Here is a 72,089-nt window from a genome sequence, read left to right on the forward strand (position 1 = left end):
GATGCCTCGCACACCAGTTTCAGTTGTGGACAGTATACTGCTTCACCTCGAAGTGGATTTGCACAGACATGCTAAGAAAAAAATTAAAAATTAAATTTTTAGGTGCAGTCTTCAGGTCTTTAGAGGGCAAAATCTGTTTAAGACAAAGAGACGGATTATGCCAAAGGCTGTTCAGTTGTATGTTAGGAAAGGTAATCATGGAATGGAGGAAAAGAACAGAAGAAGGAATTAAAAACACCGCAATCTGGACGAAAGGATGTAATCTGAGAACTGATTGTTTGGGTTTTGTAAAAGATTTTGCCATCTTAGCTGAACTTGGAGATGGTGAGCAATGCAGATAAATATCGTACAAGAGAGAGCTTTAAAAGCAGACACATATATATTTTGAAAAAACAGTATATGGCAGCTGGGAAGACGGCATCTAAACACACGGAAACTAGTACAGAAGAATGAAGAAAGGTTCAAAAATGGTTCAAATGGCTCTGAGCACTATGGGACTCAACATCTGAGGTCATCAGTCCCCTAGAACTTATAACTACTTAAACCTAACTAACCTAAGGACATCACACACATCCATGCCCGACATAGGATTCGAACCTGCGACCGTTGTAGTCACGCGGTTCCGGACTGAAGTGCCTTGAATCGCACGGCCACCGCGGCCGGCTAATGAAGAAAGGCTGCAAAATTTAAATATCTAGGAAAAATAATGGAGCTGAATGCGCTGGATGAACTTTAAGCTGCATCGTGACATTCATATTACTGATAAAATCTTTGCCAGTGGCGAGTATATCTGATACGAATATCTGTTGTCGAAGTTTTCAGCAATCAGTACTGTTGATACGTCAACGTACTTTCCCATCTCCGTAAATGATAACTCAAACTTAAGATGCTACTTTTTTATGCCTACCGGAAATGGCTATTACACAAGTGATTCGGTTTGGTCGAGTTATAATCAGTGAATCACTTAATCTGTTCAGTGCTGAGTAATGTTACGAAGTAGTTTACAACCTGTACGTATATATATCAGCTGGGTTGTCTGCCTGACATTACTGACTATACGAGATGCTGAAGCTGACCCTGTTGGCTGGCCTGATCGCTGTTGCCGGGGCCCAGACGGCAGTCAACCGGTTCCCGGATGGTTTCCTTTTCGGGGCGGCCACTGCTGCCTTCCAGATCGAAGGAGCGTGGAATGAGGATGGTGAGTATAAACTAACATCTGTGTAAGAGTCTTCTTAATCGTCATGTGGTTTAAATATGAAAGATGGTGGCAAATTAAAACTGTGTGCTGGACCGAGACTCGAAGTCGGGACCCTTGAATTCTGCGGGCAGGTGCTCTATCGAATATTTTTTCTTTTTGTCTGCCGATTTCTTTTTCCGTAGACCCACTTCAGGTGTTGGCCCCTAACGCCCTTACTACCCATAAAATCTATCTAACACACAAACAAAAACAATACCTAGTGCCACTGCCGCTTTCACCCTAAAAACTAAGTAGGGGAGATGTATGCCACCCCATCAGGCTCCGTCTGCAAACTAAAAAGAGATACGCCTCCGATAGTTTTGTAAAAAAGAAAGAGGAATGAAAGAAATGGTACCACGATTTATTTTATTTTATTATGTTAACTATTTTAAAATCTTCTTTCACGGCTGTCCAGATCGTCTTCTCGTTCATCGAGGGTGAAACACCCTACAATTACCGTTGATCTCTCACATCAGCCCATCCTGTGCTATATCTTTAATCTCACACGCTGTAGCCGGTATCGGTGGCCGAGCGGTTCTACGCGCTTCAGTCCGGAACCGCGCGACTGCTACGGTCGCAGGTTCGAATCCTACCTCGGGCATGGATGTGTGTGATGTCCTTAAGTTTAAGTAGTCCTAAGTTCTAGGGGACTGATGACCTCAGATGGTAAGTCCCATAGTGCTCAGGGCCATTTGAACCAGATGAACACCCTGTGCATCCCAATGCTTTGAGGGGCGCATAAACAACGGACCCAAGTAATTAGCAGAGAGCGAACCATTCGACCCTTTGCGCCATAAAACCATGTAGTTGCTCTTTAAATAGAACCATAAATCTAATACAACCATTAAAATTGCTACACCACGAAGATGACGTGCTGCAGACGGGAAATTTAGATGACAGGAAGAAGATGCTGTGATATGCAAATGATTAGCTTTTCAGAGCATTCACACAAGGTTGGCGCCGGTGGCGACATCTACAATGCACTGACATGAGGTAAGTTTCCAACCGATTTCTCATACACAAACAGCAGTTGACCGGCGTTGCCTGGTGAAACGTTGTTGTGATGCCTCGTGTAAGGAGGAGAAATGCGTACCATCACGTTTCCGACTTTGATAAAGGGCGGATTGCGATTGCGGTTTATCGTATCGCGACGTTGCTGCTCGCGTTGGTCGAGATCCAATGACTGTTAACAGAATATGGAATCGGTGGGTTCAGAAGGGTAATACGGAACGTCGTGCTGGATTACCCTTCACGCTGCATCACAGACAGGAGCGCGCGCAATGGTGTACTCAATGACGAACCAGGGTGCACGAACGGCAAAACTTCATTTTTTCGGATGAATGCAGGTTCTGTTTACTGCATCATGATGGTCGCATCCGTGTTTGGCGACAGCACGGTGAACGCACATTGGAAGCGCGTATTCGTCATCGCCATATTGGCGTATCACCCGGCGTGATGATATGGGGTGCCATTGGTTACACGTCTCGGTCACCTCTCGTGCGCTTTGACGGCAGTTCGAACAGTGGACGTTACATTTCAGATGTGTTACGACCCGTGGCTCTACGCTTCATTCGATCACTGCGAAAACCTACATTTCAGCAGGATAATGCACGACCGCATGTTGCAGGTCCTGTGAGCCTTTATGGATGCAGAAAATGTTCGACTGCTGCCCTGGCCAGTACATTCTCCAGATCTCTCACCAATTGAAAACGTCTGGTCAATGGTGGCCGAGCAACTGGCTCGTCACAATACGCCAGTCACTACTTTTGATGAACTGTGGTACCGTGTTGAAGCTGCATGGGCAGCTGTACCTGTACACGCCATCCAAGCTCTGTTTGACTCCATGCCCAGGCGTATCAAGGCCGTTATTACGGCCAGAAGTGGTTGTTCTGGATACTGATTTATCTATGTACCCAAATGGCGTGAAAATGTAATCACATATCAGTTCTAGTATAATATATTTGACCAATGAATACCCGTTTAGCATCTGCATTTCTTCTCGTTGTAGCAGTTTTAATGGCCAGTAGTGTAATTTTGCAACGGCCTCACTAGAAATGTATGACAGCCCCATTCCTTTAACGCACACCGTGGCGTCATGTGGAGCAGCAGGGTGGTATGTGACGTCAGCATGGATCAGTTCTGTGGACTGCACGGACTGAGTCGTCCGTTGGAGCAACAATGGCAGCATGCGACGTCTGAGGAGCCTACAGTCCGCAGCCGTATCACGAACGAAGCGGTGCATGTCAAGTGTCGACAGCTGAGCGTCGGGGCAGAGAGGGTCCTCGGAAGATGCGTAATGTGGGGAAGTTTCCAGTCGTTATCACATACCACAGCCCCCCACCGTGGTGGGAAGGAAAGGCGCGTGTATGTTACTCCACACTCGCTTCCAGCCAACCGCCGGATGTCGGCGTTTAGTCAGCAAACAGTGCTCGCCGCCGATGAGCTACCCAAGTACGACTCACGACTCTCCTCACAGCTTTACTTCCGCCAGTACTTCGTCTCCTACTTTCCAAACTTCTCAGATTTCCTGTGAAACTTGCAAGACCTTCACTCATGGAAGAAAGGATTTTGCGGAGACATGGCTTAGCCATAGTCTGAAGGATGTTTCCGGAATGAAATTTTCACTCTGCAGCGGAGAGTGCGTGAACTTCCTGCCACGCTCCACCAACATACTGACACGCATATGAGTTTATCACTTCAGACAGCTGACAATATGTCTCACGCCGTTTACGCTTTCGCACATTGGTGTAGTGGACTGTACGTAAGGTATGGAAGATGACAGAAAGGCCCACGCTGGACAAGTCACGTATGTATAACATAATGAGAGAACATGATTTTTTTTTCACTTTTAATGTTCCAGTCTGAGCAAGATTTATGTGGTGTACGTACACTGATGAGCAAAAACTTTATGACCACCTTCTTAATTGCTTGTTTGTCCGTCTTTGGACCGAACTACATGACTGATTATGCGTATCACGGATTCGACGGTTCGTTGGTAGGTTTGTGCAGGTGTGTGGCATTATATGTCTAAGTAAAAGTCATGTAATTGGCGTAAATAACGGGGCCGCTAATTTGCTTATGCGTGACGGGGTACGATAGCGACCAGTTGGGTTTACACCAGAGGAATTTGGTCGCCGGGACATCAACGTGACTTCACTATAATGCTCCCCAAACCATTGTAGCATGGTTCTGGCTCCGAGATATGGACAATTATACTGCTAAATGATGACACTGCCTTAGGGGAAACATCAAGCATGAAGGGATGAGGGCGCTTTGCAGCTGTTAGCGTTCCTTCGATTGCTGCCACAGGCTCCATGCAAGTACAGGAGAATGTCTCCCTTAGCATAATACTGCTGCTACCAACCTGCGTCCGTGGTGCGCTGCACTTTTCGAGCCGTCGTTCACCTCGATGACGGCGTTTGTGGAGACGATCTTCGACCTAGTGTAGCGAAAATGTGATTCACCCAAAGAACCGACACGTTTCCACTGATCGACGGTCGAATTCTGATCGTCCCGTGCTCACTGTAATCGTAATTGACGATGTCGTGTTGACATGTGAATACGTAGGGGCGGTCCGCTGCGGAACTCCATGTTCAACGATGTACGATGAACGATGAACGATATGCTCCAGAACACTTGTACGTGCACCAGCATTGCGCTCTTTCTGCAGAGCTACCACAGATCACCATATATTGTACTTTAGAGAGAACAGAAGTCCCCTAACTCCGCGTTCTGTGGAGGGTCGTCCAACCACTAGTGTTGTTCACTGTCCTACCTCTTTCCACGACTAAAGCACGTCAACATTAGACCAGCTTCGCCGTTTTCGAGATGCTCGTTCACAGGCTCTGTGTCACAATAATCTGATCTCTCAAATGTTTTTTATTTCAGTCTCTGACCACCATATCAATTCTTTTGACGATGGCCGGTTTCAGTCAGTAATGACCATCCTCAGATCTTTTCTACACCATGTCTGAGGATGGTCATTACTGACTGAAACCGGTCATCGTCAAAAGAAATGATATTGTGATCAAAGACTGGAATAAAAAAAAACATTTGACAGTATTGGATCACTGTTCAATTATGCGACTATGCCGCAGGTGGTGGAACATGAATTCTGTCAAACTCGCTTATCTAAATGGATTTCCCCATTTTCATTCCCACAACTTCGCTAGGGTTCCCTCCCGTCCGTGTCTGCTCCGCTTACAGAATTTTGCTATCGCGCCACATGCTCACAACACCACCAGGCGGTAACCAGCATCGCTGGACTGTGGTCATGTTTTGGCCTACCAGTGTATGTGATTGCGCACTGCAGTATTGTAACTGTAACAGGGTGATTTTGTATGATTTCTGTACTGGAAATGCAATTCCTAACAGTGGGAGATACTACGAAATCCCGCACAGGCTTTGAATTCTGCAGCCAACAGCAACTGTCAACTGAAAATGATAGCGTTAAAGGCTTACACGAAGACTGTGCTGATGTGTTCAGCATCGTTACGCATCTCTAGAAGTAGAGTTGTGTTCTGCATAAAATCCAGTGTTTTATTCCTGATACCTAAAGCATGAGAGTGGCGGCTGACATCGGAGGTGGGAAATTAAGCGCCGTGGACAGTTTCAAATTACTGTTAGTTGTGCTAAAATATAATATGCTGTATATAAGACGACTAATAGACCGTCTTCCTCTACTGCGAGCTCGTTTGCCACCTCGTTCCCCCTCTGAGACACACACTGGCTGCAATATTCGATTTCCATTCGACTGGGTACGAGCCGATAATTCTCCTTTCAGAAATTTGTTTCCTCCTTTTCTTATCACTCAGTTCTTGCTCTCTTTCTTACTGCTGTCTTCTGCAGAAAACTTCTGGACTCCCTCCGCTCTCAAGCAACTGTTCCTCATTTTCTTCTGCTCTGTGTCCATCTACTTTCTCACAGTCAGGTGACAGGCGATGTAGCGAAATGGCGGTGCCAAAACAGTTTCCTCTGCGTGAGGCGACATTTGAGCCACGTGCTAATATCCTAATGTTGCCTAGGCATCGTTCGTGGGGCGTCCATTGGCCTGTGAAGGCCTTTGGTGACGGGTTCATACTTTGAGGTATCTTGGTGGCCCTCTGATGATAAATTCCTGTACTAATGATTCGTGTGAGAGGCGTGGGATATCAATGGTTGTCTGCTCGCAGATCATTGCAGTATGGACTCAGGTTCCTACAGCGGAGTGGAAGAGAACAGTAGCATCATTACCAAGAGCCTCCATTAGAAACTCTCTTTGTAAAACTGCTTTCCACTTAACTGTACCTTAGAAATGACATATATTATAGCAATTGTTCTTTCGCTCACAAGTCTGCTACAGTTCGTGGAATTATAGTTCGTTTGTACGCAGGCAAGGGTGAGAGCATCTGGGACCGCATGCTCCACGAACACCCGGAGTACGGCACGAATGGCGACAACGGCGACGTGGCCTGCGATTCGTACCACAAGTACCAGGAGGACGTGCAGATGCTGAAGGCGATCAACGTGAGTACTCGCTGTTACGTAAATGTGGTATTCAGTGAATCTACATTTCAGTGTCGCGGTAAGCCGTGGCACAATTTGTTGATCTTCTCCCCACATACCAGAACGTACTTCCCTCATACAGTATTTAAGCGATTTAGACTTAGCAACAACGTGTCTATCCTACTTGGTGAATGATTCCTGCTGCCATGGTAGAATACATACAAGATAATGAGTTTAAACCGATGTATCTCCTTTAGGCGTAATTATGCCCTTTGTTTATTTACCTAGAGTAAAAGTAACTTACTGATACCGCGTAAAGATTGCGTGTAGTACTTTAAATGCAATCTGCTCAACAAGTATCACAAAAATGCAGATATTGCGACGGTAAACTAATCTTATCTACCATTTACGATAAATACTTAAACAGGTGATATTGTGATATTAACTCTTCCTGAAAGTTTAAAGTTCACGAAATCTGATCATTTATTCTATCTTTTGTTACTCACGAATTAAGATAACAAAGATACCTAATCGTTTAACGGGGATACTGTGAACAAGACAACGGTTCAAAAATGGTTTAAATTGCTGTGAGCACTATGGGACTTAACTTCTGAGGTCATCAGTCCCCTAGAACTCAGAACTACTTAAACCTAACTAACCTAAGGACATCACACACTTCCATGCCTGAGGCAGGATTCGAACCTGCGACTGTAGCGGTCGCGCGGTTACAGACTGTAGTGCCTAGAACCGCTCGGCTACTAGGGCGGGCAAGACAACGGTCAACTTCAGAGTATCGTTGATAGCTTTCAGAATTCCTGTTTGCATTTTCTATTTATTTTATATATTTTTTTCTTCCATTAAATTATTTTCTATCTTGTTAATAACTTTTACCTACAGTCTGTGTATTAGAACCTATATAAAAAAAGAAACAAATTTTGAATCTTTCGTATGTAAGTACGTGAAGTGTCTTATCTTTCCCTTTGCTTACTTTGTTTGATCTCTGATCCTGGAGAAATAAAAAAGAAAGTTATTTTCTTTTGAAATTAAAGCTTTATCATTCATTAAAGTATGTTCATCGTGTTCACTAATATCAACTGGCTCCTGAATCTTTAAGACAGAATTTTATTCTTTAAGGGCTGTCTGGCAGTTTCACGTTATTGTCACTTAAGATCAATTACATGTGTTGAAATCAAGTAGTGATGTCCTAATTTAGCTTTGCCTACAAAAAAGTTAGTTAGTGCCACCACCACTTGATCTCTAAAAATTTAACAATCAAGAAAATCTCTACCATTCAGACGCTGAAGAATTTGTTACATACTCGATTCTGCTGATCTTGTTGGGCGAAGAGCAAATTAACTCGCTTGAAAAATGAATTTCCCAGTTATGCGGATGTAGTCGCCGCTGCATCAACAAAATTTCCTCTTGAGCATGTACATGCACTTGAGGTAATATATAAACAGATCCTTCACCGTCCGCGAGATCACAAACACTCTCGCTTGAAATGGTTCTGTATAGGACACCCACCCGTATTTCGCACCGGAGCTAATTGGTGCTTACCCCATTCTAATACTATACATGTTATCGATAAATGTTGTGTTTACGACCTTTTGGGGCCTTATCGATCTAACATCCTTTATTATGCAGTATCCTTAAATTGACAAATGAATCGAATTCATTTACCGAATGATAAAGGAACAATATATGCATATTACTCTTTAGAACGGCATGAACTGACTATAGACAGAAAGTTTTAAATTTACTTGACAACCTTTCCGTAGCAACCTAAAGACAACTTCTCCAGTGACTTACCCATTCTCGGTCTGGCAACTTAACTACGGCAGGATCAATATATTACTGTCATCAGAGCCATATTACAGCTCAGGAACGATGAAAATTAGACAAACGCTACTAGTACTCTTAAACAATGTTGTCGCTGCATTCGTTGGCCATGAGTGAAGTGTGCAGCGGCTGACCACACGCTTGCAGTACACCCTTCGCGACCACGGAGCTGCAACATAGGTAGCTACTCTTGGCCCCAACAGTTTGCGTCATCTTTCTCCTTCTTTTTATCTACAATGTATTTGACACAAAATTTGTACATCAAGAAATTTTCAATTTTAGACATCAGTTTTATATTCATGGAGCTCATTTCCCACGGTTTATAAACTAAGAATGGCCGTTAAATGTAGTTATTCCATTAGTTTTAAGCTATGTAAATGACTTTTCTCTTGCTAGATATGCAATTTCGAGACCACCACATTAGCAATACTGTAACCATACTTTTAAGCAGATCCAAATGAGGATGGAGCTTTATAACTAGACTTTTTGTGCCGCCTCTAATATAGTAAATGTTGTTGGACTAATCACTTTCTATACGTGCTCTAACATATGGGCATTTGACATTGGTATTTACAATAAAACCTGATATCCTGTATCTATCTCAGTTATGTCCAGAATTTGCCACACATCACACATTGCATTTAAAGAAATCTGTAGCCCTGTCTGCACTTCTTCAATAATTTTTTTTTCCACTAGCAGATCACATTCTTCTCGTGTAGCAACTATTTTCAGCGAATACTCGGATTTGTATTTTGGACTTCCATTTCCGCTTTCTTTTGCGTACAAGTAAGATATTAGCTAGACAGAAAGGCGTCATTTCTACAATAGGAAATTGTTTAAGTCCTTTTAGTATATTTCTCCTTTTCCTTGAGACCTGTGGAATAAGATGGTACCCAATCCTAGTTTGGCAATAAATATGTTTGACAGTATAGTGTGTAACAACGTTCTAGAATGAGAATAATACATCTTTGACTATAATAGGAAAGCTTATATTGTTGTTGTTGGAGCTTGTGTTAACAATTTTCACACAGTTCACAGGTAAATAATTAAAACTGTAGGCAATCAGAACAAAGTTAATTTTTCTCGGTCTTGATTGGAAGATTTACTTGTACACTGGTCAACGCTTATGTATTCTTCTTACCTCAGCAGGAAAATTGCAGAACACTGTTAATCACAGCAACTATTCTGTAAGCTGTCCAACTGTTTGCACCACACAGAAACGATAGTCACAGAATGCAGGGGAGCATAATGGAAATACTCTTTCTTGGCATTTAATACAAACAGACAGTCTTCCACAGAAGCAAGCACACCATCCATTCTATAATTACAAATCGTGGCCTGCAATCTGGTAACAGCATATTCTTTAGCTTAGGAAAATGTAAAAGTTTCTCATGCACACATATAAAGGACACTTCATAAAATAAATAGATGGTTTCTGATATAATTGTTCAGTTCTTGGCTATTGATTTGACGTATTAATATGATATTTATCTTTATTCTATAACTGGAACTCACCCACATTAAACTGTCTATTCAAAATGTCTAATTGTTGCTCACAATCTCACTGCTGTTTCCTTGGTAGTCGTCTTGCACACAGAGGTCATGGTTTGATGTAAGGTAATTACACATCTCCATTTTGTTAAAAATCCCAGAAAAATCTTGCGTTATATCCAGACCCACAAGGAAATAGTCATCTTACCATAATTGCTTCAGAACTGACCACTTAGATATCTCTTAAACGTACCACATATCTCGCTCTTTAACGTTATAGACCGTCCGTTCCCTAATGGTTCTTGGCAGTCCACTTGTACACAGCTGCAGGCCTCTGACAGCAACATGATACATGTGAAGCCCACATCTCCTGTAAAAGGAGACACAAGACATGTGCAAGTTTGAACACAATAACAAGTATCCACTTGCCTGAGAACTACACATCTGACCACCATCCCCTGACGTCACATACAAGAGACTGGGAGGAAGAAGTCTCTTTTGGACTTAACTTGGAGTTATCTGAAATGAGTGTACGCTTGTACGAAAGTGAAATGTGGACGATGAGCCTTTCAGACAAGAAGAAAATGGAAGGTTTTGAAATGTGGTGCTGAAGAAGAGTGTTGGAAATAAGATGGGCAGACCGAATAACTAATGGGTGAATCCAAAAGAGGAAGAATACTTTGCGGCACAACTTGACTATAAGAGCGGACAGGCTGATGAGACACATTCTGCGGGGTCAGAGAATCACCAAGTTGGTAGTGGAAAGAAGTGTGGGAAGTACAAATTACAGAGGAGACGAAAGCTGAATACAGTAGACAGATTCAGAAGAATATACGTCGCAGTAGCTGTCCAGAGATGACCGGGCTCACTCAGAACGAAAAGGAGAAATGGTTCAAATGGCTTTGAGCACTCTGGTACTTAACATCTGAGGTCATCAGTCCCCTAGAACTTAGAACTACTTAAATCTAACTAACCTAAGGACATCACACACATCCATGCCCGAAGCAGGATTCGAACCTGCGACCGTAGTGGTCGCGTGGTTCCAGACTGAAGCGCCTAGAACCGCTCGGCCACAAAGGAATAGGAGAGCTGCATGAAAGCTTCCTACGTTTTACTTCTCCGGAGTTACAAGAAATTTTTCTGTATGTCACGTCAATTTTTGCTGCAGTTATATCTTATTCAATAAGGTTTCTATACTGTTTCCTCATCCATCCTGATACATTCTACTTTTACTTGCCATTAACTTCGTTCCCTGGCCAGCTATAGTGTTACTTTCTTACCTCATTCATAAGATTCTTGTAATGTTTTTGTTATGTTGTTAAGATTGGGTATTTCTGCGTGATACATAACTCTTTGGAGTTTTGTGTACAAACGATGTTCTGTCGTGCCTTAATTATTTTGCTTTACTACATTTTAATTCTTGTAACTACTTTCATGTCGTTATATAGATCATTGGTCGTTACCTCATATAAATTGCACTACATTTCACACTGTCCTAATTTTGCAGCTTTCTGTTTCGTCGTATACCACCTCTCCTTTATCTTATAGAGATTCAACCTACTGCTTATCGAAGCTGCACTACGTTTTGAGTCTACTTCAGCCCCTTGGCGTGCTCTGCAGTGCAGAAACTCTCTTTTTCTAACGAAGACATACTCAACTTGATATCTTCAGTTCCCTCCTACATATCCAATGTTCTAGTCGATCTATGTTTGCTTTCCAACCACATTGGACTATACTAGTTTTTCATCCCTCTTCACAGTTTCAACAATTTCTCTGCTCATACAGAATATTTTATTAAAGTGTTCGTCATTCTTACAGCGGATAGTTCTGGTAAAAAATAAAAAAATCTTATTAACATATGACCAGAAGAAACATTTTTGAGCTGTGGAACATTTTATCGACTGACAGGCATATGTCTGTTGGCACTAGAGGAGGTGTTCCATGGATTCACTACTTATCGTTACCAGTCCGGCACCCTTGGTTCTCAAAGAATGACAGATTTGTACGAATATCTGGTTGCCTTCGGATTCGGTTACAAGCGTGCCACAGACTTTCCAGTAAGGTGTGCAAGTTGTCAGTGGATCTAGAACATGACGGTGACTTTAATCGTCCTCAGCGTTATAACTGTAAGGGATTAAGATTAGGTGAAAGGGGAGGGGACCTAATCGAGCTATAGACATATCACTACACTTTTGCGTCAGGCACTGTCACACGAGGCGCAGACAGAGCAGTGGTGCACCGTAGTACAGTAAGAGGCTTTATTGCGTGTGTTACGTCTGACAACAGTATTAGTGCTAGAAGCAGAAGTACAGAGGCACACACAAAGAAGTAGAAATGTGTAATGAACGTCAACAAGGAGGCACCCTACACCACTGTGCTTGGGCCGTTCTACGCACAAGTTAAATGGCCCAATATTTGGGCCCAACCATTTGGCCAATATTAACACGCTGAGAATGTGAGGCACTCTTTTCAAATTCCTTGTATATTACTTCTATTTTCTCATCCTCGGCTTGTTTCATGCACATAAAGGCCTGTGCAGTCGTGGCTGGTGCGCTTAGTGTCAGAGCACAAAAGAATCTTTCAGTAATAACGTATCACTTTTGAATTTAAGTGTTTTAAGGCGTCCTTTGCCATGGTGGTTATATTAGAAAGGCCACACAGATATTAATATCTTTTCTGAACCAAAGAAAGCACACGAGATACAGAAAACAGTATATACCAGTACCTAGGATCATGCCGTATTGCTCAGGGAAACGGTTTTGTTAAAAAGATCCGAAGTACCCTTTACCAAAACTGTTTCACTGGGGAAGATCGTGTTGTGGTTCCTCCCTTAAACAGTCGCATGAACTTGAAAATGACAGATATCGGGAATAGTGACCAGGGGATAGAAAGGTAACCGACACCGCTCAACAGAGACAAGGACACTGGACCTAGTGAGACAACCGTACGACATAAGGGTACGCAAAATAAGTCGCTCCTCTTCTAGCGTCTGTAGGTCGCTGGAGGAGCTAAGCGTTCCTAGTAATCGGAAGAAGAGCAGCTCATTCCAGTTTCGAAGAAGGATCGTCGAGTAGACGCACAAAACCACAGGCCTATATCTCTGACGTCGGTCTGTTGCAGAGTTTTGAAACGTGTTTTATGCTCGCGTTTTATGTAATTTCTCGTGACCGAAAGTCTGCCCCGCAGGAATCAACATGAGTACCGGAAACAACGGTCGCGTAAAAACCACCCCCTCTGTTGAACCAGGCGCGCGAGATAGTAAACAACAGGAAATATCGGTGCATCTCGGCAGCGCGGCATAATGAATGAAATACGAGCGTGCGGAATGTCAGACCAGCCATGTGACTGAAGAGTTTCCAGCAAACAGAACACTGTAGGTCATTCTCAACGAAGAGGAATAATCAGACGTAAGAGTAACTTCGGACGTACAGCAACGGACTGTTATAGGACCATTTCTTTTCACAATGTATATGAATGAATTAGTGTACAATGTCGAATGTTCCGTGAGGCTTTTCGCGAACGATGCTGTTGTATACAGGGAAGTCACAATGCTTAGAAAACCCTTGTTCCACCAACACACGAATGTTTCTCATCCGTGTGCGATGTGTACCAGATAGGGTCGATAGAGGAAACTGAGAACATCCGAAGAAGAACGGCGCGTTTCGTTACAGGTTGATTTAGTAAGCGCGGAAGAGTCACTGAGATTCTTAGCTTGTTCTATAGGCGGATGGTGCAGCAGAGGCTTTCTGCATCACAGTATGGTTTACTTTTAGCGTTCCGACAGTGCACGTTCCTGGAAGAGTCAGCCAAGATATTGGTTCCTCCTACGTACGTCTCTCGAAGTCATCGTGAAGGTAAAATTATAAAGACTCCAAATTACACGGAGGCATGCCAGCAATAGTTCTTCCCGCGAACCAATCGTGACTGGAACAGGAAAGGGGGAACTGACTGTAGTGCATAAAGTACCCTACGCCACTCACCGTAAGGTGGCGTGCAAGGTGTAGTTTTTCAATGTAATGTTCTATCACCCATATTTACTCCGACATTCATTCTTTAGGTGGCGTCATTTGACTTTTATGCCTCACAAAATGTTACGATTCTGATCCCCTGCATTGCTTATCCCAGTATTCACGCCTATCCTAACATTTCTTTCAGAAAATTGGACCTCTTTCTGTTTATGAGCTCGTACTGTATACTCATTCAAAATCAGCGTCCCATTAATCTGTCTCACAGACTGGAAGATTTGCAAATCATTAACTGCAAACTGTTAACTTTAATGGCGCGATCTGCATGCAATCCACATAAAATGCATGGTTACTCTGCTATAGCACACAGGGGCGTGGACCCAAAAATAAAGCTTGCAGTTCTGCAGCATTTACTGTAGCTCAACCATCATCACCTGTCGCATGTTCCCACTCAGAGTGACGTCTGCATGTAAATGTGATACATAAATTGCACATTCATTTGAAGATGACAATGAATAAGTTCTGCACTCTATAAGACACATTACTTAAAATACATTACTCGCCATTCAAATTGCTACACCACGAAGATGACGTGCTACAGACGCGAAATTTAACCGACAGGAAGTAGATGCTGTGATATGCAAATGATCAGCTATTCAGAGCATTCACACAGGGTTAGCGCCGGTGGCGATACCTACAACGTGCTGATATGAGGAAAGTTTCCAACCTATTTCTCAAACACAAACAGCAGTTGACCGGCGTTGCCCGGTGAAACGTTGTTGTGATGGCTCCTGCAAGGAGGAGAAAGGCGTACCATCACGTTTCCAACTTTGATAAAGGTCGGATTGTAGCCTATCGCGATTGCGGTTTATCGTATCGCGACATTGCTGCTAGCGTTGGTCGAGATCCAATGACTGCTAGCAGACTAGGTTCAGGAGGGTAATACGGAACGCCGTGCTGGATCCCAACGGCCTCGTATCACTATCAGTCGAGGTGACAGGCATCTTATCCGCATGGCTGTAATGGATCGTGCAGCCACGTCTCGACCCCTGAGTCAACAGATGGGGACGTTTGGAAGACAACAACCATCTGCACGAACAGTTCGACGACGTTTGCAGCAGCATGGACTGTCAGTTCAGTGACTATGGCTGCGGTTACCCTTGACGCTGCATTACAGATAGGTCCGCCTGCAATGATGTACTCAACGACGAACCTGGGTGCACGAATGGCAAAACGTCAATTTTTTCGGATGAATCCAGGTTCTGTTTACAGCGTCGTGATGGTCGTATCCGTGTTTGGGGACATCGCGGTGAACGCACATTGGAAGCGTGTATTCGTCATCGCCATACTAGCATATCACCCGGCATGATGGTATGGGGTGCCAATGGTTACAGGTATCGGTCACCTCTTGTTCGCATTGATGGCACTTTGAACAGTGGACGTTACATTTCAGAAGTGTTACGGCCAGTGGCTGTACCCTTCATTCGATCACTGCGAAACCTGACATTTCGGCAGGATAATGCACGACCGCATGTTGCAGGTGCTGTACGGGCCATTCTGGATGCAGAAAATGTTCGACTGGTGCCCTGGCCAGCACATTCTCCAGATATCTCACCAATTGAAAACGTCTGGTCAATGATGGCCGAGCAACTGGCTCGTCACAACACGCCAGTCACTACTCTTGATGAAGTGTGGTGTTGTGTTGAAGCTGCATCGGCAGCTGTACCTGTACACGCCATCCAAGCTCTATTTGACTCAATGCCCAGGCGTATCAAGGCCTTTACTACGGCCAGAGGTGGTTGTTCTGGGTACTGATTTCTCAGGATCAATGCACCCAAATTGCGTGAAAATGTAATCACATGTCAGTTCTAGTATAATATATTTGTCCAATGGATACCCGTTTGTCAGCTGCATTTCTTCTTGGTTTAGCAGTTTTAATGGCCAGTAGTGCATCATACGAAACACCAGTTGCAATCCTGTTGCCTTAAACCCTTTATTGCCATGTCATGTAATATACATTGTAAAGCTATAACGTGAACTACGTTCTCAGCTATCGACCTAGATGCTACCTCGTCGCTACGTATGAAAAATATACGCTACCAGGAAGAAGTCATGTCGCTGCTACCAAAACAGCTCTCCTCTCTCTTTAGAGTACAAACTTGAGATTCGTTTACAGTAGTATGCCATTCCTCTTTTGTCTCTTCCCTCCTCCTCACTTCCGAGTATGTTGTGCAACCCCACACCATTCATAACGTGGTGCATGTGTGACATCCTTGGGCGTCCTCGACTGTTCTTCCCCTCTATAGCTCCTGCTACATAGTTCCACTGATATTATTGTGTTTCAAAATGTGCCCTACCAGGTTGTCTCTTCTTCTTTTGAGGTGTCTCCAGAGAGATCTGGTTTCTTGTACTCTTGTCAGCACCTCTCCACGGGTAACTCGGTCTTTCCAGCTGATCTTTATCAGCCTTCTACAGCACCAGATCTCCAGAGCTTCTGGCTTTCTTCTCTCCTTTGTACATCAATAATATTTTATGAGTCGCCATTGAATGTACCTAACCACATGAACCATGGACCTTGACGTTGGTGGGAAGACTTGCGTGCCTCAGCGATACAGATAGCCGTACCGCAGGTGCAACCACAACGGAGGGGTATCTGTTGAGAGGCCAGGCAAACGTGTGGTTCCTGAAGAGGGGCAACAGCCTTTTCAGTAGTTGAAGGGGCAACAGTCTGGATGATTGACTGATCTGGCCTTGTAACACTAACCAAAACGGCCTTGCTGTGCTGGTACTGCGAACGGCTGAAAGCAAGGGGAAACTACAGCCGTAATTTTACCCGAGGGCATGCAGCTTTACTGTATGGTTAAATGATGATGGCGTCTTCTTGGGTAAAATATTCCGGAGGTAAAATAGTTCCCCATTCGGATCTCCGGTCGGGGACTACTCAAGAGCACGTCATTATCAGGAGAAAGAAAACTGGCGTTCTACGGATCGGAGCGTGGAATGTCAGATCCCTTAATCGGGCAGGTAGGTTAGAAAATTTAAAAAGGGAAATGGATAGGTTAACGTTAGATATAGTGGGAATTAGTGAAGTTCGGTGGCAGGAGGAACGAGACTTGTGGTCATGTGAATACAGGATTATAAATACAAAATCAAATAGGGGTAATGCAGGAGTAGGTTTAATAATGATTAAAGCAATGGGAATGCGGGTAAGCTACTACAAACAGCACAGCGAACGCATTATTGCGGCCAAGATAGACACGAAGCCCATCCTACTACGGTAGTTCTAGTTTATATGCCAACTGGCTCTGCAGATGATGAAGAAATTGATGAAACGTATGATGAGATAAAAGAAATTATTCAGGTAGTGAAGGGACACGAAAATTTAATAGTCATGGGTGACTGGAATTCGAGAGTAGGAAAAGGGAGAGAAGGAAACATAGTGGGTGAATATGGATTGGGGGAGAGATATGAAAGAGGAAACCGTCTGGTAGAATTTTGCACAGAGCATAACTTAATCATAGCTAATACTTGCTCCAAGAATCATAAAAGAAGGTTGTGTACATGGAAGAATCCTGGAGATACTAGAAGGTATCAGATAGATTATATAATGGTACGACAGAGATTTAGGGACCAGGTTTTAAATTGTAAGACATTTCCAGGGGTAGATGTGGACTCTGACCACAATCTATTGGTTATGAACTGTAGATTAAAACTGAAGAAACTGCAAAAAGTTGGGAATTTAAGGAGATGGGACGTGGATAAACTGAAAGAACCAGAGGTTGTACAGAGTTTCAGGGAGAGCATAAGGGAACAATTGACAGGAATGGGGGAAAGAAATACAGTAGAAGAAGAATGGGTAGCTCTGAGGGATGAAGTAATGAAGGCAGCAGAGGATCAAGTAGGTAAAAAGGGATGGGCTAGTAGAAATCGTTGGTTAACAGAAGAAATATTGAATTTAATTGATGAAAGGAGAAAATATAAAAATGCAGTAAATGAAGCAGGCAAAAAGGAATACAAACGTCTCATAAATGAGATCGATAGGAAGTGCAAAATGGCTAAGCAGGGATGGATAAATGTAAGGATGTGGAGGCTTATCTCACTAGGGGTAAGATAGATACTGCCTACAGGAAAATTAAAGAGAGCTTTGGAGAAAAGAGAACCACTTGTATGAATATCAAGAGCTTTGATGGAAACCCAGTTCTAAGCAAAGAAGGAAAAGGAGAAAGGTGGAAGGAGTATTTAGAGGGTCTATACAAGGGCGATGTACTTGAGGACAATATTATGGGAATGGAAGCGGGTGTAGATGAAGGTGAAATGGGAGATACGATACAGCGTGAAGAGTTTGACAGAGCACTGAAAGACCTGAGTCGAAACAAGGCCCCGGGAGTAGACAACATTCCACTAGAACTACTGACGGTCTTGGGAGAGCCAGTCCTGACAAAACTCTACCATCTGGTGAGCAATATGTATGAGACAGGCGAAATACCCTCAGACTTCAAGAAGAATACAATAATTCCAATCCCAAAGAAACCAGTTGTTGACAGATGTGAAAATTACCGAACTATCAGTTTAACAAGTCACAGCTGCAAAATACTAACGCGAATTCTTTACAGACGAATGGAAAAACTGGTAGAAACCGACCTTGGGTAACATCAGTTTGGATTCCGCAGAAATGTTGGAACATGTGAGGCAATACTGACCCTACGACTTATCTTAGAAAATAGATTAAGGAAAGGCAAACCTACGTTTCTAGCATTTGTAGACTTAGAGAAAGCTTTCGACAATGTTGACTGGAATACTCTCTTTCATATTCTAAAGATGGCAGGGGTAAAATACAGGGAGCGAAAGGCTATTTACAATTTGTACAGAAACCAGATGGCAGTTATAAGAGTCGAGGGGCATGATAGGGAAGCAGCGGTTGGGAAGGGCGTGAGACAGGGTTATAGCCTGTCCCCGATGTTATTCAATCTGTATATTGAGCAAGCAGTAAAGGAAACAAAAGAAATATTCGGAGTAGGTATTAAAATTCATGGAGAAGAAATAAAAACTTTGAGGTTCGCCGATGACATTGTAATTCTGTCAGAGACAGCAAAGGACTTGGAAGAGCAGTTGAACGGAATGGACAGTGTCTTGAAAGGAGGGTATAAGATGAACATCAACAAAAGCAAAACAAGGATAATGGAATGTAGTCGAATTAAGTTGGGTGATGCTGAGGGAATTAGATTAGGAAATGAGACACTTAAAGTGGTAAAGGAGTTTTGCTATTTGGGGAGCAAAATAACTGATGATGGTCGAAGTAGAGAGGGTATAAAATGTAGACCGACAATGGCAAGGAAAGCGTTTCTGAAGAAGAGAAATTTGTTAACATCGAGATAGATTTAAGTGTCAGGAAGTCGTTTCTGAAAGTATTTGTATGGAGTGTAGCCATGTATGGAAGTGAAACATGGATGATAAATAGTTTGGACAAGAAGAGAATAGAAGCTTGTGAAATGTGGTGCTACAGAAGAATGCTGAAGATTAGACGGGTAGATCACATAACTAATGAGGAGGTATTGAACAGAATTGGGGAGAAGAGGAGTTTGTGGTACAACTTGAGAAGAAGAAAGGACCGGTTGGTAGGACATGTTCTGAGGCATCAAGGGATCACAAATTTAGCATTGGAGGGCAGCGTGGAGGGTAAAAATCGTAGAGGGAGACCAAGAGATGAATACACTAAGCAGATTCAGAAGGGTGTAGGTTGCAGTAAGTACTGGGAGATGAAGAAGCTTGCACAGGATAGAGTAGCATGGAGAGCTGCATCAAACCAGTCTCAGGACTGAAGACAACAACAACAACATTGAATGTATGCATAACGTAATCCACGGTAAGCCGTTTAAATTCGCGTACTCTCAGGTAGACGTGCTAGCAGTTCTCTGACAGAGGGTTTATAGCACCCTTTACAGCAAGACGTTTGCTGGAAATAGGGTCGTCGAACGTTTTCGGTTTGTTGATGTAATAATTTTCTCTGACAGAATGTCCGAATAAAAAAAAAAATGTAAAAATGCTATTTCTTTCGGGACACTGTTCCTGTTTCGTTATAACATACCTAACCGTGATTTTTGTTATCATTGTCACATGCCTGCTCCATTCTCCATTCTCGTGAAGTGTTTCGTCCCTTTGCTCAAAGATCAAAATGTATTCTCAACTGTACTCGACTCTCACACGTAGTGTACTACACGCTCTTGTTTATTTATCTATGTCATTTGAAATTTATAGCATAACTTTTGAAAGAGACCTAGAGTATGATTAATATATTCGTACATTCTTCCCGTACTCTTAGAATGAATTGGTCAACAAGGACAGCGGAGCTGTTTTCATAAACTTACTTACGTATTTTATTCTGTTTTGTTTACGGACAGGCGGACGTGTACCGTTTCTCCATTGCCTGGACACGCATCCTGCCCACTGGAGACCTCGACGTCATCAACCAACCGGGCATCGACTACTACAACAATCTCATCAACGAGCTGCTCGCGAACGGAATCCAGCCTCTGGTAAGAGAGAAGCATACATGCAGGTGTGACCAAAGAGTCGTTATGCAATTATAGGTTTCCATATGTAGTCGAACGTTGTTATAAAGTGGTTTCTTTGTCTGTCTACACTGGTTCATTTGTCTTGTGCTAGTAATGCAATGGTACATTAGCGCAAATAATACTGGATCTAGTTTACTGGCCATAAGTATGTAAAAATTAGGGGAGAGGTGGAACTTTCGGGCACATTGTTGTCTTAGATTCAAGTGGTTCAAATGGCTCTAATAACTACGGGACTTAACATCTGAGGTCATCAGTCCCCTAGACTTAGAACCAAGTAAACCTAACTAACCTAAGACATCACACACATCCATGTCCGAGGCAGGATTCGAACCTGCGACCGTAGCAGCCGTGTGGTTCCGGACTGAAGCGCCTAGAACCGTTCGGCCACCGCGGCCGGTTTGTTAAGTCATAAGCTCAAAACTTGTCTATATAGGACACAACGTGTTCTTTCGCAATCTCGGTTACGTGCTATGCCCCATTCATGGTTCGAGTAGTGTGAATCACGTGCCCAGATTTTATTAGACGCCAGTAGAAGATGACCGCTAGGCAACATGAAATTAGGTACTCAGTGTTGTTTAGACCACGACCATGCTTGGGGTTACTCTAAAACAGTGTAACGTTCCAAGTGTACGTTACATGCGGGAATTGCTGGTATAAGAACTGATCCACAAGTAATGTAAGACTTTGGTTTCGTCACTTCAAATCACCTTTCGAAGAGTGAATTGAGGACGAGTTGTCAGTGCCATGATTTGAAGGCAGGAGTGACAGCTTCACGATTACAAGTAGTCTGCGTAAACCAGTTACGTTGGCCAGTGATGCGTTGTGTCTACGGATGGTGTTAAGCCCTTCAGCATCACTAAGGAATGAAGATAGTGCATTGTACCGCCGAAACTGCTAGCCAACAATAAATGACGTCATAAAGACGGCTGTAGGTTTTGAAGAAATCAGGTTCAGCATCAAGTTGCAGTCGTTGTAAGTATCGATCGTAGCAGGATTACCACGTGCAGAGACTATAATCAAGAGAAGTCTATAAAATCATATCATATTCTGCAGAAATATGCTCAAGTCAACAAGTAAGGTTAAGATAATGAGGTGAGCCAGCATTTAGACCCATTTCTGATTGTCTGGTCTAGTCCAGATGACTATTTTCTCTGTGAGCGTCCTGACTCAAGCTGCAATCTACACACTGGTAGGCCATACCACCTTTGCTGCGAAATCGTAATTGCTAGTACACAAAGAGAGAAAACGTGAACAACAACCTGTCTCGAAACGACCGGCCGGTGTGGCCGCGCTTCAGTCTGGAACCGCGAGACCGCTACGGTCGCAGGTTCCAATCCTGCCTCGGGCATGGAAGTTAGGTTCAAGTAGTTCGAAGTTCTAGGGGACTGATGACCACAGATGTTAAGTCCCATAGTGCTCAGAGCCAATTAAACCATTTTTTTTGTCTCGAAACATCGCAATTTCGTTGAGTTCCATGGAATGCATTTTGTCCTCCTATAATAGACATATACAAGGTGATTTTGACAAAAAAAGATAAATTGGAAGAAATGATCCTTGATACGATATAGAGCAAAATAGAATATGAACACTTCTGACGGGAAATTCGCACGAAGAGAAGTACACCCAATTGAAGCTAGAGATAAAAATATTTGACTGTGTAGGTTACAAAGACTGAAAACGTACACGACAATACATCACGGAAGTGGAAATGTTCTGTTTGTACTAGTGTTTTGGATCCACTCTCAAATACGCATTATTTCCAACTTCATGAGAGTGTCTCTCCCTTGAAACGCACTTTTGGCCATGTGTCCACATGACTTCTTGTCCTCTCAGCCATAGTTTCCTGCAGTTTGTCTCCAATTAGCAAAACCACCCTGAACGCTGAGGTAAACCTGATTTTGGAATGGACAGGGAACCACTAGATTTAAGACTGAAAAATGTAATCGATGGACAGCAAGTTATGGGATCTGGAATTTAAGTTCACGAAGCAAACTCGTTGTGCAGGTGACAATGTACCACTGGGACCTGCCGCAAGCGCTGCAGTACATCGGTGGATGGCCAAACCCAATTCTCGCTGACTACTTCGTGGAGTATGCCAGAGTGCTGTTTGAAAACTTTGGAGACAGAGTGAGTATCGATGGCTCCAGTGTTTCTCATATCGGTTCCTGCTCACTGTGATTACGCCTCTGACGGCTGTCGTCTCGCAGGTGAAGATGTGGACCACGTTCAACGAGCCGGAAGTGTTCACCATCGGCTACGCTTCCGCGGAATTTCAGGCTCCGTCACAGAACGCTCCGGGCATCGGCGACTACCTGGCTGCACACACCGTCATCAGAGCACATGGACTCGTCTACCGCCTCTATCAGGAACAGTTCAAGGCCAAGCAGAATGGTATGTTTCTCACTGTTGTTAGATCCTGCACGTATCACGCTTTCTCGAATTAATTCAGTCCGTCAACCTGATGATTACTTTTCGTGGATCATTCACGACTGTTTCCGCATCCTACCAATAGCTCATCTTCAGTGACTGTTTTCATATCGCTGGATTCGAGGAAGGCGGCCTACACCATCACCGAATGGTTCAATAGATTTGACTCCCGTAGTTTCTCTCTGGAAAATTATAAAACTGTTTATAAGGACAAATCTACTATAGTAGATGATGTAAAGGGCCGTATTCCTACTGACTGCGCAGGAACTTCCGCTGAAGTGCTACCGTGCTTACTTCAGGCTTCCAATGACAGACTGGAGCCTTGTAATGAGGCTGGTGGTGGCGTACTGAACACCACACTCGAAGGGCAAACTTCTTTCTTCTTCAGAATCCAAAGTATTTGTTTATTCAGTTTTTTTCGTAAGTTAGTGCTGACACATGGAACAGTATTTACAATTTTCAAACTACAGTTGCTCGTGGACTGCTACCAGAGGAATCCATAACACGAGCACTGACATTCTGTTAATGTCGATGAGCAAGTTCCATTTGAAAATATATACCGTACTGGGTGAACAAGAACTCCACCAAAAAATTTTGGAAGTTGTTAGGAAATATTTTCCAAATATTTTGGTACAAGTTATCTGTGTTCTCCTTACAGGCTAACAACATTTCATTTGCTATCTTAACCGTTGTATCGGTATTATGGTGAAAATTTGCAAGGCAATGCAAATGTCGACGGTATTTCACTCACGGTACTTGCTGTTCACAACAGTAAGGTCTACTTTAATCCTGGTCCTCAGGCTTGCATTCAGTACTCCTCTGTCCAATCTGGGATTTGTTTCTCTGGTAGTGGTAGTTGTACATTAACAGCGGTACATAGCGGCCTGGGCGGGTTTACTGAGGAAGAATAGGCCAATGTGCTTATCTTCTATGGGTTCACTGAATGCAGTGGAAAAGCAGCTATGTCCAGCTGTCCCCACAGTGACAGCAAGCATATCAGAGTAGTTTTGCGTAAATTTTCGCATCCTTTCATGCTACTATGTTTTGCTGATTGTGTATTGTAGGATTTTTCAGTGTTGTGAAAGTATTTTCACGGAAACAAACATAATACTGCTCAGAAAGCTGAATAAATCATAATTATAATATTCTGAACAAGCCATCAGAAACCACAGGTGCGATTTATGTGTGGATGTATGTCCAGCAGAGGGGGTGCATTAGATGGACAGAGGGCGGGGAGGGGGAGTAGGAGATGGAAAGAGAGACAGGGGAGGAAATGTGTTGTATGGATAGTATCGGTTATCGGTATGCTTTGCACGGGCTACACATGCAGATGAGCAAGGCAGAGCAGAGACAGCGGGATTGGGGGAGGGGGGGGGTGGAGGAGAAGAGAAGGAGGAGGAGAAGGAGGAGCTAGAAAGTGAGAGAGGGGGAGAATGAGTAGGACAGAGGAGGTGGATAGAGGAGATGAATAGTAAAACAGGGAGGGGGAGAAGATGAACAGAGAGAGAGTGGATGAGAAGATGGACAGGCAGTGAATGAGAGGATAAGATGAACAGAGAAGGCAAGAGGAGATGTGTGTGAGGAGACTGTAAAGAGGGGACAAACAGACAGGGAGAAGGGGAGGAGAGGGAGATGCAGGAGGCAGGTGGAAGGTGTAGTGGGGTAGTGAACAGGGGATAAGAAAGACAGAGAGAAGGATGTAATAGAGTGAGGGGAGAGGGGGAGTTGGACACAATGAGGAAGGAGGAAGATAGGCTTGGAGTGAGGAGCTGAGGAGATGGAGGGGGAGGACATGGAAAGATAGAGAAAATGAAGAGGAGGATATGGACAGATAGAGCTGGGGAAATGAGGTGGACAGAGATGGGGAGAAAGAGGTGGACACAGTAAGAGGGGAGGAGGAGACATGTGAAATTATGTATCAGATGTGTATGTGGCGAGGGCAGAAGGTATACAGGATGTCTCTACCAAGGGTCGTCTTGCAAATTTTCTCAATTTCGTTTTTGCACTGTGTAGTTGGAGTCAGTCCAAACAATTGCTGCTCGTCTCGTCTTTAATACGATGCCCTTTGTCGACGGAAAGCGTCAGTTTGTTTCCCATTACAAAAAAAATTATTTTTAAACCGCAATTTTACGTGCCCGCTAGATCGGGCGCTCCCAAATTAGTCTAGTCGGATACTCGTTTTATCGACATGTATTAAGAAGGCCAGTAAAACTCTAACTGAAAACAGCAATCCAGGAGCGACTCAGTAGAGCTACGTGGTTGGCGGTGGCTGTAAGCGGGTGCCAGGGTTGTGCTGTCGCTGATGGAGAACTGGCTACAACAGCCAGTTGGAGACATGTCTGTCAAATGCCGTTCCTTCAGTTTGGCCAAAGAGGAAAATATCAGTGTCATACTTAAGAAAAATTAGCACTCCGCAATAAGCTTACTCCTTACGTTTAACTGTATTTGTATATAAACTACGAAAGGCTGCAAATTTTGCAATATTAATTTTTTTCATTCAGCAACCATCAAATAACTAGAGAATGTAATATTTTGATACTTTAACCGTTTTTTTGGAGAACCATATACGAAACCATTTTACTGTAAGTACGCTCAAATTCAATGTATAGTGAATTTTGGACTAATGAAAACAATGAAGAAAATCCCTTCACATTGCAGTCATAGTATTGCTATATTAACTTGACCTTCTAAAATACTCAGAATATCAAACTTATTACTTTCATTTGTCATTATCACTTTCTTGTTTGACGAAAGCTGGTTGCTGCGGCTGCAAACCTCTCTTGTATCATCTCCATAGAGTTCCACGTTGAACAGTTGTTCCACTTAGAAGTAATTTGTGTTGCTGTCTTACAGTGCATGCGTTTGACAGGTTATTGATAGCTTGTAGTAGCTGCTATTTAGTAAACCTACAACTGCCACTAGTTTATTTTGGCAACTTAATCCACATTTTTTGTAATTAATGGTACGATACTTGCAAACTTTCTTCACTACACTACGATGAGCTTCATCAATATGATAATGGAATAATGCACTTTACATTCGTGCACTTCTAAATAATGTATAACTTCCTTCATGCTAAGTACAAGTACTGTATTTCATTATTTTACTAAGTGGAAATCTGTTTCAGGCACCGTAGGAATTACGTTAAGTATAACGGGAAGAAAACCAGTCTCAAACTCCAGTGAAGACTTGGAAGCAGCTGAGAGGAAGTATCAGTTTGATGTAAGTATGGTAGTGTGATCGCTCCTGGGAAAAAAAACTTGAACCCTCATATCTAAATATAAATGCATGATTTCTGAAAAACTGAAACTTTTTGTGAGGGCTGCATTTCTCGTGAATAACATCTTTTCCAATCCGAACCAAGAAGAGTGGAAACGGAGCAGAGTAATCCCAGATGAATAATACTTTAAAGAAAATTTATAGCGACTACAAGCTATTGTTCAGCAACAATAAGTGAACCTTTACAATGACGTTCATGTGGGCGCCTCAGATTCTGCAGACTATTTCATATGTCGGGTACTGGCCTACTTCAATAGCTTACAAATATATCAAAAATAGTACAATTCCGAGAGGTGCCGGTATCCTTTTGCGCAGTAATGGAGTAATTTTGTAGAAGGATTTTGAACAGGCTAGTCATCATATTTCTTAATATTAAATTTTAAGTTAATTTATGATTCTTTTTAAAAAAAAAACTCCAGTCGACAGTGGTAGGATCCAACCCAACGTGACAAAAACACACAAACTCAGAATAAAGTCCGTACTGGACTCTTGAGAACATTGAAGATGTCAGCCAAGGAGAGGAGTAACACGTATACAGCTCCTAGCATTAGTATATCTTTTCATTTTTCATATAGAACTTTTTGCTATGACTGAAATAGTATCTATGACGTGTAATAAGTTTATAAAACTTCTATATACATTTAAAAACTGTATAGCTACTGCGAGATTATAAGTTCATCAGTCATGTAGTCTATCTACGTTTTATTATGTGCATCAATGATACGTTTGAGGAAAGTGCGCTGGTAGTGACAACCGTTTGTCTTGATATTGACCAGGTTGGTCACTACGCACACCCTATCTTCAGCCAGGAGGGGGATTACCCGGCGGTGGTGCGTCAGAGGGTAGACGCTAACAGCGCAGCAGAGGGGCGTCCCCGCTCACGGTTGCCAACTTTCACTCAGGAAGAGATTGAGTACCTCAGAGGTAAATATGCACCCATTAGCAGCGTCATTTCCTTTAAAGCGGAATGTAGAACAACTCATGCTGTGATTTCTTCCACAGAACATAAAATTTAATGAGATTACTTTTTGCGTGTAGTTGCTCTAAGTTTGCACCTTCTTCTATATCTACATATATACTCCGCTAGCCACCAAGCGGTGTGTGGTGGAGGGTACTATTCACGCCAAAGTCATATTTCCTCCCCTCTGTTCCACTCACGGATCGCTCGAGGGAAAAACAACTGTCCGAACTCCTGAGTACGAGCGCTATTTTCCCTTATCTTTGAATGGTGATCATTGCGCGGTTTGAAAGTTAGAGGTAATAATATATGCTCTACATCCTTGGCGAAGATCGGGGTTTTGGAATTTAGTGAGCAGCCTCTTCCGTTTAACGCGTCGTCTATCTGCAAGTGTGTCCCACTTCAAACTTCCTGTTGTGTTGGCAGAAGAGCCAACACCGTGTTGCTAGAGGAGGCCGAAATGCACGCGTTTTAGCTCACGCCAGCTGGCGTGAGGAGGGAAGGACTATACTGACGTGAGGTCTGGAACAAGACAAGGAATTAGAATTCAGAAAGCGGACGTAATTACTTTGATACTTAACTTTAATCCATTAATGATGAACGTCGCGCTTGACGGCACATGATTCACAATATTATCTGTTAAGAATAGTAACTGAATATGGCGCCTTGCTGGGTCGTAGCAAATGACGTAGCTGATGGCTATGCTAAACTGTCGTCTCGGCAAATGAGAGCATATGTAGACAGTGAACCATCGCTAGCAAAGTTGGCTGTACAACTGGGGCGAGTGCTAGGGAGTCTCTAGACTAGACCTGCCGTGTGGCGGCGCTCGGTCTGCAATCACTGATAGTGACGACACTCAGGTCCGACGTATACTAACGGACCGCGGCCGATTTAAAGGCTACCACCATGGAAGTGTGGTGTCTGGCGGTGACACCACACTTTCTGTGAGATTTGCAGCGCTCTCGCGATGTCTAAATGTACCAGTCACGAATCTTGCCGCTCTTCTTTGGACCTTCTCAATCTCTTAAATCAGACCCAACTGGTAAGGTTCCCATACAGGCGAACAATAAGACTGGACGAACCAACGTATTGTATGCAATTTCCTTCGTTGAAGGACTGCATCGCTTCAGGATTCTACCAATAAACCGCAATCTAGAGTTTGCCTTACCCGTTACTTGTGTAATCTGATCGTTCCATTTGAGATCATTTCGAACAGTCACACCCAGATTCTTGACGGACGTTACCGCTTCCAAAGACTGGGCATTTATTTTGTACTCGTACATTAATGGGGACTTTCGCTTTGTTATACGCAGTAGGTCACACTTACTAATATTGAGAGATAACTGCCAGTCATTACACCACGCATTTATTTTCTGCAAATCCTCATTGATTTGTTTCTTCTTCATGTTCTTCTTGTTCAACCTCTTCTTCTTTTCCTTCTTCTTCTTCTTCTTCTCCATCCGTCTCTTTGGAATCAATAGCTATGCTTTCTCAGTATGAGATGTTCTCAACGACAGTGTTCCACATTAATTGACCCTAGTATGACCTAAAGAATCAAAAAATAAAAGCACTTCACTGGACTGAATGTAAAACATACACTGATGAACTCGTCTAACAGCGTTTGGACCGCCTTTGGAACGTACCTCACAGCAGCAGTCCTGTGCGGTTCAAATGGTTCAAATGGCTCTGAGCACTATGGGACTTAACATCTTAGGTCATCAGTTCCCTAGACTTAGAACTACTTAAACCTAACTAATCTAAGGACATCACACACATCCATGCCCGAGGCAGGATTCGAACCTGCGACCGTAGCAGTCCCGCGGTTGCGGACTGCAGCGCCTAGAACCGCAAGGCCACCTCGGCCGGCGTCCTGTGCGGCATGGATTGTAAAAGTTCTCCGCAGTTTTCTGGAGGTATGTGGAAGCAGAGGTGGCATGATCCCTGCTGGCTCGTAGGTACAGAGCTGGCGCCCAATAGCGCCCCAGAAGTGTTCCACGAGGTTCAGACTAGGTGAATTTGTTGGTCAAGACTACCAGTTCACTATCATGCTCCTCAAAACCAGATGAGCATGATTCTGGCTGCTTGTCTGTAACATTTATCCTGCTGCAAGAGGCTGGCGCCCCCTGTGGAGACATCAGGCACGAAGCGATGAAGGTGATCCACAATAATGATCATGTAGTTCACATCTGTCATGGTCCCTTCGATTACTGCTACGAGTACCACGGAAGATCAGGTGAATATCCCCTGTAGCACTAAAGGCTATTTCCCTATATTAAAAATATGGTTCGGATTGTTGTTACTTTGTAATTAAAGGCCAAAAGTCATTAAATTCCAAGACTTGGTCGCATGATCGAAAACGCACTGTTATTGCTGAAGCTCTGGTGACGTCACACGCCAGGAGTAACACGAAGCTCTATTTGTGTTACGAGAGTGTTAGCCGTAGTTACTGGTACACATGTACATGAAATGTCTTCGCAGCTGCGAATATGAACAACCGTCAGCTGCATAATGGGATGACTTCAATGAAAATTTGAGCCGATATTTCCCACTTATCGCCAAGCGGTCGACCAACCCTCGGGCTACCTGAGCACGACTCACGGTGAGACCCAAACATCGGTATGTCGTCAACCACACATCTACAACCTGTACTCGTACGTCCATTATGTGTACTCCTGTACAGGGGCGACATTTTACTGGAAAGTCACTTGCTCAGTGTCGGCAGGTAATTACGATACTTGACTGTTTCCCGGAAATCGTCTTAACTGGTTAATTATGTCATCGTATGTTCGGAACACGTTTATGTGATGCCGCTGACGTCACTGTCTAGTACTTCCGCTGCTTATTCACCTGTGTTACTCCGAATTATGATGCAATGTCCCTTGGAACATGCATCGTATGGAAGTTTCTAGTGTTTTTTTTTTCGTACGTTTTTGCAAACGGTGTAGTTATTTAGTGATGGAAAATGCGTTTCCAACTTCTAAGTAAAAGTGGAAAGGAATTTTGTGAAGACTGACTGCGGAATCCTTCGGAAAGTTGATGCGTTTATGCCCTCTTCGTTCTTCTAAACAACCCAGATAATCAAGTTCCGGAAATAAGAAACATGAAAACTGCATTGCATGGTGACTGGTAAGGAAGTACTGTGACACAGCAATAAGTTGCAGAATTATGTTAAAAGTGTGGGAATCTGGAACTGTGTTATTTGTTCCGACCACGCTAAAGGTTTTCCAAGGCTGCTTGTGAAAGCCTGCTCAATAAGACACGTTGGAAACATTTTCATTCAGAGGCTAGTTCTGGCAGTTAAAATTTGTAGTTGTTGCCAGAACGACTACTGTTTTCCAGGTACCTCTTTTCTCAGTTTTCAAATTTTCTGACAGCGTCCTAACACTCGTGGGGATCCGCAGAGCACCGTCGGCTTACATACTGCCATGTTCTGTTCCTCCGTGTCATTAATTTAAATCACCGGAAAATTAGCTCTACGAAATATGCAGTTTACGCAGTAGAACCTTGAAGTATCCATTATTTTACTGCATATGTAATTGATGCTGAAACACTGCGATCTAAAGCTGCTTAAGCAGGACCGACTTTCACTTTTTTATTACATTTCCTCGTCGGTTCCAAGCAGTGTTCAATTTTTCTCTTTGACAGAATCACACAACTTTACAACAGGTTAAATGAAACCTGTTGTAAGTGACAAATTACTGTCTTCAACGACTTGTTTGGGAAGTATAACGCGGTCGGAAGATGTTAAATGGTGTTCCAGAGTCATCTGAACGAGAGATACCTCACGCACGAAATACGGTTTCTTAACTCCAACTTTGTGATGTATCTCAAACTGACCAGGTGTAAAATGTAGTAAATGACAATTTTACTGAAATGTCATATAGAATTTAAAGTTCCTACATAACTGTATTACGAATAAAGTAAACTTAAAAAGACGTCAGTGAAGAGAAGAGGAGGGGAAAAGAAAAACAAACTTTCTCCGAAGGAGAATCGGTCTTGAAAATATTGCATTAGACTTTCAGCATGCTATTTATTAAGCTACAGGCTATAATGTGTTCATACAGATGATGATGATGTTGATGATTTTTGCTTTGTGGGGCGCCCAACTGCGCGGTCATCAGCGCCCGTGTTCATACAGAGTGTCTACTTACATCAAAATGATGCTTACAGAAATAAACTCACGTACTGAGCATTTGATCTTTATGAGCGAGTTGCTACCAAATTTTACTTATCTTCTCGTTCTTTGGAACGCTCAAAAGCAGTTTTTTTCAGGAGCTTTATACTGTAGATGTATTTGTTCAATGGGGTACTACCAACTCAAAATTCCAAAACAAGGCATCACTGCGAATAAGCAGCGGAAATACTAGAGAGTGACGTCACAGGCATCGCATAAGCGTGTTCTGAACGTACGATGACATAAATAACTAACCAGTTAAGACGATTTCCGGGAAACAGTCAAACACCCTATTGTGCCCACAGCGGCCAGTGTCCGTGGTATTTAACACTTTCAGTGCTAGTTTCGATGCTATTCTCAATCATTCCTTTGTAAATGCAAGTAGAGATTCAGGACTTGAGAATGCGCTTCCGACCCTGAAATTAGTCGGAAAACTTTTTGTATATGTGTTTCGTTACTATCGAACAATATGAGGCCACGTACTTCGTCCTTTGACATGCCTTCATTAGGAACGTTATTTGTAGTAGAAGAAAATGGATTCACAACGACATTCAAAGTACCGCGTCAGATTTGCCACAGGGCTGAATCTCCTCTCCCCCTAAGAAATGGAAAAATGAAACTGTTAAAATATACATCATGGGAGAGGAAAAACTGGAGGCAGATCGAAGGTATGATTCTGAAGCGTGAGTAAAGTAAGGTGTAGTACTGAACCTTCAAAGAATGATTCAAGAACACAATGAGCTCATCCGTTTTGGTACATTCTTCGTGAATTGAAATGAAGGTTGCTTTCAAAACTCCTCGACTTTTCATTTAAATCCACACTCTTGAGATAATCAAAATTTAAAAATAGAAGTAATGTCAGTGAACGTCAAGAAAAGAAACGAAATACTTACAGCATCCTATTTCGAGTTTAAAAAGTGGTGTTTATTCTATTTTCACATCCAAAAAGTTGAACTATTGCCCACGATTTTTGATTAAACAATATTCAGCCTACACTGCAGTTTTCCACTGCATTCGAATGAACTTTCAGGGGAAAACCAATAAAGATGAAGATGATATATGAGCATAAATATATATGTGAAATATGTATGTCTGTATGCTGCGAAGCCACGGGCAGAAAGCTTGTTTATTCAAGCTCCTTTATATGCCACTGGTGCCCAGTGACCATGACAGGTTCCACCTTGACTGCTTGTCTGATGTAGAAGAATGGTTTGAGAATGGGTCTAAGACCTGGAAACTAGTAGTAAAGAGAGAAATATAAATATAGAAAATAAATACAACAAACTCTAGGAATGGAACTGTTACTTCCAGAAACATGAAACTGCATTTGTCGCCACGAATTCTGTAACTGAGAGTGTTGTGTCTTGGAACACCTTCCACACTTCGTCTCTAGCTAATCTTGTAGTAGAAGCCAAATATCCTTTCCCACTCCATTTTGAAATAATAGCATACAATTTATGTAAGCTATAGCTTTTTTCTGAAATTGCAAAACTTACCTCCTGGAGTAAAGTTTCGTCTAAATGTGAATAACGGATTCAATGTACAACTTGATCGTATGCCTAAGTACAAACATTCTATTTAAATTTAAAAGCGTTGCAACCGAGAAAATCTTCCCAGTACTGTCTTGCATTATTAATCTGTTACGCACCAATAATCACTTGGAGAAATCAAATTGAGGAAAATTATTATCAACATTTTGAAACGGAAGCTATTGGCAGCCAGCACAGACTTCCACTTTCAAGGCAGGAAAAATTGTTAAGACATTAGAAAGACTCATTTCATTTGCAGAAATGTTCCATGATAGTGCACCTTCTGTTTCGAGGTACAAGATGGTGCACGGTCGACGACATGCAGTGTAACAGCCGACGCGTTATTCAACTACTTTCAGAAATGTACAGAATTTTAATCGCCATGAAACTCTGTAAACAAAGAATTAACAGTATCTTCCGAACAGCACTAATACATCATACAACACTTAAACTACCTATGCAAAGGTTGCACGAAACACAACCTCATGTCTCACAACAGCAGAAACAGTAGAGAGTGTCGGAAGCTTCTTCTGGCTGTTTCAAATGCGCATTTCTTTAACTGGTTTAAAATCAATCAGTGGATTGAAACATGGACGAGAAAACATCACGAGTTGCCTGGTACACTATCCTCCACGTACAACTGTTTCCCCCAACTTCATTTTCAGTGCTGCCTATCTTTGCAATGCGATGTTAACGTAATTATTGTATTTTACAACATTAATAACTGACAATAAAACTGCAGGCTTCATGACAGTGTGAACCATTTCATATTTTTATATGTGGAACAGTTCAAAATCAGGATGTCCAAATCACTGCAAGTGTTATTAAATTATGGCATGCCCCTCGTTCGTTTTCTTCAGCGTTTACTCAGCCTATGGGAAGATGCACTAATGACGGATGTTTGGAATTTCCTGCAACTGGAAACTGTTTTCGGATTACATCTTTCGCCAGACGCCCTTCGTGGCGCCACAAACGTCAGTCACCCTAAGATAGGGACGATGTGTGTACCACTACTTTGGAAAATGTACTGATATTGTGAAGTGTGCTTTCATATTACAGCTCTTCCGGTGTCGTGTTTTGGAGGTGCAGTTAATCTTCAGAAAAGTGTGGAAAGCCGCCTGAAATCGACCGTTAGGTTTTTGGGTGTACTGGAGCAACAGCCTTTCATCAAGCGCGTGGAATACCCCTGTCCCACAAGTCAACCTCCTGCGCATTAAGTTCGACAAGGCTCTCGAATTACTCAGGTCCATTTCACAGAGTGCTGTGTGTAGCTGTATTGAGTTTTAATTCCACTGCGTTCATCAATGGAGCATAGGAGGAAAATATATACATGGCTCTGTACGAGCTGTTGTTAATATCATTTTATCTTTACTGTCATTAGGGAAGTTAAACGTTGGGTGTAGAAGATTCTGTTGTTAAATTCTACCCATATTCAAACTGCCCAGTAACTATTCACGAGACACTTTCATACATATGAATACGTTCAGCGCGACGTGTAGGTCCAAACTGGCGTGGGTCCATGACGGCGGCACACCTTCATAGCATAACACCGGCCTCCTAACGTGGACTCTGACAGCATGGAGCTGCTAGTGTGTAGCCCGGAGCGCGCGGTCAAAGTGATGTTTCAGCTTATTACCTGGCGGAATTTTGGCGTGAGAGGTATTTCCAAACGATAATTCGGAAGAGGGTAGAGTTGTGCACCTTCGCAGCAGCTGAATGGTTGCTGGTTCTCAGGATTCAAGGTATTTAGAGGATACTTCTAGCAAGCGTCGAACGGAATTACTTTTCAAAATGGTGGATTACGTTAGAGGATTTAGTGTAGGGTCTCTGTAAGCAGCACTTGAAATTCATTTTAAGACTTTGAGAAGTGATTTGTCTCATGTTGTTTTACACAGAATCAAGTCCAAAATGTGACTGCCATCCACAGTTTTACTTATAATTTAAGACTGTTAACAATTTATTTCGCCTACCAATTGAATGACGTGAGAGCTCAGCCACAAAAACAACCGCGAAACGAGGTGAAAAGTTTTGCGGTAATTTTATGAGGTAACAGCTGCGTTCCTCGTAGATTTGGTAAACTTTCAGCATAGTTTCAGGATATCTTAAAACTATTATCTTACCTCGTTTTAAGAGGGCTGAAAGTGCCATTTCAAAAGTGCTTGCATGATTTACAGAATTAAGTTAGTGTTGTGTACATACTTCCGCATAGTCAGCACGTACACAATTTTCCCACTAGAGCGCGCCCCGCTAAGCACAACAGCGCAGGCGCAGTGCTCATCCGTCTCTGCACTACGAGATGGCGCTGCCGTAGAGACGGACCAAATTCTGCTTCCGCCGATCCGCGTATTAATGTGTAACGCAGCCAATGAGATTGCTGCTAACGTAGAACCTTTTCTCCTCATGGATCACACTCGCGCAGTGATACATGAATGTGCGAGGTATTATAACGGGTGTACAGACCTCCGATTAGTCAGTCGGCATTAGTCTGTACCAGTCTGCATTAGTCTGTACCAGTCTGTAGTCAAGTTTCAGTCTGCGCCTAATAAGATTACCAAATTCCTGTACATAGCCATGAAGATAAATGTATAGACACTTTTGTCAAGTATCAGAGATATATGTGAGAATAAGATTAACGTACCAATACCAAAGGAACTTCAGATTGTCAATTGTAAATAGGGTCCAGAACCAAGTTAAGTAATTTTTATGGTTGTTATTATTTTAATAAATGTGTGGGAAAATTAATCAAGTTCTGTTTAAAGTTGGTCACCATCAGTCTGCTACTCTAAGCGTGCAAGTGGCATTTCTATCGTCTGACCTAACGGCAGAAGATAAACACGCCACGATAAGACCACGAGACATATTGCTGACACTCACCTACTTCGTTAGAGCGACAAGTCAAATAATCTGATGGTCTGTGTACCGAAGGTCTTACAGTACGCAGACCACAGTTAGTGATTTTATTATTTGTAGATATGTTTAAAAGTCCGGAAAATGTGTTCATCTATCAGAAATGAAACTCTGTTGCAGGTGCATCTGACTTTTTTGGAGTGAATCATTATTTAACGAGCTATGTGAAACCAAGCGACTTTTGGAGTTCTCCATCCAAATGGCACGACGCTGGTGTCGTCAGTGTCAATATTGGGGTAAGTAAGCTGTAGAAGTCCGGCACAGCGTTTCCAGCCGTGGTTTGGGCGATTTGTAATTTTAAGTGGTGTTCGGTGTTGGCTCAGTTGAAATATGTTACGTACTGAAATTTCGTCTTAACACCTGTCGTCGATATGTTACGACGTCACATCTACGGAACAGTACAGACGCTGAACAGACAACACATTATGACCACGTTCTCAATAGTGCGTGGGACCACCTTCGGAACACAAAACAACAGTGGTTCTGGGTCGCCTGCTTTCGACTGGTCCTTGGACGTCTACGTACAAATCACGGAAATATCGTGAACTACGGTTTGTGGGCGCAAAGCTGGCGTCAGAAAACGTCGCAGGCGTCCTCCATTTCGATCAGACGAATTAGACGGCCAAGTTATCGACGTGTGTTGACTGTCTTGCTCCTCGAAGCACTGAAACACTGTTCTGGCCTCATGATATGGACAGTTATCTTACTGGAAGATGCCGTCGCCGTTGGGGGAAGACATCAAACGTGAAGGGATGCAGATTGTCCGCAGTAATGTTCAGGTAGTTTGCAGCAGTGACAATGGAGGAGGAGGAGGAGACTAGTGTTTAACGTCCCGTCGACAACGAGGTCATTAGAGACGGAGCGCAAGCTCGGGTGAGGGAAGGATGGGGAATGAAATCGGCCGTGCCCTTTCAAAGGAACCATCCCGGCATTTGCCTGAAGCGATTTAGGGAAAACACGGAAAACCTAAATCAGGTTGGCCGGAGACGGGATTGAACCGTCGTCCTCCCGAATGCGAGTCCAGTGTGCTAACCACTGCGCCGCCTCGCTCGGTCAGTGACAATGCTTTCGCTTACTACGACATATCGATTTGAAGCCCTGGCTGGTGCTCTCCATATCATAATACACACATCAAGAAAAGTTATACATCACCCTGGTTCCCAGAACTCCTGGAGATAGACGTTGACTGTGGATGTTGTATCACAGACACAGTCCCTTTGACTGTTCAGAATTGTCACTAAACCCGCCCAAAGATGTAAACATCCTTGAATGAGCAGCGCCTATTAGACGGAGGGGGTCCGATAGTCGGTCGGTTCTAGTCATTCCACCAGGAAGATGGTACGCGGCTCGTGTTGTCTGTAGTTCAACCATGCCTAGACGGTCAATACATGGAGGAGATACAGAGAGACAGGAACTGTTGTTGACATGCCTCGTGGAAGGCACCGTAACGGCTGTACGATACGTGAATGCCATCCTCCGACCGATAGTGCAACCATATCAGCAGCATATTAGCGAGGCATTCGTGTTCATGGACGACAATTCGCGCCCCCATCGTGCACATCTTGTGAATGACTTCCTTCAGGATAACAACATCGCTCGACTAGAGTGGCCAGCACGTTCTCCAGACATGAACCCTATCAAAAATGCCTGGGATGCATTGAAAAGGCCTGTTTATGGACGACTTGACCCACCAACCACTCTGAGGGATCTACGTCGGATCGACGTTGAGGAGTGGGTCAATCTGGACCAACAGTGCCTTGATGAACTTGTGGATAGTATGCCACGACGAATACAGACATGCATCAATGCAAGAGGACGTGCTACTGGGTATTAGAGGTGCCGGTGTGTACAGCAATCTGGACCACCACCTCTGAAGATCTCGCTGTATGGTGGTACAATATGCAATGTGTGGTTTTCATGAGCAAAAAATATGGCGGAAATGATGGTTATGTTGATCTCTATTCCAATTTTCTGCACAGGTTTCGGAACTCTCGGAACCGAGGTGATGCAAAACTTTTTTTTGATGTGTGTACTACCGAAATCGGCCTACGTTAGTAGGGCGCTGTGTCTTTAGAATAGCCGTTCTCCTGCATGACAGTGAATCCAAATACGAGCGTCAATCTGTAGCCTATGAGTCATCATTTCCATCGATCCACGCTTCACTCCCGACGATACGGTGAACAAAATTTCAGAAAAATGGCTGTTCAAAAAGAAGTAATTAAAGCGCTCCAACCAAATAACATTACGCCAGAGGAAAACGATGAAAACCAGTGCATGAAGCTCACAGTTTTTATCTATTTTATTGAAAGAAAATAACCTATCAGACCGGTAAGATTTTACAGAAATGTAACATCAGATGTCAGGTCAAGCCATCAGATTGGGAAAGGATAAACGTTCTTCCTTGTCGGTATGTGGGGCATGCAAAATTACTTGTAAGTGTGATGAGTCAGCATTGGAATTAAAAAGAGAAGTGTAAATATGCCTTTGAAGTAAAACAAAAGTTTTTGTCTACTAGGGAAAGGAGAAAGATCAGCTGTAGCAGAACACGCTCTTCAGGCTGGAAACCATGATGGTAAATTTTCCGAGACAAAATTTTATCTACATTGACGAACTATAATCGACAGTTATACAAGGTGTTCATAAACTCCCGTTACAAACTTCTAGGACTTGTAGAAGAAACTGAGTACGTAATAAGAGGGTCACTCCAAAAGAAATGCACACTACTTTTTTTTAAATCCATTATTCTACATGTTTGAAAGTTTTACAGTGTGTAGATACATCCTTTAGGAACAATATTTTCATTTTTCCACATAATTTCCATCCCTCTCAACTGCCTTACGCCATCTTGGAACCAGCGCCTGTATATCCACACGGTAAAATTCTGGACCAATTTGTTGGAGCGACTGTTTGGCAGCGTGCACAAGGAAGTCATCATCTTCAAACCTTGTTGCATGAAGAGAGTCTTTCTGTTTCCCAAAGAGATGATAGTCACATGGAGCCAGGTCAGGACTATAAGGCGGGTGTTTCAGTGTTGTGCATCCCAGTTTTGTGATCGCTTCCATGGTTTTTTGACTGATATGTGGCCGTGCATTGTTGTGCAACAGCAAAACATCCTACTTTTGCCGATTTGGTCGAAAATGACTCAGTCGAGCTTGAAGTTTCTACAGTGTCATCACATATGCATCAGAATTTATGGTGGATCCACTTGGCATGATGTCCACAAGCAAGAGTCCTTCGGAATCGAAAAACATCACAAGCAGGAATGATGTATCTACACACTGTAAAACTTTCACACATGCGGAATGAAAACAGTATTTTTACAAAAGTAGTGTGCATTTCTTTTGGAGTGACCCTCGTATTTAGAATAGGAACCCATGTCGGACACGTTATCCAACTACGCTACGGAGCGTCAAATTTATAAGCACCGGCGCCTGTAAACGTATGTATATAAAGGGTGATTCCGTGATGATGTTAAGACTTATAAGGATGATGTAGACGGATGAATGTATCAATTTGAGTTATGGGTCCCTGTACCGAAAACGAATGAGTCGACAACTACAAGCGAAAATCGTACTGATATCTCTGACAGTGGAATATATGTACCGGTGTTTTTGTTACTAAGACTGTAGGGTAGGGAACTTCCAGAGGTGGTAGTATGGACCAAAACAAGAGAAAATGTCCGTTAAACAAGGGCTCTAAGATGCACAGCTGAGAAGCCATGAGCACTTGTTCATCTTCGCTAGAGCGTAACACATCTCCTCTATAGAACAAATGCTCACAGCTCTCAACGAATGCATTTCAGAGCCCATGTTTACTGCACATTTTTTCTTGTTTTGATCCCTACTGACCCCTCTGGAAGTTGCCTATCCTACAGTCTTGGCAACAACAACACCGGTACATATATTCCACTGTCAGAGGTATCAGTACGGTTTCCGCTTATAGTTGTCGACTCATTCGTTTTCGCTGTAGGGACTCATAACTCAAAGTGATACATATATACTTCTCCCTGATACTGCAAAGCTTGTAACATCATCACGGAAATACCCCTTGTACACATACATACATTTCAAGCGCCGCGCCTGACGCTCTGTAGCGTCGCTGGATGACGTTTCCGGTCAATGGTTCATATGAGAAATACTATGTACGCACTTCCCTTCAAAAGTCCTAGAAGTCTGTAAGGGGAATTTCCGCACACCACGTGTACAGAAGCCCTCTAAAAACAGGGCGCAACGGATATAAGTGCAGATATTTTTATATGCTTTAATATGTACTCACATTATTTTGCTGGTTATTTTTTCTCTGCACCGGACAGTCTTCCCACAAACACGTCACAAACTCTACGACCCGATCTTTTCTGCACCGTCGAAATCGCATCATTAAATGGACTACAGCCGTCAGTACATACTAAAGACTAACAACTGTGCATCCACGCGTCCAACATCTCTTCTGCTGCCCAGGGGAAAATATGCGTTAATGGTCTTCTTGCCACATATACTTGGAGGTACTAACCAGCCTAAAACATAGCTATACTTATTAGTCTGCAAATAAAATAAATACCGATGTAATGTTTTTCAATACCGAGTGCTCAGTGAGCAATAAAAAGTCTGCACTTACATCCATTACACCCTGTATACAAACACGGCGACAACTCAGATTTCACAGAAAGGAAGAAGCCATGAAACTTAGTGATGTATGGACAGCGGATCTCCAGTATCTATTGATAAGTTTTATCTTTGTCAGTCCAAAGTTCCATAATTAAGTTTTATGTTTGACTAGGATTATCTTTGCCTATCATGTGTAAATCTTTACCGCAGCTCCTTCGCGTGATATTCATATAGCTCTCCATTGGCCGACTGGCCAGTCGCCAAGACTCAGGAGAACCAGGAGTACCTCTGATGATGTTCAACGTAGCTCTGTACAAATAGTGTGGAGCGAAAAAGTTTCATGGACGACGATCATACAACCCATAAGACTGCACCAACAACAAAGACAACCGCTCATGAAAGCCTCCATTGTACGGTGTTGATAAATCCAACAAGTTTCACACCGAGCAGTTCACTAGTAGAGGCTGATGCACGTGGTGAAATAGAGCGGCTGTTATTAATATATGAAAAGGTCTAGAGTGTGAGTCAAGCGGCCGGGGATGGTGATGAAGATGGGGGTGCTTGTAGTGAGGCTATGAGCATTACGTACACAAGCACCTGTCTGATATCACACCTGTGGAAAAATTTGAAGCATCCAGTGGCCTTTCCGATAAAGCCAGACGCAGAATGTGAAGGCCGTGTAAAGTTGTAGATCTGGAGGGGGACAGATATCACCCTCATTGGATAACGGAGAAGCAACGAGACACTCCTTCATATAAATTCCGAATGGTTCCCTGATGAACATTCCAGCATTCTTATTAGAATCACGTACCAAAATCATCAAGTAGGTGTATCCACACTGAAGCCCCAAAGAAACTGGTATAGGCTTGCTTATTCAAATACAGAGATATCTACACAGGCAGAATACGGCGCTGCGTTCGGCAGCGCCTATATAAGAAGATAAGTGTCTGGCGCAATTGTTAGATCGGTTACTGCTGCTGCAATGGTAGAATATCAACATTTAAGTGAGTTTGAGCGTGGTGTTATAAACGGCGCTCGAGGTAGCGATGAAGTGGGGATTTTCCCATACGATCATTTCGCGAGTGTACCGTGAATATCAGGAATCCGGGAAAACGTCAAATCTCCGACATCGCTGCGACCGGAAAAAGATCCAGCAAGAATGGGACCAACGACGACTGAAGAGAATCGTTCAACGTGACAGGAGTACAACCCTTCCTCAAACTGCTGCAGATTTCAATGCTGAGCCATCAACCATTCAACGAAACATCATTCATATTGGCTTTCGCAGCCTCTTGCTCCCTTGATGACTGCACGACACAAAGCTTTTCGCCTCGTCTGGGCCCATCAACACAGACATTGGATTGTTAATTACTGGAATCATGTCGCCTGGTCTGACGAGTCTCGTTACAAATTTGACCGAGCGGATGAACGTGTGTGGGTATGGAGGCAACCTCATTAATCCTTGGGCCTTGAATGTCAGAAGGGGACTGTTCAAGCTGGTGGAGGCTATGTAACGGTGTGGGGCGTGTGCAGTTGGAGTGATATGGGACCTCTGATACGTCTAGATACGACTTTGACAGGTGACACGTACGTAACCATCCTGTCTGATGACCTCCATCCATTCATGTCCATTGTGAATTCCGAGGGACTTGGGCAATTTAAGCAGGGCAATGCAACACCCAAACGTTCAGAATTGCTACAGAGTGGCTCCAGCAACACTCTTCTGAGTTTAAACATTGTTGTGTCCCTACACATGGACATTACTGAGCATATCTGGAATGCCTCACAATGTGCTGTTCAGAAGAGATCTCCACCCCCTCATACTCTTACGGATTTATGGACATCTGTGCAATTTCCTCCAGCACTACTTCAGACATTGGTCGAGTTCATCCCACGTCGTGTCACGGCACTTCTACGCGTTCCCGGTGGCCCTACACGATATTAGGCAGGTGTACCAGTTTCATTGGCTCCTCAGTGTATAATGCGCTAGTCGCTCGACAACTCATTAGAATATTCGTCAGCAAAGTCCATGTTCGACCAATGGCTATGGCTATCTTTACAATGGCTTTCGTATGCTATACGTTAATGGCATGTCCAGGTTCATCGCTACAGCCACGATCGCATTCGGTTCAAATCCCTCTCCTGTCACCCAGATTTAGGATCTCCTTGATTTCCCTAAATTGTTTCAGTCAAATATTGGTAGGGTTCCTTTGAAAAGGGCATGGCAGATTTGCTTCCCCATCGTTTCGTGATGTTCTCCATCTTTTATGACCGCACTGTCGACAGGACGTTAAAATCTAATCTTTCTTTCTTCTTTCCTATCTTCTGCTAGTATTTCTTTCAACAATAGTTTCCAAAAGTATTACTTAAAAACAGACAATGGGCATTAAAGGACAAGAGACTCAAGTTTAAAAATTAAGATTATTAGATACGAACTATGTAAATAATCAGACCTCCTGACAACGAAGATGTAACAAAAGAAAAAATAACTGAACTTTTATAGCTCAGGAAATAAAATTTAACAAAGCAATTTACAACACTGGATTATAACGAACTACGCTGGTAAACCGATTGGGCAGATTAACCCTTTGACTACCGCCAGGACGTATGTGTCGCACGATAGATTATCAGAAAGCCAACTGTAATTTGTTGCATGTCATTGCTATTTATGGATGTCCCACAGGTAGAGGAAAGCCTGCCAGTGGTTAGTAGAATTTCTATAATTACAGAGTGCACATGTAGCTTGTTCTGTCCTCAAGTTTCATCGTTAACCCTCGTCACCGTATTGTCACACCGAATTACTCTGCATCTGCAGATAGGCAACCCAGTTACCAGATTCGCAAAGCGGGCCTTTGTGCCTTCCCGGACGCATCGTCTTAACGACTTGCACCCACGATTTGACGCTTGCCATATCACAAACGAAACGAATATTGAGCACCTTTAGCGTGAGCTACAATCCTGGAGAAATGGTCTGTCCTCTAATGTGTGTCTCTTCTCGGAATGTAGTTTTTGTATAGTCTTCGTCTGAAATCCTGGAGGTATTTATGAACACTGGTGTACATCCTACCCTCTCCCCTCCCCCAACCCCGCCCTCAAACCCCTTGGAAAACGAAACGGTGGGAAATACTCGTTTCATATTGTTGCTTCTGACTAAGACATTAATTAAAATAACGATACATTAATGTTTTGGAAAAAAAAATTGTAATCATAGAGATAAGACGATGATGGATGCCTGATAGTTGTGACATTATAAAATGAAGTGGAAAAACAGTGATGGGGATGTCTTTCATTTAGCCGTGCTTGGGCAGATTATCTGGTTGATTACTTTTAACGTTCCCCTGTGGATACCTGTTTCATTAAAAGGACGTATGATGTCACGGGAATGAGGAAGAGAAATTTCACACTGCGCATTCTGTGATGTTTTCTACATTCCAGTAACTGGTTTGCAAACATGGTTTCTTGTGATGTCCAATTGTTGAAAAACATTTTTCATATAATGCTAAATGTGCCTTCATTTTCTCGTGTTCCAGTACTATCCTTCGGGATTCCGCGACTTACTGAACTGGCTCGTTAAGGAATACCCTGGTTATCCAATCTTTGTGACAGAAAACGGATTGTCAAATACTGGTGGTCTTAATGACACCGACAGAATCGAGTACTTTACGGTGAGTTACGATTTTTACCTTCGGAAACAGTAAACATTAGTAGTTTACTTCCTTAAAATGAACTCCTTAATGGTTTTAAATATTCATTACAGTCGTACCTGACGGCTCTTCTACAAGCTATCCACGTTGACGGTGTTCCTGTGATTGGCTACACCTGCTGGAGTCTCATGGACGACCTCGAGTGGACGGACGGATTTACGTAAGTCCTTGTGCACGTTCAAGTTTCTTTTCGTTTCCTCTTGATCAAGGCTGAAAAATCGATAAAGCCATTAACTGATCATGGAAATGTGTTCTGAAGTTTTAAGTATTGATGACACAAACATACAAGTTATTAAAACCGTCGCCGAATTTATTATGCCATTTATTAAAGAGAACTTCAGTTTAGTTTTCGTTAGCCATAACACTTCGTTTTGACTGGAAGCAAAACCTGATTCAACGTAAGCAGACTAATAATAACCGGAAATTATTATCCTAATTATTAAAAGTTTTATATCATATTACTCATGAACGCCTACTGGAATATCTGAAGATTTATCACATCTACGATAAATGTCAATCAGGCTTCTAGAAAGCTATTAGGATAGCAGATAAATTGATCAAAGTGGCTCATGAGTTCAAACATCCCACAGATTGACGGGAGAGAGTAATTTATCTCCTTGATTTCAGTGAGGTATCTGGCACCGATGATTTTATTATCCTAATTTTGAAAACGACAGAAACGAGTTTCTCAAACACTGACTTCGGAGGTACAACCAGAAGCACAGAAAGAAACATCAAAAAATCGATTGTGGATTGTCAAAGTACGAATGTGCTCTGAGGGGTCTCTTTGGGTACATTCCTTGCCTCGTTTATTTTCCCTCTTCGTGCTACATAGTCTTTGTTATTACCACTTGCCTCCTGTCCTCGTTGGACAATCCGCTCTCAGGAGTACCCTAGAGTTCAGGATTTTCTCCGTTCATTTTGTCCTTGTGAATGAATGATCTTACCTGTTTTAATATGACTCTCCTCCTGCCGATATCCAGTATTATCGAACTGCCAATAATAAATCACCTAATAAGTCACGTTCGACTTATCACGCATGAATGGTATACTGTGTTCACCATCAATACTCCTACAACACATGGTTCTCAAATTAAACCAACTCTGTGTAACAGTGAATGCTTACCACAAACATGTAACTTCCAGCCACTGCAGTCCACCTTATGAATAATTAGCGTGGATACTATCGGAAAAGTCACAAGCATTCTTTTCTTCATTCAAACTTCTTAGTCACTGGACTCTCCCTCACTTGTTGTCGTGTATCAAATACCTACCAACATTCCGTAATTCCAGCATAAGAACTGGTACTTCCAGCATCTGTCTTGAGCGTAGGCATAGCTCCAAATCTTTCTCCATCTCCCTCTCTCATTACCAAAAGGATATAATATCTCCACAACAAAAATGGAAGTTACACTGATATGTAGATTTATTACACCACCTATCATTAACTAGGACAGAGGTGCTCTCCCAGTGAAGTACTGAGGAGAGACTTGTTCCTCGCTCTTTGAGTACACGTACGAGCGCACACGCTCTTGTTACGTGTCCCCGCTCGAAGAGCGACAACGGAACGGCCCCTCTCCACGCCAGACGTGAAGGGGTATATCTTTCAGTCTCTTCCATTACTCCTTCAGCTCAAGGTGTCAGAAACATCGTCTGCCAATCAGCATTGCTCTTCTAAAACGCGAGAATGACGTTTCGTTTAAGGCTACCAATCCAGAAATCTGTAGTATTGGCGTTTGGCGTTTGCTGTCTCCCTCTGAAAATCTCTGAAACTGCATGCTATATTTGTAAAGAATGCATAGGTTGGGCGCTCCCACACAATGTAGCGGAATTTGCTTTTAAGCCAAACACGGGGTCGTTCCCCCATTCACTCGGGCAAACGCTGTCCGCTCCACGGGCGGCTGCCGGCCGACGTAGATAGCTCCCTGTGAGCTTCGAATAGTTCAACCACGGTGCGCTTACTTGTTATTTGCATATTGTTTACATGAATTCATACAACATTGACTTTATCTTATCGAGTTTGGGTTCGAACGAAGCGTCTTGATGTGCGGAATATGATTGTGAGTGCGGAATATGTAAGCAATGAAGGTCAGGAGACCATGACTTCTTACAAATGTAGTCACTGATCTTTTCTCTGGGATTGGTGCCATCGCATGTGCAATAAATTACAATTAGCTGAGTGCAGCACAAGCCACAGACAAAATGTGACCCAGCAGTAAAAAAAAAAGACGACCGCCAGTGGTCGAGAACGTGAGCGACATGTCGAAAGTGCAAAGTTGTTGGACATACACATAAGCCAGTGGTAGAATTGCCAGAACCAGGAGACTGTTTCTCCCACGTATGTACACGAAGATTTTGTGGGCCTGCTTGCAGTATCCAAAGAGTATCCGTGTACATTTACCTCTGTTGTTGACAGATACACTCTTTGAGTGGAAGCGACGCCAGGCAGTGGTATCTCAGCGGAAACAGCAACAGGAACATTTTTAATGACTGGACTAACGGTTGCGACTGTCTAGCTCATGTCACTACGAATGAAGGGCGAAAATTTGAGTGGAGGCTATTTCTCGAACGCCACCATATGACTAGCCACCTTCTTGCAAGCAACACGGCGGTAAAGCGCGGACGTGTCACTTTAAAAGCCGCGCTTAGGCATGCACCGAGGGAACAGCTGGACCGCCGCTGTTCCACACGCCTTACTGGACCTCCACACAGCTTTCAGATCAGACATCGATACCGGAAATGGTTTATGGGGGACACTGCACTTCCGGTCGGATTTTTTTCGGTATAACAGCTGTCAGTTGAACCATGGCTACCGTTTTTATGGAAACAAGTCAAGATGCAAATCTCTAAGCTATGCTCTTCGCGAGCACCCAGCCACGGAAATCAGAAAGTTTTCATCCACAACGACCTTAAAACTTGCTCACATGTGATGCTAAGGATAGATGTAGTACGCCCACCGTTACGACCGCCATAATTTAGACCTTCCTTAAATGCGATGAACATATTCTGCAAATAATGTGCAACGACAAACTACTAACGGTATCGCTGGAAGCCAACACCAGACGGGAAACCTGGGACTCCACATCAACGATTTCAAACCAACCCTCCAGTTGGGCTGGTCAGTCAACCCGTGTCACGCATAAATACCCGCACAGTGTTGGCAGGAGGGGGGGGGGGGGGGTGCGTAGGGCTACATGGGAAGGAAACATCGACTTTGGATAATAATTTAAAGTGCCGACGTTACATTTTCTCTTTGTACTTTTTGACAGTTCTTTGTTTACTTACGTTACATGCGTATTACTGAGTTATTGCCGCATGTTTTACACAGGAATCTAATAAGATGTTGTAGTTCTTATACTAGTGCATATACAGGTACGTGATGCGCAGTACATCAGTTCTTATGTCATACTTCTTTACGAACTTTTTCAAACTATTTGGGTTGTGTGAGTTTTTCGTTAAATGGTTACGCTCATACTTACTACCGTTTGGAACAGAATTTCATTTTTTCTTTCCAGTGAAACCTCTTAAAACGTGGTGTGGAGTCCAATTGTATCTGTTTTTATACCACAGACGCGCTAATAACACTCAAATGAGGGTTCCTCATCATCCGGCTACCACCAAGTTATTCTGTTTTTCTTTCTTTCTTTTTTTTCGTTGTGTTGATTGCTTGGTGGTTCTTGACCGACTGCGTCTCCGTTGTGTGCACACGCGCCCACATTTTACCATACGTCCTTTCCCTCTGGCGCGTCTGCGCCTCTCTAACACAGAGCGACTTTCTCCCTGCTATCCTCGATCTACTGGTACATCATTTTCAGTATACAGGAAACCTAAGCATGGATCCGTAATTTTCTATTCGTAATAGAAGCCAATCCACGTAACTCCCGGCACTTATTAAAAAATCGCGTTTACACTGTCATTTAGAATATTCAGTATACACAAAAGCATCGAGAAAATTATGTTATGTAAAAGTAATCTGTCACTATAAGTAGTGCTAGAATCAGTACACTTGTCTGTCAAAGCCTTACCAGTTTTAAACGTTTGCAGCAAGAAGCTAGGGCTGTACGAGGTGGATTTCGACAGCCCGAACAGAACCAGGACGCCAAGGGCCTCTGCAGCTTTCATGTCGGAGATCTTCGAGACTAAGGAGCTGCCTCAGGAATACTTGCGCTACAGTCTCCCCTGAACTACAACTTATCTTGGTCTGCTCTTTATATGACCTTATGTACTGCAAAATAAAGAACTTTGGCTAAGTCTTAATCATTGACGTTCTTTCCTTGTGTGGTAGCGAATGCAATCCGCAGAATCACAGCAGTTCGTTATTGAGACCTTCATCTGGCAGTGGCATTTCCGTTTTGAGACTATCTGAATTCTGATTCCATGTTGCTCATCCGCACATAGTTCTTAAAATTTTACTACGTGAAATGCTTTAAGATAACGAAATTAGAGTCCATGGGAAACGGAAAGCAGTGGATTACGTCTGTAAAGAAATTAAAATCGATAGTACTAAATTTTCCGTACGTTTACATTTCAAAAATTCCTTAGTAAGCATGAAAACCAGGTAACACATGTAGTAGTAACTGCAAGAAGCTAAACTCCCACATTACTCGTATATACCGTTCTATGTAATGACCTGATACAGGGACAGATGAAGCCTGACGTATTAAAATTCCACTAAGGAATAAAACGTAAAACATATTAAACACGAATGGTACGCCACAGATTTTACCAACAAAGTACGCTGAGAGCGTAAGATAAACTTTTACATTACATTCGTTGTACAAAAATGTTCAAATGAGTAAATTTCTAAGAGACCAAACTGCTGAGGTCATCGGTCCCTAGACTTACACACTGCTTAAACTATCTGATGCTAAGAGCAACACACACACCCATGCCCGAGGGAGGACTCGAACCTCCGACGGCAGGAGCCGAGCAGTCAGTGACGTGGCGCCTCTAACCGCGTTCGTTGTACACTGATTGCACGTGCATTTCAATATAATTCCATTTGCACAGTTTGTAAAATCCACGTAAACATAAGAAACTACACTAAATTGCAAGATTTCAGTAAACTTAGCACTTCGGGGTAATATTCGGAACAACGCTGATGTTCAACAAACGGACAGTGCAGATAAAGACAAGTGAAACACGAGGACTGAACAAAGCTTAACGACTAAGCGAGAAACACATGTAAACTCGTCACTCGGTATATAGAAATCAGCTGCAGCTTTAAGCCCGGTGTCACAACTTTGACATTATGAAAGACGGTGACATTATGAAAAACGGTGCGTAACAAAGGCAATACAACAATCACATGTGCTGTGAAGTGGCGTGAATTGAGGTCGCACATATGTCTCGTCTGCAATGGAAATTCCTTCGAAACAGATTTTACAGCCGACAAAACATTAAATAACAAGTAAATAATATGGAAGAAGGGAAGAAAAAAAGGAAGCTATTTAGAACATTGAAACTACATCAGTAATTAAGTAATCAGGTCCTCATGGAAGGTAAGACCGCTTTGAACGTCACAGTCTACAAATCTCACCAGGTATGTTCTGCAGGCACCAGCAGTTCAAAGTAGCTTTCAAGGAACTGTGAAGTTAGAATACTTCACACACAAAGCACGATAACAGCGATAGCAGTGTCATGTGCTAGAAAGTAAGTCGTAGGAGCAACTGGGTACTAAACACAGAAACATTTGTATCTACCACTGACCCACACTCGCACCGAACTACTCGGCCTGAAATAAGTAAAATGGTTCAAATGGCTCTGAGCACTATGGGACTCAACTGCTGAGGTCATTAGTCCCCTAGAACTGAGAACTAGTTAAACCTAACTAACCTAAGGACATCACAAACATCCATGCCCGAAGCAGGATTCGAACCTGCGACCGTAGCGGTCTTGCGGTTCCAGACTGCAGCGCCTTTAACCGCACGGCCACTTCGGCCGGCTTGAAATAAGTAGCAGAGGATCTGAAATGGCGGGAGTTAAAGTATAACGGCTGCAGAAGAATCGCAAGGTCAGAACAGGTAGAAGGCGGCAGCAAATCCTTTTGGAGCAGAAGCCATTATGTGACATAATATCAGTGATGAGCAAGAGAAAGTGTATGGGTTTACCCTAAAATTCCCGGTATAACGTATCTTGTACCAAGAATCACTGTCGCCGGATAAATTAACCCAAGCGAGCTGTTCGGAATGAACAGGAATAGCTCAAAAAACTTTTAATGCTTGTCCATATCTGATTCCATTAAACGCCATTTTCCTCATTCTTACTGGTTAATGTGTGTTGATCGCCTTCACAGGTGAATGTAAGTCAGTTAAGTCAACCACACCAGAAATACTGCAGTTTAATTACTATGTTATGGTAATAAACATCACTGCCCCCACCCCCCGAGCCATTGACCTTAACGAATTGGGAAGCCTTTCGTGCCTCAACGAAGCAGATAGCCGTACAGTAAGTGCAACCACAACAGATGGGTGTCTGTGGGGAGGTCAGACTAACCCATCGCTCCTGAAGATTAGCAGCCTTTCAATAGTTGCTGGGGACGTACTCAAGATGGTTGACAGATCTGGCCTTGAACCTATGCCATCTGGCCTTGCTGTGTTGGCACTGCGAAAGCAAGCGAAACTACAGCATTTCTTCTTTTACTGAAGGCATGTAGCTCTACCGTATGACTTAATGATGATGTCTTCCTTTAGCGTTAAATATTTCGGAGGGAAAATAACGCCTCATTTGCATCTCTGGACTGGGAATACTCAGGAGAATGTCATCGCGTTAAAACAGGTCGGAGCGTGTAATGTTAGAACCCCCAACTCAATAGGTGCGTTAGAAAATTTAGAACGGGAGGTGGGTAGGTTAGACCTAGTGGGAACTAGTGAAGTGCTGTGCCATGGAGAAGAAGACTTCTGGTCAGGTCAGTACAGGGTTGTCACAAGAAAATTGGTTGTAATGCAGGAGTACTCATAATAGTGAATAACAGAATAAGAACGCGGGAAAGCTACCATGTATAGCATAGTGAACGCATTATCGTAGCCAAGATAGATAAGAAGCCAAGAAGGAATACGGGTTAATGAGAGAACTAGTTCCGTAGATACTAAAGAGACTGAAAGAACGTATGATTAGATGAAGAAAATTATTAAATAGTTAAGGGTGACGAAAATTTAATTGTAATGGGGGACTGGAAATCGGTAGTGGGGAAGGAAAGAGAAGGAAACATAGGGGGAGAAGACTGTGGAAAAGGAATGACAGGGGATCCTGCCAGCTGGAAATTTGCACAGAGTATAAATTAATCATTACTTACACTTGGTTTAAGAGTCGTGAAAGAAGGCTGTACGCGTGGAAGAGACCAGAAGACACCGGAAGGTTTCTGACTTATTGTACACTAGTTACCAATAAAATTGCTACACCAGGAAGATGACGTGCTACAGACGCGAAATTTAACAGACAGGGAGAAGGTGCTGTGATATGCAAATGATTAGCTTTTCAGAGCATTCACACAAGGTTGGCGCCGGTGGCGACACTTACAACGTGCTGACATGAGGAAAGATTCCAACCGATTTCTATACACAAACAGCAGTTGACCGGCGTTTCCTGGTGAAACGTTGTTGTGATGCCTCGTGTAAGGAAGAAAAATGCGTACCATCACGTTTCCGACTTTGATAAAGGTCGGATTGTAGCCTATCGCGATTGCAGTTTATCGTATCGTGACATTGCTGCTCGCATTGGTCGAGATCCAATGACTGTTAGCAGAATATGGAATCGGTGGGTTCAGGAGGGTAATACGGAACGCCGTGCTGGATCCCAGCGGCCTCGTATCACTAGCAGTCGAGATGACAGGCATCTTATCCGCATGGCTGTAACGGATCGTGAAGCCACGTCTCGATCCCTGAGTCAACAGATGGGGACGTTTGCAAGACAACAACCATCTGCACGAACAGTTCGACGACGTTTGCAACGGTATGGACTATCAGCTCGGATACCATGGCTGCGGTTACCCTTGAAGCTGCATCGCAGACAGGAGCGCCTGCGATGGTGTACTCAACGACAAACCTGGGTGCACGAATGGCAAAACGTCGTTTTTTCGGATGAATTCAGGTTTTGTTTATAGCATCATGATGGTCGCATCCGTGTTTGGCGACATCGCGGTGAACGCACATTGGAAGAGTGTATTCGTCTTCGCCATACTGGCGTATCACCCGGCGTGATGGTATGGGGTGCCACTTGTTACACGTCTCGGTCACCTCTTGTTCGCATTGACGGAACTTTCAACAGTGGACGTTACATTTAACATATGTTACGACCCTTGGCTCTACCCTTTATTCGATCCCTGCGAAACCCTACATTTCAGCAGGATAATGCACGACCGCATGTTGCAGATCCTGTACGGGCCTTTCTGGATACAGAAAATGTTCGACTGCTGTCCTGGCCAGCACATTCTCCAGATCTCTCACCAATTGAAAACGTCTGGTCAATGATGGCCGAGCCACTGGCTCGTCACAATACGCCAGTCACTACTCTTGATGAACTGTGGTATCGTGTTGAAGTTGCGTGGGCAGCTGTACCTGTACACACCATCCAAGCTCTGTTTGACTCAATGCCCAGGCGTACCAAGGCCGTTATTACGGCCAGAAGTGGTTGTTCTGGGTACTGATTTCTCAGGATCTATGCACCCAAATTGCGTGAAAATGTAATCACATGTCAGTTCTAGTGTAATATATTTGTCCAATGAATACCCATTTATCATCTGCATTTCTTCTTGGTGTAGCAATTTTAATGGACAGTAGTGTATAATGTTAAAATAGATTTTGAAACCAGGTTTTAAACTCGGCGTTCCAGGCGCATGTGTGAACTCTTTCACTGATTACGAACGGCAGATTAAAAGCAAAGAAGTTGCAGAAAGGTATAGTGATACGGAGTTAGGACTAAGATAAACTGAAGATATTATATTGTTGAGAGTTTTGCGGGACGCATCAGACAACATTGGACTGAAACGGGGTAAAGGAGTACACTGCAAACGAAACAGTAGCTTTAAGAGGAATTAGGAAGGCAACATGACACCACACGGGTAAATAAGCAATGTGTACTAGAAATTGTAACGTTATGTGTGTGTCCATCGACCGAATTTAACTGGATAAGTTCTCCAGAGAATGAAAGACTGAGTGAAATTGGAAAAGTCGTGTGATATGACGTGACCTGTTCTGGCGCAGAGCGCCAAAGATTACTATTGCGATCCGATATACTCAAAGGCGGTCAAAGTTATTTCTTAAGCTCGACCGCGGTGAAACAAAATGTGAGATACAATGTGAAAACAAAATGTGTACTAAATCATATACCAATTTCGTTTTGTCTCTCTGTATGTGTAGACGCGCGTTATTACAGTTCATTGTAATTTACAATTAAAAATATGTAATGTGAATAGTTTCGATGTGAAATGTCTCAATACATCAAGAAGTACGACATATAAAAAAAGCAATGGATATTTGCCTGTTTCTGAGGAGTTGTAATTATTAGCACAAAGGCTGGTTTATGTGGCATTGTCAGCCACGATAATTTGTGAAAAAATGTTTAAAGTAAGTTTCTCTATAGCTTTTTTTTTTTCTTTCGAATAACCCATTTGGAGGGTCCGATGAATCAACTTTGGCTATTCTTCATTGTATTAGATTTCTTCAGTTTCCAAATTTCCTTCATCCTTTTAGAGTGTTGTTCCCTTTCTTCTTGAGTCCACTTTCGTCTAGTTATTTTCTTTCTCTCCTGAAATTCTGCCTTTTGAACTGCCTTTCTGAAATGTGTTCTGTTTTCTATTGTGTCTATTGTAACTCCAGCATTTTCAATGTCCTTTTCAGTCTCTATGAACCATGCTGGCTTGGATTTGTAGCTATTGAGTAATGTGAATATCCGCTTGGTTAGTCTGTTGTTATCCATTCTGAATATATGTCCAAAAAACTGTAGTCTCCTCTTCCTCATTACATCAGTTAGTTTCTCCGTTTTCAGATATAGCTCTCTGTTTGGTCTTAACCTGTATTCAGCATTATCGTTTCTGTTAGCTCCCAGTATTTTCCTTAAAATTCTTCTTTCGACCTTCTCTAGTTTCTCAAGATCTCCATTTCTTATTAGTTTAAGTGTTTCTGCCGCATAGAGAGCTTCAGGTCTGGCCACTGTTTGGTAGTGTCTTAATTTCGTGTTCCAGGACAAGGATTTTTTATTATAAACGTTTTTGGTCATATGAAACACTCTTTCCATTTTGTGCACTCTAGTTTCTATAGCTATCTTTTCTTTGGCATTGCATGTAATCCACTCTCCTAGGTATTTAAAGGAATCTGTTTTGTGTATTGTGTTGTTGTCAACTGCAATATTTTGAGGAGCATCACAGATGTTTGTCATAAACTTTGTTTTTTCGTAGGATATTTGTAGTCCTACTTTGGCTGCTTGTTTTTGTAGTTCTCTTATTTGTTCTTGGGCATTGTCTAGTGAATCTGTAATCAATGCCATGTCATCTGCGAAGGCTAAACAGTCGACAGTGATCTTCAAAAAATGGTTCAAATGGCTCTGAGCACTATGGGACTCAACATCTTAGGTCATAAGTCCCCTAGAACTTAGAACTACTTAAACCTAACTAACCTAAGGACATCACACACACCCATGCCCGAGGCAGGATTCGAACCTGCGACCGTAGCAGTCCCGCGGCTCCGGACTGCAGCGACAGAACCGCTAGACCACCGCGGCCGGAGACAGTGATCTTGTTTGGATTTCTCCCTAGTTGAATCCCTTTAGTATTGATGGCCTTCCTCCATTCTTGAACGACCTTCTCCAAGACACAATTGAAAAGCAGAGGTGATAGACCATCTCCCTGTCGAACACCTCGCACAAAACATCAGGTACCATAGTTAACAGCAAAATACTCTCTCCATTTCCACTCATTCAAATTATTTATAATAATATAAAATACCTGTGTAATATAGGAAATACTGAATTTAGCTGATGAAAGGAGGAAAGCAAAAATGCTGCAAATGGAACAGGCAAAAGGGGAATACAGATGTCTAAAAATGAAGTTGGTAAATGGTCAAAATGTCTAAGTAGGAATGTCTGGAGGATAAATACAAGGTTGTAGAAAAAAATGGCTCTGAGCACTATGGGACTCAACTTCTGAGGTCATTAGTCCCCTAGAACTTAGAACTAGTTAAACCTAACTAACCTAAGGACATCACAAACATCCATGCCCGAGGCAGGATTCGAACCTCCGACCGCAGCGGTCTTGCGGTTCCAGACTGCAGCGCCTTTAACCGCACGGCCACTTCGGCCGGCCAAGGTTGTAGAAGCATGTATAAACAGGGGAAAGGTAGATGCCACCAACAGGGGAATAAAAAAGACCTTTGAAGAATGGAGAAACGACAGCTGTGTGAATATGAAAAGTTCAGGTAGCAAGCTAGTGGTAAGCAAAGAAAGTAAAGCGAAAAGGTGGATGCAGCGTATAGAGGGCCAATATATAAAGAAAACAAACTGGAGGACAATGTTATAGATGGAAAGAGGAAGTAGCTGAAAGTGAGATGGGTGATGTGACACTGCGTGGATAATTTGACAGAGCACTGAAAGACCTAATTATAAACTGGGACCAAGTAATAGACAATCTTTCAGAATTAGTAAGATCCATGGGAGAGCAAGTTGTGACAACATTATTCAATCTTGTATGCAAGATATACGAGATCTGGGGAATGCCCTCAGACTCCAGGAAGAATGTAATAATTTCGGTTCCAAAGAACGCAAGTACTCGCAAGTGTGAATACCACCGAACCATCCATTTAACAAGTCATGGCTGCAGATTATTAACAACAATTATTTACAGAAGAATGGAAAACTGAAAGAAGCCGGCCTCAGGGAAGATCGGTTACAGTTCCAGATAAATATAGGAACAAGTGAGGCAATACTGACACTAAAACTCATTGTAGACGAGTTGTCGAAGAGAGGCAGATGTAAGTAGTGAAACAAGGGCGAGGCGGGGGGAGGGTGTTTCTGGATCAATTTGAATGTCAAATTCATATCAAATTAATTATGTAATTTAACTCATTGATCAATTAATTAACCACACCACTTTATGATGCCAAGGGTTTTCTCCAGCCGCCACGTAGGTCTCCCTCAGGCAACTCCGAGTCCCTTCACCACCCTTACACTCCCCTCTCATCCCCTCTCCCTCCCCATTCCCCTGGAAATGGCAGAAAACTAAGATTTTGACGGTAAATGTTGTGTGTTCACCTTGAGGTCCAGAGACCAAATGACCTACTTCACAACACCACCGCCAGAGGGCACTGTTGACATTGTCACATTCCCCCTTCCATCCCTTCCCCATTCCCATCCCCTTCCTATCCTCTACTACCCTCCCCCACTTGGAAACTGGCGGGAAAAGAACCCTGTCTGTGCTGAGCTGCCACACTGGACTGACATAAGTCTAATATTTTGTACGCAGAGGAGCATATTGCTTATTTAAATAATTTGAGTTGCCATTGATCGAGCACTAGATAGTATCTCCAGCAAGTTTCATCAACAATTGCTAGTCGTGGAGTGGATATTTTCGCTATTAGTCCAGCACTGGAGAGTTGCTCCGGCCAGCCCAGCCGATAGTCCTGTATGGGAAGGATAGGTGATGGTTGTTGCTGTTGTTGTACTCTTCAGTCCAGCTCTCCATGCTACTCTATCCTGTGCAAGCTTCTTCATCTCTCAGTACCCACTGCAACCTACATCCTTCTGAATCTGTTTAGTGTATTCATCTCTTGGTCTCCCTCTACGATTTTTACCCTCCACGCTACCCTCCAATACTAAATTGGTGATCCCATGATGCCACAGAATATGTCCTACCGAGCGATCCCTTCTTCTAGTCAAGTTGTGCCACAAATTCCTCTTCTCCCCAATTCTATTCAGTACCTCCTCATTTGTTACGCGATCTACCCATCTAATCTTCCACATTCTTCTGTAGCACCACACTGCAAAAGCTTCTATTCTCTTCTTGTCTAAACTATTTATCGTCCACGTTTCACTTCCATACATGGCTAAACTCCATACAAATACTCTCGGAAACGACTTCCTGACACTTAAATCTATACTCGATGTTAGCAAACTTCTGTTCTTCAGAAACGCTTTCCTTGCCATTGACAGTACATTTTATATCCTCTCTCATTTTTGAGACGTTTTTATTCCTTTTTGCCTGCTTCATTTACTGCATTTCTGTATTTTCTCCTTTCGTCAATTAAATTCAATATCTCTTTTGTTACCCAATGATTTCCAGTAGCCCTTGTGTTTTTACCTACTTGATCGTCTGCTGCCTTCACTATTTCATCTCTCAAAGCTACCCATTCTTCTTCTATTGTATTTCTTTCTCCCATTCTTGTCAATGGTTCCCTAATGCTCTCCCTGAAACACTCTAATATCTCTGGTTCTGTCAGTTTATCCCATCTCCTTAAATTCCCACCTTTCTGCAGTTTCTTCAGTTTTAATCTACAGTTCATAACCAATATATTGTGGTCAGAGTCCACATCTGCCCCCATTCCGTATTCACCTACTACGTTTTCTTCTCTTCCTTTTCCTACTATCGAATTCCAGTCACCTACGACTATTAAATTTTCGTCTCCCTTCACTATCTGAATAAGTTCTTTTATATCATACATTTCATCAATCTCTTAGTCATCTGCGGAGTTAGTTGGCATATAAACTTGTACTACTGTGGTTGGCGTGGGCTTCGTATCTATCTTGGCCACAATAATGCGTTCACTACGCTGTTTGTAGTATTTTACCCACATTCCTATTTTTTTATTCATTATTAAACCTACTCCTGCATTACACCTATTTGATTTTGTATTTATGACCCTGTATTCACCTGATCGGAAGTCTTGTTCCTCCTGCCACCGAACTTCACTAATTCCCACTATATCTAACTTTAATCTATCCATTTCACTTTTTAAATTTTCTAACCTACCTACCCGATTAAGAGACCTGACATTCCACGCTCCGATCCGTGGAATGCCAGATTTGTTTCTCCTGATCACAATGTCCTCCTGAGTAGTCCCCACCTGGAGATCCGAATGGGGGACTATTTTACCTCCGGACTATTTTACCCAAGGGGACACCATCATCATTTAACGATCAAGGGCAGGGGCAGGTATGGTTCAAAATGGTTCAAATGGCTCTAAGCAGTATTGGACTTAACATCTGTGGTCATCAGTCCCCTAGAACTTAGAACTACTTAAACCTAACTAACCTAAGGACATCACACACATCCATGCCCGAGGCAGGATTCGAACCTGCAACCGCAGTGGTCGCGCAGTTCCAGACTGAAGCGCCTAGAACCGCACGGTCACACCTGCCGGCGGGCAGGTATGCACTCAGGGGCAAACCTATTGTTCTTCTTTGATTGACAGGTACTTAACCTGTTGTTCTCCTTTGATTGACAGGTACTTAACCTATTGTTCTGTTAAGTGGTTTTACATATCACCCCCATTTCTTTAAATTATTGTACTGCCTTTAATATTAAATTAAGTAATTAGTTATGTCCTCCCACCATTTTATGGTACACTTTTCGAATTTCACATGCTTCTTTGTCACCCTCCCCATTAAACTACTGTAGTGTATTTACACAAAAATGATGCAGATTACCCTATTGTTCTGCACTTAACCTGCCATTCTGCTCCATTTCACCCACTCACGCACCCCCTCCCCCCCAACTATTGTCCTGCTAACACCAAGTTGATACAAAAAATTCATGCAAATTAATTAAATCGCTATTTTTCATATGTATGGGGTAGTTTTTCTTAATTCGCAGCATCCTATTGGTCGGTGAAATCGATGGAATACAGTTAACAAAAGACGCTAAAAAAACACATCCCACCACTCGACGTCCGACGCCGCCCCTTCCCCCACTGCAGAAGCCGCCGCCACCACTGTGCCCGCCCTCGACCCCAGCTCGGCCACCTCCACAACAGCATCGCTCTGGCGTCCATAGACCGCCCTCCCTCAGGCTAGCGGGTTAGGGCTGCAGCAACCAGGCTGCTCGCAGTGACCCGATTCTGGAGCGTCTCCTCCTCTGCCGTCACGTCCTCGCCAAACACGTGAGGTACAGCACACACCCGTGTCCACCTCGACACAGAACTTCAAGGCACGCTCACCGATCCCATATGCGAAACGCCTCCAGGCAGCATGTGTGTTTACCGTTTCTGTCACTATACCTATGGATACTGATGTCACAGACCGCACTATAGAAACCTGTTCCAGAATAGCACAGGCTTCTTTCTCCCTAGCGATCCTAACAGAACATACAAGATACCCCAGCGTGACTGACACCTCGCCGCGAAACGTTCGTGTGGTGACTCACCATCTAAATGGTTCTCAATGTTATTCTGACATCACATGGCTATGTAAAAAAATAAGAACCGATTCGACCTCTCGGACATTGCATAGTGTCCCAGAAATAGTTAATGCTCTCTTTCTTGGTGTCTTGGCTTGTATGCACGGAAATTCTTGCCCTAACAGAACATGTTTACGAAAATAGCGCGGAATAACGCCGAATGCATTCTTCCTCATGGTCCTACTGTGGCATCCCGCCCATCACGTGTTACTCTTCCTGCTTTCAACATACACAAACGTTCTCACTGCCAAAAGTCTGTGCACGCTCTCGAAAACTCTGTTACTCATAAAAGCATTCTTGTTGTTTGGAAAGAGAGCACTTTCTAAGCACAGATGGGGGTGATTCAGAACAATTGCCACAAACAGAATTCGAAGCACTGTCATACAGAAAAGAAAAAAAATTGCCAGAATTTTCGGTATCCTACAGCTACAAGTCAGGAAATGTACTAATGCCACAGTGGTGGATGAGTGACGGCATCCCTGCCAGGGATGGATGGTCTGCTTCAACCTGTCTTTTGAATAGAGCATTACGATTGTATTTTGTACAGATCATCATATTGCACCGCCAATTAAACCCTGCAATGTGCCCCACATACAGTCAAATACAGAAAGACTCTCACTCAATTACACTGCTAGCCCACTGAGGACATGAGCTTGAATATTAGAGAGTGAAACCAATCTCTAACCCAGCAATGTATCACCATGTACCATCTCGATGTAGTAAACATACAAAATCGCTCCTTTTACATCATTCGTACATATGCCACAAAGACAGACAGCATCATATACACTCCTCGCAGCACTAGATATCCCCCTGCGAAGTCGGTGGTCATCCAGACCCGGAGGGTGACCAGAGAGTGCCCTCAGCGGACAGAAGTCACTCTCAGAACTGTTCTACAAATTCGGGCTCGGTTCCCCTCCCTCCCTCCCCCCAGCACAAACACGTTACTTTTTCTGGTCCGGACATGCTTCCTTCCTTGCTTGCTTTTCTACAGCCTTTCCAGACTCTGGGATTACAAGAAAAATATATTTTCGTATGGTTCGACACAGCTGCAACCTACAGATCTCTTGTGCAACATAATTCTCAATACATAGACTGAAAGTTATATCTCTACAAACCCGAACCTTTAGCGAGGTGGAGTGTGCTGTAGATCACTGACTAACTAGAAACTTGTCCCTCCTGCGAAGACATTTACGTGAGAACTCGAAACAAATAGAGGAAACTGATATCTCCAATCGCGAATACCGACGTCGGTGATGTAGCAGATTCCAAATCATCCCTATAATTTGTAAGGTCAGTTAAGGTGTTTCTCATATCTAGAGAACCAGCAAACTTGTTTTTCACCTGCTAGATGCACACACCACAATCGATCTTCTCTCAACTAAATAATGGCGCGAAATGTACAGAAGCAGTCAACCGAACAATCTATATGGGAGCGAATAACGTTCATCGCAGACGCACCTCCATATTCAATCTTCTCAAATTTCCACTCGATCACGAAAGCTATGCAACACATGTGAGACCTGAGTTTCTCCTGGCGTATACAACTTTCAAATAACTTCCGGGAATTCAGCCAGGTAACACTTTCAGCGACCGCCGATATTTCGGCGGGAGAACACCCCGCCATTTTCAAGGCAAACTGCAACGGACAGGCGACGTACATGCAAATTTAATACCTCGGTTCTCGGACCCAAGCAGGAAAGATAACACACACACACTGAACACTAGTGCCACCAAAGATGGCCAAAGTCAGAGCTATCGATAGTGAGACTATGAATTCGCAGGTGAGGTAGCATTGAGTCTGTCCCTCTGTTTCTTGACAAGGGAGAGAGCCGGATTCCAAACAGAGTTTAAACAGAAACCTCCATCCCTGTTAACGAGGTTGCTCGCTAATTTAATCTCAACTGCCTCCCGAATCACACTGTCCCAATAGCTGGACGTGCATGCCAATATCTCGGTGTTATTATATAACATGGAGTGACCAGTATCCAAGCAATGTTCGGCAATAGCAGATCTATTTGGCTGCTGTAATCGTGTGTGCCGTTTATGCTCAGTACATCTGTCCTCCACGGTCCTGATAGTTTGACCAATATATGCCATGCCGCAGCTACAAGGGACACGATATACACCCGCCTTACGCAGTCCAAGATCATCCTTAACGGAACTCAAAAGTGCTCTAATTTTAGATGGAGGTCGGAAAACACATTTCACATCGTATTTCCGTAAAATACGACCGATCTTATTGGACGTGTTTCCTACGTAAGGCAAGAAGGCAGTAGACTTAGGTGTTGACTCAGAATTATCATCAATCACCTGATGTACAGTTGGTCGATAGCGCAACGCACGTTCAATCTGTCTATCACTGTAACCATTTTGACGAAATGTAACTTCAAGATGGGACAGCTCAGCTGGCAAAGTCTCAGCGTCAGAAACGATATGTGCCCTGTGTACCAAGGTACGAAGTACCCCTTCACGCTGAGCCGAATGGTGACAACTATTAGCTTGTAAGTACAAGTCGGTGTGAGTACGTTTCCTGTAGACTGCATGTCCCAATGATCCATCATCCTTCCTCCTAACCAACACGTCGAGAAAGGGAAGGCAACCATCCTTTTCCACCTCCATCGTGAAACGAATGTTCGGGTGGATCGAGTTCAGATGTTCTAGAAAGACATTCAAATTCTTCCTACCGTGAGGCCAAACAACGAAGGTATCGTCAACGTATCTATAGAAACAGGCGGGTTTTAAAGGCGCCGACTCCAATGCACGTTCCTCGAAGTCTTCCATAAACAAATTTGCGATCACAGGAGACAACGGACTACCCATCGCAACTCCATCTGTCTGCTCGTAATACTGGTCATTAAATAAAAAGTAAGTGGATGTCAACACATGCCTAAAGAGATTAGTTAAATCAGCACCAAACCTGGCTTCAATTAACCGCAACGAATCAGACAGAGGAACACGAGTGAAGAGAGAGACCACATCGAAACTCACTAAAATATCAGAGTCATTCAGCCTCAGTCCCTCCAAACGACGTAAAAAATCAGCTGAGTTCCTGATATGATGTTCACACCGTCCTACTTGTGGACTCAACAGAGATGCAAGATGCTTGGTTACACGATATGTCGGGGCGCCGATGTTACTCACTATAGGACGGAAAGGAACCCCTTCCTTATGAACCTTTGGAAGGCCATATAACCTAGGGGGAACCGCACTATAGGTGTTAAGCCTCTTGATTGTGTCCTGCGACAAACCACTTTTCTTCAGGAGGCTGTTGGTCTTTCTCTCAACACTTTTCGTGGGGTCAGCATCGATTCTGCGATACGTTGAATCAGATAGTAAACGTTGCATCTTTTGTACATAATCATGTTTATTTAAAACAACGGTGGCATTGCCCTTGTCAGCAGGTAAAATAACAATACTGGGATCAACCTTGAGAGAGCGTAAAGCAGCCCTCTCTGCTGCTGTTACATTACTCTTGGGTGGACGAGCCCTAGTCAAAACACGGCATGCCTCCCTCCTAACTTCCTCTGCAGCGTCAGGAGGTAGTTTACAAACTGCCTGTTCAATTGAACTAATAAAATCAACTACCGGCAAATTCTTCGGAGTGGGTGCAAAATTTAATCCTTTCCCTAGCACGGATAAGGTTGCGTCGTCAAAAGATTTCTCTGTGAGATTTATCACAGAACGTCGAGATATAACATCCGACTCCGCGCGATGAAAACGTTCAAACTTTGCCAAATGCCGGGCAGTAACGGAGTTGTACTCCCAGTCAGCTTGGGTCCATGAGGCACCGTCCAACCAATCCCAAGTGAAATCAGACATTTCAGATGCAACCATTAAATGAAAACGATACAATTCTTTGGAAACAGAATCCAAACGTCGACGAGTAAAACGAATCCTTTCGCGAACAAGAGCCAAGCCAGCACGTTGCTTAATTCGGTTGGCGGCAGGAGAATTAATATGGTGCACAACCTTAGCAAATGTTGGGACATGATTTTCATCACGACACCTCAATAAAAACGACAAAGCACATTGCAGTCTAACTCGACAGCTACGAAGTTTATCCAACTTACGTAAACACCGATACATTTCCTCCCCGTAGAGGTAAACAATGTGAGACCTGAGTTTCTCCTGGCGTATACAACTTTCAAATAACTTCCGGGAATTCAGCCAGGTAACACTTTCAGCGACCGCCGATATTTCGGCGGGAGAACACCCCGCCATTTTCAAGGCAAACTGCAACGGACAGGCGACGTACATGCAAATTTAATACCTCGGTTCTCGGACCCAAGCAGGAAAGATAACACACACACACACTGAACACTAGTGCCACCAAAGATGGCCAAAGTCAGAGCTATCGATAGTGAGACTATGAATTCGCAGGTGAGGTAGCATTGAGTCTGTCCCTCTGTTTCTTGACAAGGGAGAGAGCCGGATTCCAAACAGAGTTTAAACAGAAACCTCCATCCCTGTTAACGAGGTTGCTCGCTAATTTAATCTCAACTGCCTCCCGAATCACACTGTCCCAATAGCTGGACGTGCATGCCAATATCTCGGTGTTATTATATAACATGGAGTGACCAGTATCCAAGCAATGTTCGGCAATAGCAGATCTATTTGGCTGCTGTAATCGTGTGTGCCGTTTATGCTCAGTACATCTGTCCTCCACGGTCCTGATAGTTTGACCAATATATGCCATGCCGCAGCTACAAGGGACACGATATACACCCGCCTTACGCAGTCCAAGATCATCCTTAACGGAACTCAAAAGTGCTCTAATTTTAGATGGAGGTCGGAAAACACATTTCACATCGTATTTCCGTAAAATACGACCGATCTTATTGGACGTGTTTCCTACGTAAGGCAAGAAGGCAGTAGACTTAGGTGTTGACTCAGAATTATCATCAATCACCTGATGTACAGTTGGTCGATAGCGCAACGCACGTTCAATCTGTCTATCACTGTAACCATTTTGACGAAATGTAGCTTCAAGATGGGACAGCTCAGCTGGCAAAGTTTACTATCTGATTCAACGTATCGCAGAATCGATGCTGACCCCACGAAAAGTGTTGAGAGAAAGACCAACAGCCTCCTGAAGAAAAGTGGTTTGTCGCAGGACACAATCAAGAGGCTTAACACCTATAGTGCGGTTCCCCCTAGGTTATATGGCCTTCCAAAGGTTCATAAGGAAGGGGTTCCTTTCCGTCCTATAGTGAGTAACATCGGCGCCCCGACATATCGTGTATCCAAGCATCTTGCATCTCTGTTGAGTCCACAAGTAGGACGGTGTGAACATCATATCAGGAACTCAGCTGATTTTTTACGTCGTTTGGAGGGACTGAGGCTGAATGACTCTGATATTTTAGTGAGTTTCGATGTGGTCTCTCTCTTCACTCGTGTTCCTCTGTCTGATTCGTTGCGGTTAATTGAAGCCAGGTTTGGTGCTGATTTAACTAATCTCTTTAGGCATGTGTTGACATCCACTTACTTTTTATTTAATGACCAGTATTACGAGCAGACAGATGGAGTTGCGATGGGTAGTCCGTTGTCTCCTGTGATCGCAAATTTGTTTATGGAAGACTTCGAGGAACGTGCATTGGAGTCGGCGCCTTTAAAACCCGCCTGTTTCTATAGATACGTTGATGATACCTTCTTTGTTTGGCCTCACGGTAGGGAGAATTTGAATGTCTTTCTAGAACATCTGAACTCGATCCACCCGAACATTCGTTTTACGATGGAGGTGGAAAAGGATGGTTGCCTTCCCTTTCTCGACGTGTTGGTTAGGAGGAAGGATGATGGATCATTGGGACATGCAGTCTACAGGAAACGTACTCACACCGACTTGTACTTACAAGCTAATAGTTGTCACCATTCGGCTCAGCGTGAAGGGGTACTTCGTACCTTGGTACACAGGGCACATATCGTTTCTGACGCTGAGACTTTGCCAGCTGAGCTGTCCCATCTTGAAGTTACATTTCGTCAAAATGGTTACAGTGATAGACAGATTGAACGTGCGTTGCGCTATCGACCAACTGTACATCAGGTGATTGATGATAATTCTGAGTCAACACCTAAGTCTACTGCCTTCTTGCCTTACGTAGGAAACACGTCCAATAAGATCGGTCGTATTTTACGGAAATACGATGTGAAATGTGTTTTCCGACCTCCATCTAAAATTAGAGCACTTTTGAGTTCCGTTAAGGATGATCTTGGACTGCGTAAGGCGGGTGTATATCGTGTCCCTTGTAGCTGCGGCATGGCATATATTGGTCAAACTATCAGGACCGTGGAGGACAGATGTACTGAGCATAAACGGCACACACGATTACAGCAGCCAAATAGATCTGCTATTGCCGAACATTGCTTGGATACTGGTCACTCCATGTTATATAATAACACCGAGATATTGGCATGCACGTCCAGCTATTGGGACAGTGTGATTCGGGAGGCAGTTGAGATTAAATTAGCGAGCAACCTCGTTAACAGGGATGGAGGTTTCTGTTTAAACTCTGTTTGGAATCCGGCTCTCTCCCTTGTCAAGAAACAGAGGGACAGACTCAATGCTACCTCACCTGCGAATTCATAGTCTCACTATCGATAGCTCTGACTTTGGCCATCTTTGGTGGCACTAGTGTTCAGTGTGTGTGTGTTATCTTTCCTGCTTGGGTCCGAGAACCGAGGTATTAAATTTGCATGTACGTCGCCTGTCCGTTGCAGTTTGCCTTGAAAATGGCGGGGTGTTCTCCTGCCGAAATATCAGCGGTCGCTGAAAGTGTTACCTGGCTGAATTCCCGGAAGTTATTTGGAAATATGCAACACATACTAAATATTAGTTCGCTATTCGGTCGTCTACAGGACAACACGGTTAAGTCATCTACATTCCTACACTCCAACAGCCCTCTCCAGTCTGACAGCTCCTAACGTTAATGGGAAACGTGGATGATTCACGCGTAGGGTACTTACACTGCATGCATAGGCAGAGTCATCATCCTAAGAAACCACCCTCATATATATTTTATGCCTTTGCTTACAACTAAATGTTAGGATTGCTGTCTCAATTGAATGACATTCGACAATGAGCGAAGTATCGGATATACACCCTACTGAGGGCATGGGCTCTGGAAATAGAAATATATGCAACATCGTTATCACTTTAGATTTCCGTCTGCTATCACAGTATTCCAAAGTCATCTCCTTTGCACATGTCGGAACACAAACACATATTTTATAAGCCTGATGCTCAAGGTGAACCTATCACCCATCCCCTATTACTACTAAGTATAGTACTTGACCAGTAAATGATTCCAGACGATACAAAATAATACTGAGAGAAAATTAGCTATGGGTGGACATGTCTCATAAGTTTTTCTTGCGAGTGTTACCACTGTTTCTTAGAAAGAACGGCGCAATCGGCCAGATGTTAAAAAACCCGATAGCAACAACTACTGTATGCGACTGTCATAAACGCTCTTGGTTATACAGGTGCACACAAGTATCCATGTTAAAAGTTATACTGGCTTTATAGATCGAGGTATGGCATTACCTCCGAATGAATTGGTTCTTCCGGAAAAATACCGCGACGGTGATCGTAGGAGTGTGTATTATCACACCAGCAGTGTGATTATACATAGCCCACGATGCACCCTCGTAATAAAATTATCGAATTTTGCAACTGATTCGGCTAAGCAGTGTGGTATGAAACAGGTATTTGCAACCACCTGACACCGCCGCCACCAGATATTTCTCCAGTATTTGTAACGCATTCTGTCCCGATGCCATATCATATTTCTGGCACTCCCATACCTCGAAACGAGTCACCTTTCTCGAACCTATCTGTTACAGTAAAATTCCAACGTGATTTTAGGCAGTCCTTACGCATCCTGCGACTGCTCCCATTCCTGCAGCTTTGCGCACGTGATCGAGCTCTACATTTAAACTCATCTGTCATAGTCATGGAATAGCTGATGACTCTGCGCTCCGTTTCGACTGATTCATCGAATTGCAGTCATGTACGCGATCGCGGTTTCGGTGCTATCCACCCCAGAAAGTGTTGTCCATCCACCAAAACTCTTTCTCCAACTCAAACAAGCGATGTTGGTCAATCATTATGTGGTAACCAACAGCGTGCCAGTGGACGAATCGGATGGAAAAGACACCATCGATGTACTCTAATAATAAGCATCACAGCTGGCAGTGTGATCAATTTTAGCAATTTTATAGTAATTTCAACACTGACCAATGATGGGAGAGCATGTTTCCCAATTACAGTATCGTAGCTAAACCACCCCTTCTCCGCTTTGAGAGTATCATTGCAAACGTGGATAGATGACTGTGCAGTACATCCATTCATTGTTAATTATCGAACACATACGCCATCAAAGTGTATCAGACAGTGCTCTACATATTTCTAACACCTCGAGCATAGTGCTTAATTTACGATCCATCTCTCTGCGTGTGGGAGTCACAGAGCATTCTCGCTATCTTAGGGTAAAATTAGAGAGTGAAAGACCCTCCTCACACTGTCACTGACCAACCCGCCCTGCAGCACTGTTGCCGATGTAAACTGCAACCAACCAGAAGTAGGCCACTACACCCCACGTTACGTGAATGAATGGAGATGTTCGAGTCCTCACTCATCCAAATACACAAGATTTCTCAAGATGAGCCCATGTCGAGGAGGTTAGCACCCCTTATAGGTGTATAGTAACAGATTTGAAAGTGTCGTGATGTAATAGCAGACGGTTAAGAAGAACAAGAATCGGATTATTTTTATGCGTGGTGGAGCTCCAGATGGATGTTCTACGCATTTTTACGTAAATCAACCAAGCTATCAACTCTAAAGTATTGTTCTGGAGTCGAGGGTCAGTACCTGGAAGGTATTGGTAAGAAAGAGCATAAACACACGCACTCCTCAGGCTACAACTTTCTGCACTTACAACGGGCTATAATGTTACATCGGTTGCGTTTCCAACCTATCAGTCGTATGGAATGTAGCGCTGTAAATATTCCAATATAAGAAATATATTTCAAGCGGATGACATACATCCTTCTTGCAGGTTTCTCTACGATAAACTATGGTAACAAACTGTAAAACGAAAAAACTACTTCCTTAAAACGGTGGCTCTGTGTGATACATGCATAATATAGCTTTCCATAGATGTATAGCGTCCACTGCCCACATCCGATCATGGTTCAGAAATTACACTATGCCCACATCAGTCCTATACAAAATGATCCTTAGTAACGGAGAATACCTCTTACAAGGAAACAGATAAACGCGTAGCAGCGGCGTCCGACATCTGAAATCACAAGTAATACCGCCACTAACTCTGTAAACAGCATTACCTGTCAAGCAGATGTAGACACAGGGGACTGCAGTGTCTCATAAACACCTATCGCTAACTTAGTTATGAAACTGAGGTCTCGAGTTTACACCCAAGATGCGACAGGGGGATGGAGTACTTCGCATAAATCAAAGTTCGTTTAGAGGAATGTGCCACGTTTCATCACACATGAGATGGAAGTCCTCTGATGACCAACAAGTTTGCCATTAACGATCGAAAATAGACAGTGCTTTAAATTACATACAGAACACGTGACTGTATACGAGTCGAACGCAGGTTATGTCAAGTGACTGATCCATTCTGACAGAACAGTGGAAAAATTGACTTGCAGCAACATCCCATTCTCTAGAACGCATCATCAGTCTACCATTAAATCGTACCTCGCTACAGCTAAATCTCTATCGATCACCCCGTCCACTCTCTGTTATCCTTTAACACAGATGCAAGTAAGTTTCAGAGGTGAATGGTTCTCTGCCTTCCTGAAAAGCATCAAATACAGTAGTCAACTCGCGTGTGTCACTGGTACCTCAATAGATATACAGTATAATGCTGCCTCAATGGACAAAAATTGACTGCTTCCCTCATTCCTTTCGCTTCCATGACGATGTTTTCTCGGATTGCTCTTGCTGCAGTATATTTGTTCCCATGTACATATTGTTCTGCACCAACCAGAAGATAAGCAAGTACTTGCTCAATTTCGTGGAATTTATATTAGGTCAATTTATACCTACCCTCCCCCCCCCCCCCCCCAAATCATTTTTCGCAATTATACCTATTTTATGGCAGTTCTATCCATGTGATCGTGTAACAACCTCTCGTTCTGTTTTCTAAAGTACTAAATGTAGTACAGCTACCAACACGTAGCCCAAATACACTGATCGGAGGGGGGGGGGGGGGAGGCGGCTTAGTATACCACAGTACTCGATTGTATCCAGTCATCCACACGTTTGGAGAGCGTTTGCCCTGTTTTCTGTATGTCTACGTATGTGCATGTGTCGTGGAAGGTCCCCAGGACCGGTAATAGAGCCGTGTTAGCGTTCAAGTGTGGACCTGCTGCGTGTTGTATCCGGAACGATGTTGGGGTGCTCATCCACAATATGGGTTTGAAGGTGGATCCGAGATATTTCTATTTCCAGAGCCTTCAGCAGGGTGTATTTCGGTGTAAATTGTTCGGTCGAGTCCTTCCTCGCACTTGACTTCTTTATTTAGTTGAGAGGAGATCGATTGTGGTGCGTGTATCTAGATAGCAGGCGGAAGACACGTTTGCCGGTTGTCTAGATATGAGAAAGTGGTTATTTGACTTTGTAAATCATAGGGCGTGATTTGGAACCTGCTAAATCACAGGAATCTGTATTCGTGAGTGAAAATATCGGTTTGGACGTAAATGCGTTCGCAGAAGTGATGAAGTGATAAGTTTCTAAGTCGAACGTGAAAAAGTATATATAGTTTTGCTCATAAAACTGGACTTTGTCAATTTTCATGAAAAATAGGAAATTTATTGCGATGGGAAATGTTAGCATTATTATAGGAGTGAAGCTGAAAAATAAATAATAATCGAACGTTGAACAGCGACTCTTGTCCGGCCCTGCTCGAGTGTACTAAATTGACGTAAAAACAAAGTCTGTGAACGCGAGGCACTGTGGGGCTGTGACAGCGGTGCTTCGTAGCGATTAGGGTTTGTACACTTTTAGAGGAACAGGATGCATTTGGAGGGAAAGTGGGACTTTCACGGCGAGGCGTCTCGGCGAGGCAGGTGCCGCGAAACTGTTGGCGTAGTAGCTCGATCTCGTAGTTTGTACACTCCTGGAAATGGAAAAAAGAACACATTGACACCGGTATGTCAGACCCACCATACTTGCTCCGGACACTGCGAGAGGGCTGTACAAGCAATGATCACACGCACGGCACAGCGGACACACCAGGAACTGCGGTGTTGGCCGTCGAAGCTGCGCAGCATTTGTGCACCGTCGCCGTCAGTGTCAGCCAGTTTGCCGTGGCATACGGAGCTCCATCGCAGTCTTTAACACTGGTAGCATGCCGCGACAGCGTGGACGTGAACCGTATGTGCAGTTGACGGACTTTGAGCGAGGGCGTATAGTGGGCATGCGGGAGGCCGGGTGGACGTACCGCCGAATTGCTCAACACGTGGGGCGTGAGGTCTCCACAGTACATCGATGTTGTCACCAGTGGTCGGCGGAAGGTGCACGTGCCCGTCGACCTGGGACCGGACTGCAGTGACGCACGGATGCACGCCAAGACCGTAGGATCCTACTCAGTGCCGTAGGGGACCGCACGGCCACTTCCCAGCAAATTAGGGACACTGTTGCTCCTGGGGTATCGGCGAGGACCATTCGCAACCGTCTCCATGAAGCTGGGCTACGGTCCCGCACACCGTTAGGCCGTCTTCCGCTCACGCCCCAACATCGTGCAGCCCGCCTCCAGTGGTGTCGCGACAGGCGTGAATGGAGGGACGAATGGAGACGTGTCGTCTTCAGCGATGAGAGTCGCTGCTGCCTTGGTGCCAATGATGGTCGTATGCGTGTTTGGCGCCGTGCAGGTGAGCGCCACAATCAGGACTGCATACGACCGAGGCACACAGGGCCAACACCCGGCATCATGGTGTGGGGAGCGATCTCCTACACTGGCCGTACACCACTGGTGATCGTCGAGGGGACACTGAATAGTGCACGGTACATCCAAACCGTCATCGAACCCATCGTTCTACCATTCCTAGACCGGCAAGGGAACTTGCTGTTCCAACAGGACAATGCACGTCCGCATGTATCCCGTGCCACCAAACGTGCTCTAGAAGGTGTAAGTCAACTACCCTGTCCCCCATTGAGCATGTTTGGGACTGGATGAAGCGTCGTCTCACGCGGTCTGCACGTCCAGCACGAACGCTGGTCCAACTGAGGCGCCAGGTGGAAATGGCATGGCAAGCCGTCCACAGGACTGCATCCAGCATCTCTACGATCGTCTCCATGGGAGAATAGCAACCTGCATTGCTGCGAAAGGTGGATATACACTGTACTAGTGCCGACATTGTGCATGCTCTGTTGCCTGTGTCTATGTGCCTGTGGTTCTGTCAGTGTGATCATGTGATGTATCTGACCCCAGGAATGTGTCAATAAAGTTTCCCCTTCCTGGGACAATGAATTCACGGTGTTCTTATTTCAATTTCCAGGAGTGTATATGG

The 72,089-nt window shown here is 43.5% G+C and overlaps 1 protein-coding gene across 1 annotated transcript; it reads left to right on the forward strand.

Annotated features, from left to right (window-relative positions):
- Nucleotides 1–1,062: 1,062 nt before the first annotated feature.
- On the forward strand, nucleotides 1,063–48,353 carry LOC124805387 (myrosinase 1-like). The gene is made up of 11 exons (XM_047265949.1): nucleotides 1,063–1,198; nucleotides 6,609–6,742; nucleotides 20,415–20,549; nucleotides 22,593–22,715; nucleotides 22,796–22,979; nucleotides 26,143–26,237; nucleotides 27,071–27,218; nucleotides 35,983–36,098; nucleotides 43,997–44,131; nucleotides 44,224–44,330; nucleotides 48,215–48,353. Exons 1-11 carry the CDS (start codon nucleotides 1,063–1,065, stop codon nucleotides 48,351–48,353), a joined length of 1,452 nt encoding a protein of 483 aa, XP_047121905.1.
- Nucleotides 48,354–72,089: the final 23,736 nt, after the last annotated feature.

Source organism: Schistocerca piceifrons, chromosome 7, assembly GCF_021461385.2.
Source record: "Schistocerca piceifrons isolate TAMUIC-IGC-003096 chromosome 7, iqSchPice1.1, whole genome shotgun sequence".
Lineage (NCBI taxonomy): Eukaryota > Metazoa > Arthropoda > Insecta > Orthoptera > Acrididae > Schistocerca > Schistocerca piceifrons.

Coding starts and splice junctions, on each gene's coding strand:
- LOC124805387 (XM_047265949.1), top strand. CDS start 1,063: ATGCTGAAGCTGACCCTGTTGGCTGGCCTGATCGCTGTTGCCGGGGCC. Junction 20,550..22,592: donor CGAACGGAATCCAGCCTCTG/GTAAGAGAGAAG, acceptor CTCGTTGTGCAG/GTGACAATGTACCACTGGGA. Junction 36,099..43,996: donor TCGTCAGTGTCAATATTGGG/GTAAGTAAGCTG, acceptor CTCGTGTTCCAG/TACTATCCTTCGGGATTCCG.